The sequence below is a fragment of the Pecten maximus genome, chromosome 17, assembly GCF_902652985.1.
Source record: "Pecten maximus chromosome 17, xPecMax1.1, whole genome shotgun sequence".
Taxonomy (NCBI): Eukaryota; Metazoa; Mollusca; class Bivalvia; order Pectinida; family Pectinidae; genus Pecten; species Pecten maximus.
This window is the reverse complement of record NC_047031.1, coordinates 9,555,017-9,627,105: the sequence shown is the minus strand read 5'-3', so window position 1 is coordinate 9,627,105 and position 72,089 is coordinate 9,555,017. Positions and strand designations below refer to the sequence as shown.

General features: G+C 36.6%; 4 protein-coding genes across 6 annotated transcripts in view; 2 read left to right on the top strand and 2 right to left on the bottom strand.

Annotated features, from left to right (window-relative positions):
• Positions 1–14,217, bottom strand: part of LOC117315438 (E3 ubiquitin-protein ligase MIB2-like) — a 40,068-nt gene extending 25,851 nt beyond the window's left edge. For both annotated transcript variants that reach the window (XR_004529700.1, XM_033869625.1), the window contains exons 1-5: positions 14,125–14,217; positions 11,351–11,557; positions 9,628–9,796; positions 5,518–5,624; positions 1,981–2,178 (exon numbers count right to left, since the gene is read on the bottom strand). Coding sequence is in view for 1 of the 2 variants with exons in the window: in XM_033869625.1 (XP_033725516.1) it covers positions 1,981–2,178; positions 5,518–5,624; positions 9,628–9,796; positions 11,351–11,549 (673 nt within the window). In the remaining variant the exon portion in view is untranslated. The remainder of the gene's footprint in view (positions 1–1,980; positions 2,179–5,517; positions 5,625–9,627; positions 9,797–11,350; positions 11,558–14,124) is intronic.
• A 9,329-nt stretch (positions 14,218–23,546) lies between these two features.
• Positions 23,547–38,731, top strand: LOC117315728 (transmembrane emp24 domain-containing protein 7-like). 2 transcript variants are annotated; one of them, XM_033870079.1, is made up of 3 exons: positions 23,547–23,844; positions 27,231–27,485; positions 36,831–38,731. In XM_033870079.1, the coding sequence occupies exons 1-3, from the start codon at positions 23,695–23,697 to the stop codon at positions 37,065–37,067; spliced, it is 642 nt and encodes a 213-aa protein (XP_033725970.1). In that variant the 5' UTR covers positions 23,547–23,694; the 3' UTR covers positions 37,068–38,731. The 2 variants fall into 2 exon arrangements, with proteins under 2 accessions (XP_033725970.1, XP_033725971.1); XM_033870080.1 differs by lacking the exon at positions 36,831–38,731 and adding an exon at positions 29,889–33,016.
• Positions 38,732–39,164: 433 nt separating this feature from the next.
• Positions 39,165–54,622, bottom strand: LOC117315727 (fumarylacetoacetase-like). Its single transcript, XM_033870078.1, has 12 exons — positions 54,460–54,622; positions 53,187–53,297; positions 52,469–52,590; positions 50,874–50,923; positions 47,874–47,964; positions 47,600–47,697; positions 46,927–47,079; positions 45,959–46,165; positions 45,287–45,333; positions 43,413–43,514; positions 41,492–41,609; positions 39,165–39,983 (listed from the first exon to the last, which is right to left on the bottom strand). Exons 1-12 carry the CDS (start codon positions 54,544–54,546, stop codon positions 39,907–39,909), a joined length of 1,263 nt encoding a protein of 420 aa, XP_033725969.1. The 5' UTR covers positions 54,547–54,622; the 3' UTR covers positions 39,165–39,906.
• Positions 54,623–62,769: 8,147 nt separating this feature from the next.
• Positions 62,770–67,663, top strand: LOC117315726. Its single transcript, XM_033870077.1, has 4 exons — positions 62,770–62,838; positions 65,413–65,563; positions 66,341–66,449; positions 67,330–67,663. Exons 1-4 carry the CDS (start codon positions 62,819–62,821, stop codon positions 67,431–67,433), a joined length of 384 nt encoding a protein of 127 aa, XP_033725968.1. The 5' UTR covers positions 62,770–62,818; the 3' UTR covers positions 67,434–67,663.
• The last annotated feature ends 4,426 nt before the right edge of the window (positions 67,664–72,089 follow it).

Below are 72,089 nucleotides of genomic sequence, written 5' to 3'. Positions count from 1 at the left end.
ACTTACCGGCGACTGACAGGTGTTCCCTGTAGTATCAGAAGTACTTACCGGCGACTGACAGGTGTTCCCTGTAGAATCAGAAGTACTTACCGTCGACTGGCATGTGTTACTTGTAGTATTAGAAGTACTTAGCGTCGACTGGCAGGTGTTCCCTTTAGTATAAGAAGTACTTTCCGGCGACTGGCAGGTGTTCCCTTTAGTATTAGAAGTACTTACCGTCGACTGACAGGTGTTCCCTTTAGTATTAGAAGTACTTACCGGCGACTGACAGGTGTTCCCTTTAGTATTAGAAGTACTTTCCGGCGACTGACAGGTGTTCCCTTTAGTATTAGAAGTACTTACCGTCGACTGACAGGTGTTCCCTTTAGTATTAGAAGTACTTACCGGCGACTGACAGGTGTTCCCTTTAGTATTAGAAGTACTTACCGCCGACTGACAGGTGTTCCCTCTAGTATTAGAAGTACTTACCGGCGACTGACAGGTGTTCCCTTTAGTATTAGAAGTACTTACCGGCGACTGGCAGGTGTTCCCTTTAGTATTAGAAGTACTTACCGGCGACTGACAGGTGTTCCCTTTAGTATTAGAAGTACTTACCGGCGACTGACAGGTGTTCCCTGTAGTATTAGAAGTACTTACCGGTGACTGGCAGGTGTTCCCTTTAGTATTAGAAGTACTTACCGGCGACTGACAGGTGTTCCCTTTAGTATTAGAAGTACTTACCGTCGACTGACAGGTGTTCCCTTTAGTATTAGAAGTACTTACCGGCGACTGGCAGGTGTTCCCTTTAGTATTAGAAGTACTTACCGGTGACTGACAGGTGTTCCCTTTAGTATTAGAAGTACTTACCGTCGACTGACAGGTGTTCCCTTTAGTATTAGAAGTACTTACCGGCGACTGACAGGTGTTCCCTGTAGTATTAGAAGTACTTACCGTCGACTGACAGGTGTTCCCTTTAGTATTAGAAGTACTTACCGTCGACTGACAGGTGTTCCCTTTAGTATTAGAAGTACTTACCGGCGACTGACAGGTGTTCCCTTTAGTATTAGAAGTACTTACCGTCGACTGACAGGTGTTCCCTTTAGTATTAGAAGTACTTACCGGCGACTGACAGGTGTTCCCTGTAGTATTAGAAGTACTTACCGGCGACTGACAGGTGTTCCCTTTAGTATTAGAAGTACTTACCGGCGACTGACAGGTGTTCCCTTTAGTATTAGAAGTACTTACCGGCGACTGACATGTGTTCCCTGTAGTATTAGAAGTACTTACCGTCGACTGACAGGTGTTCCCTTTAGTATTAGAAGTACTTACCGGCGACTGACAGGTGTTCCCTTTAGTATTAGAAGTACTTACCGTCGACTGACAGGTGTTCCCTTTAGTATTAGAAGTACTTACCGGTGACTGACAGGTGTTCCCTTTAGTATTAGAAGTACTTACCGGCGACTGACAGGTGTTCCCTTTAGTATTAGAAGTACTTACCGGCGACTGACAGGTGTTCCCTTTAGTATTAGAAGTACTTACCGGCGACTGACAGGTGTTCCCTTTAGTATTAGAAGTACTTACCGGCGACTGACAGGTGTTCCCTGTAGTATTAGAAGTACTTACCGGCGACTGACAGGTGTTCCCTTTAGTATTAGAAGTACTTACCGGCGACTGACAGGTGTTCCCTTTAGTATTAGAAGTACTTACCGTCGACTGACAGGTGTTCCCTTTAGTATTAGAAGTACTTACCGGCGACTGGCAGGTGTTCCCTGTAGTATTAGAAGTACTTACCGGCGACTGACAGGTGTTCCCTTTAGTATTAGAAGTACTTACCGGCGACTGACAGGTGTTCCCTTTAGTATTAGAAGTACTTACCGGCGACTGACAGGTGTTCCCTTTAGTATTAGAAGTACTTACCGGCGACTGACAGGTGTTCCCTTTAGTATTAGAAGTACTTACCGGCGACTGACAGGTGTTCCCTTTAGTATTAGAAGTACTTACCGGCCACTGGCAGGTGTCCCCGATAGTAGTAGAAGCCCTGCGCGTCCTCCACACATTTTACATCCACTTTTCCCTGACTGCCCACTCGGTACACATTCGATTCGTTATTTGGCCATTTGACCTTCACCGCATTCCTCGTGCCCACCGCCGAACCGTATGGTCTGATATCAACTACTGTTCCTCTGGCTCCTATACCTCCTACACACAGACATATGTACGTACAGGTAATACACACCTCCTACATACAGACATATGTACGTAATACACACCTCCTACATACAGACATATGTACGTAATACACACCTCCTACATACAGACATATGTACGTACATGTAATACACACCTCCTACATACAGACATATGTACGTAATACACACCTCCTACATACAGACATATGTACGTATATGTAATACACACCTCCTACACACAGACATATGTACGTAATACACACCTCCTACATACAGACATATGTACGTAATACACACCTCCTACATACAGACATATGTACGTAATACACACCTCCTACATACAGACATATGTACGTAATACACACCTCCTACATACAGACATATGTACGTACATGTAATATACACCTCCTACATACAGACATATGTACGTAATACACACCTCCTACATACAGACATATGTACGTAATACACACCTCCTACATACAGACATATGTACGTAATACACACCTCCTACATACAGACATATGTATGTAATACACACCTCCTACATACAGACATATGTACGTAATACACACCTCCTACATACAGACATATGTACGTAATACACACCTCCTACATACAGACATATGTACGTAATACACACTTCCTACATACAGACATATGTACGTAATACACACCTCCTACACACCGACATATGTACGTAATACACACCTCCTACACACAGACATATGTACGTAATACACACCTCCTACATACAGACATATGTACGTAATATACACCTCCTACACACAGACATATGTACGTATATGTGATACACACCTCCTACATACAGACATATGTACGTTATACACACCTCCTACATACAGACATATGTACGTACAGGTAATATACACCTCCTACACACAGACATATGTACGTAATACACACCTCCTACATACAGACATATGTACGTAATACACACCTCCTACATACAGACATATGTACGTAATACACACCTCCTACATACAGACATATGTATGTAATACACACCTCCTACATACAGACATATGTACGTAATACACACCTCCTACATACAGACATATGTACGTAATACACACCTCCTACATACAGACATATGTACGTAATACACACTTCCTACATACAGACATATGTACGTAATACACACCTCCTACACACCGACATATGTACGTAATACACACCTCCTACACACAGACATATGTACGTAATACACACCTCCTACATACAGACATATGTACGTAATATACACCTCCTACACACAGACATATGTACGTACATGTGATACACACCTCCTACATACAGACATATGTACGTTATACACACCTCCTACATACAGACATATGTATGTACAGGTAATATACACCTCCTACACACAGACATATGTACGTAATACACACCTCCTTCATACAGACATATGTACGTAATACACACCTCCTACATACAGACATATGTACGTACATGTAATACACACCTCCTACATAGAGACATATGTACGTAATACACACCTCCTACATACAGACATATGTACGTAATACACACCTCCTACATACAGACATATGTACGTAATACACACCTCCTACATACAGACATATGTACGTACATGTAATACACACCTCCTACATACAGACATATGTACGTACAGGTAATACACACCTCCTACATACAGACATATGTACGTACATGTGATACACACCTCCTACATACAGACATATGTACGTACATGTAATACACACCTCCTACATACAGACATATGTACGTAATACACACCTCCTACATAAAGACATATGTACGTAATACACACCTCCTACATACAGACACATGTACGTACATGTTATACACACCTCCTACATACAGACATATGTACGTACATGTAATACACACCTCCTACATACAGACATATGTACGTAATACACACCTCCTACATACAGACATATGTACGTACATGTAATACACACCTCCTACATACAGACATATGTACGTACATGTGATACACACCTCCTACATACAGACATATGTACGTACATGTAATACACACCTCCTACATACAGACATATGTACGTACATGTAATACACACCTCCTACATAAAGACATATGTACGTAATACACACCTCCTACATACAGACATATGTACGTAATATACACCTCCTACATACAGACATATGTAAGTAATACACACCTCCTACATACAGACATATGTACGTAATACACAAAAAGCAGGTGAAGCGATGTATCGATCTACAAGGGATACATAATTGCGTTTATTAATTTCAGAATATTTACTCTAAATGACTCGGGCATCACCACTTATACTTGTCTTTTGTGATAGCTATTTTCTACCACAATACCCTGTGTTATTCAACTCTCAGACCATCAGTTAATCATTACAGCTGTTGATTAACAATCTGTTTATACCACACGTGGTATAAACTCTGTACGCATTTTGATTGGCTAACACGGTAAACTTTGACCCAAGCTGCAATTGTTATTGACGTCATCAATAATCTAATGACGTCACATCACCGGGTCCCGGACGTCACCGGTACACTTTATTTGCATACGCGAAATTATACTTGGCCACGTTTCCCTTTGATTCAAGCCGATATTATTGTGGTAGAAACAGGTCACACGACTCGAAATTGTTGGATATGGAATTTATTTCACACGAGTAAGTTATTTTTTAAAAGTTGCAAAAAACACTCGCTAAAGCTCGTGTCTTTTGTAACTTTTAAAAAATAACTTACTCGTGTGAAATAAATTCCATATCCAACAACCACTCGTTGTGTAACCTCTATTTCTACCACAATACGCTGTGTTATTCCACTCTCAAGCTATTGTATAAATGTGCCGACTGTTGGATAAATATATGCTATATACCACTAATGGTATATGACCTTCCGGTCTTTTGATTGGTCAAGAATTCGAACTTTGACCCAAGCTGCAATTGTTATTGACGTCATCGATAATCGAATGACGTCACATCACCGGGTCCCGGACGTCACCGGTACAATTTATTTGCATACGCGAAATTATACTTGGCCACGATTCCCTTTGATTCAAGCCGATATCATTGTGGTAGAAACAGGTCACACGACTCGTGATTGTTAAATATGGAATTTATTTCACACTTGTAAGTTGTTTTTTAAAAGTTGCAAAAGACACTCGCTAAAGCTCGTGTCTTTTGTAAATTTTAAAAAATAACTTCATGGGAAATAAATTCCATATCCAACAATCACTCTTGTTTAACCTCTATATATCGAATATTCCAACAGGGTGTTTGGTGAAAAAGAGGCGTGTTTGGTGAAAAAGAGGCTGAGTAAATGGAAAGCTTACCATCCTGGTCCCCGAACTCCCAGTGAGCACCCCTCTGGACCTTGGCTCCGGGGAAGATCCCCATGGCCCGGATCTTGGTTTCCGCAGACCTTTTCGTTACAGTCACCCTGCAGATGAATATATACTACCTGTATCTGTTGTGGAATGATTCATAACCTATTTAATCAAACTCTTAAGTAAAGAGAAGTACGAGTAGACAGGTTAATATGAAGGATATATCGTCACAGTCACAGGGTGTCGGAGAAGACAGGTAAGTGTAAGGTATATCGTGAGTCACATGGTGTCGGAATAGACAGGTTAGTGTAAGGTATGTCGTGAGACACAGGGCGTCGGAGTAGACAGGTTAGCATGAGGAATATGTCGCGAGCAGAACAGTCTGCGAAATAGAGATAAAAATCTCAAATCATCAAAATCCAAGATGGCTGCCTGTAAGGAGATGCACAGGGACCTGATAATAACAGGGATATGATAATAACAGGGATCTGATAATAACAGGGATATGATAATAACAGGGATCTGATAATAACAGGGATCTGATAATAACAGGGATATGATAATAACAGGGATATGATAATAACAGGGATCTGATAATAACAGGGATATGATAATAACAGGGATCTGATAATAACAGGGATATTATAATAACAGGGATCTGATAATAACAGGGATATGATAATAACAAGGATCTGATAATAACAGGGATCTAATAATAACAGGGATCTGATAATAACAGGGATATGATAATAACAGGATATGATAATAACAGGGATCTGATAATAACAGGGATCTGATAATAATAACAGGGATCTGATAATAACAGGATCTGATAATAACAGGGATCTGATAATAACAAGGATCTGATAATAACAGGGATCTGATAATAACAGGATCTGATAATAACAGGGTCTGATAATAACAAGGATCTGATAACAACAAGGATCTGATAATAACAAGGATCTGATAATAACAAGAATCTGATAACAACAAGGATCTGATAATAACAAGGATCTGATAACAACAAGGATCTGATAATAACAGGGACCTGATAATAACAGGGATCTGATAATAACAGGGATCTGATAATAACAGGGATCTGATAATAACAGGGATATGATAATAACAGGATATGATAATAACGGGAATCTAATAATAACAGGGATATGATAATAACAGGGATATGATAATAACAGGGATATGATAATAACAGGATATGATAATAACGGGAATCTAATAATAACAGGGATATGATAATAACAGGGATCTGATAATAACAGGGATCTGATAATAACAAGGACCTGATAATAACAGGGATCTAATAATAACAGGGATCTGATAATAACAGGGATCTGATAATAACAGGGATCTGATAATAACAGGATATGATAATAACAGGGATCTGATAATAACAGGGATCTGATAATAACAGGGATATGATAATAACAGGGATCTGATAATAACAGGGATCTGATAATAACAGGGATATGATAATAACAGGGATATGATAATAACAGGGATCTGATAATAACAGGGATCTGATAATAACAGGGATCTGATAATAACAGGGATCTGATAATAACAGGGATATGATAATAACAGGGATCTGATAATAACAGGGATCTGATAATAACAGGGATATGATAATAACAGGGATATGATAATAACAGGGATCTGATAATAACAGGGATCTGATAATAACAGGGATATGATAATAACAGGGATCTGATAATAACAGGGATCTGATAATAACAGGGATCTGATGATAACAGGGATCTGATAACAACAAAGATCTGATAATAACAGGGACCTGATAATAACAGGGATATTATAATAACAGGGATCTGATAATAACAGGGATATGATAATAACAAGGATCTGATAATAACAGGGATCTGATAATAACAGGGATATTATAATAACAGGGATCTGATAATAACAAGGATATGATAATAACAGGGATCTGATAATAACAGGGATCTGATAATAACAGGGATCTAATAATAACAGGGATCTGATAATAACAGGGATATGATAATAACAGGATATGATAATAACAGGGATCTGATAATAACAGGGATATGATAATAACAGGGATCTGATAATAACAGGATCTGATAATAACAGGGATCTGATAATAACAAGGATCTGATAATAACAGGGATCTGATAATAACAGGATCTGATAATAACAGGGTCTGATAATAACAAGGATCTGATAACAACAAGGATCTGATAATAACAAGGATCTGATAATAACAAGAATCTGATAACAACAAGGATCTGATAATAACAAGGATCTGATAACAACAAGGATCTGATAATAACAGGGACCTGATAATAACAGGGATATGATAATAACAGGGATCTGATAATAACAGGGATCTGATAATAACAGGGATATGATAATAACAGGATATGATAATAACGGGAATCTAATAATAACAGGGATATGATAATAACAGGGATATGATAATAACAGGGATATGATAATAACAGGGATATGATAATAACGGGAATCTAATAATAACAGGGATATGATAATAACAGGGATCTGATAATAACAGGGATCTGATAATAACAAGGACCTGATAATAACAGGGATCTAATAATAACAGGGATCTGATAATAACAGGGATCTGATAATAACAGGGATCTGATAATAACAGGATCTGATAATAACAGGGATCTGATAATAACAGGGATCTGATAATAACAGGGATATGATAATAACAGGGATCTGATAATAACAGGGATCTGATAATAACAGGGATATGATAATAACAGGGATCTGATAATAACAGGGATCTGATAATAACAGGGATCTGATAATAACAGGGATCTGATAATAACAGGGATCTGATGATAACAGGGATCTGATAACAACAAAGATCTGATAATAACAGGGACCTGATAATAACAGGGATCTGATAATAACAGGGATCTGATAATAACAGGGATCTGATAATAACAGGGATATGATAATAACAAGGATCTGATAATAACAAGGATCTGATAATAACAGGGATCTGATAATAATAACAGGGATCTGATGATAACAGGGATCTGATAATAACAGGATCTGATAATAACAGGGATATGATAATAACAAGGATCTGATAATAACAAGGATCTGATAATAACAAGGATCTGATAATAACAAGGATCTGATAATAATAACAGGGATCTGATAATAACAGGGATCTGATAATAACAAGGATCTGATAATAACAAGGATCTGATAATAACAAGGATCTGATAATAATAACAGGGATCTGATAATAACAGGGATCTGATAATAACAGGGATATGATAATAACAGGGATATGATAATAACAGGGATATGATAATAACAGGGATCTGATAATAACAGGGATCTGATAATAACAGGGATATGATAATAACAGGGATCTGATAATAACAGGGATCTGATAATAACAGGGATATGATAATAACAGGGATATGATAATAACAGGATCTGATAATAACAGGGATCTGATAATAACAGGGATCTGATAATAACAGGGATATGATAATAACAGGGATATGATAATAACAGGATCTGATAATAACAAGGATCTGATAATAACAGGGATATGATAATAACAGGGATCTAATAATAACAGGGATATGATAATAACAGGGATCTGATAATAACAGGGATCTGATAATAACAAGGATCTGATAATAACAGGGATCTGATAATAACAGGGATATGATAATAACAGGGATCTGATAATAACAGGGATATGATAATAACAGGGATCTGATAATAACAGGGATATGATAATAACAGGGACCTAGGAATCGTTTACAGTCTATGAGTACTTTGGCCTATCCTTGTGTGTGTAACATATACGAACTTTAAATTGAAATGAGATTCTCTTTTCGGCAAATGACACGCGGAAACCCAGTCTGTGTTATTACAGGGCAATGTCGAAATCATTAATTACACTGTAAAATATAGAAAAAAATAACACATTTTCTTTATATTTTTTCTTTTAACTTTTGAAATTAATCATAAGGAAAAAAATAAGGAAAACCGTTAAAATCCATTATTTATTTATAAACATTTGCGAAATTAATCATATTTTAACCACTGTTAATGGCTACATACCACGTGCCTCCGGACTTATCCATACGTTGGAAGACATGGTCCAAGTTGTGTTGGGAGGTAAAGTAGCACTGGCTACAGAGGTCAATATCCGGGCACTGTGTACACCGCCAGCGCATGCCTTGGATGACTTTTTTGCAATTCGAGCAATTCACACCAGTATGTTTTACCCCTGAAATTGAGCAGGTTATTTTAGAAACTCCTTTTCCGAATCACCCCGGCTAAATGTCATGGGTTACGCCCATTTAGCGCTGATTGAACATACGGCGAACTGCTCAGGAGACCCCGCCCACCCACCCTCTACTCTCTACCCATATCCGGGTATTTCTATACAGCGCAGTAAACTAACTCACGTGTTTGTGGGTTTTGTTTTCTTATGAATTTCACCGATACAATCAGTCTCTCTCAGGGAAAATACATGTTAATGTCTGTGAAATATTTTATATAAATGATTGTCGTCAATAATTGAAACCAAATTAATTAATAATTTCCCTTTAATGTATGATGACAACGCAATCCTATCCGCACACCAGAAAAGCTAGAATACTTCGTCGTAGCGAGGAAATGTACGGAGGTCAATACAAGGGGACAATCTGATACTTTTAAATAATTTGCAAGTCATGCTGACTTTAATATCAAAACACAATGTTCTGATCTGGACGGTAACGCCATAAAAACGAAAAAGAAGGAAAGAAAGAGAAATAAACAAAAGAGGACACGTGCGGTAGAAAATTTAAAGCTACATTCCGTAATGAGGATTACCATTATCTGTAGGTAGAAAAAAGTACATCGTAGGTAAGTTCAGGTAAAAGTACATCTCAGGTATGTACAGGTATGTACAGGTATGTACAGGTAAAATTACATCATATGTATTACAGTTAAAAGTAAATCATGTATATTTACAGGTAAAAGTCCATCATGTGTATGTACAGGTAAAAGTACATTATATGTATTACAGGTAAAAGTACATCATATGTATTACAGGTAAAATTACATCATAGGTATGTACAGGTAAAAGTACATTACATGTATTAGAGGTAAAAGTCCATCATGGATATTAATACTTCCTTGCATTGGTACAGAGAGCGGACATGGACGTAATTCCTGGAGTATCGAGAATGGCTATATACCGTGTTACGTCTACATATCAAAGATTGAAACTTTTACTTTCTACATAACTCGTCAGTTTTGCCATATTGTAGCGGCATCATGTATGACATAAATATCGTACAATAAATTGTCACAATTCGATATCTGATGCAGAAATATACCCCCTGCAGAGAAAAACAAGCGCCTGTGTTGTGTGTAAAATTTGTTTGAAAGTTTTTTGTCTAATAAGCATAAATATCAGTTGAATGATAAACAGAATCTTACACTCGTGATTATGTAATATGAATTTGTTGTACTACATGTAGTTTAATAATTTCCATATAACAAAGCCGTTCATGTAAGATCCTCTATTATGGTATTGTTTGGTTTATATTGTTTAACGTCCTATTAACAGCCAGGGTCATTTAAGGACGTGCCAGGATTTGGAGGTGGAGGAAAACCGGAGTATCCGGAGGAAAACCACCGGCCTACGGTCAGTACCTGGCAACTGCCCCACGTAGGTTACGAACTCGCAGCCCAGAGGTGGAGGGCTAGTGATAAAGTGTCGGGACACCTTAACCACTCGGGCACTGTGGCCTCCAATACAGTAGCCATCCTAATAACACACATTGCTTACCAATAGGGGCATTATCCAAAATCCTCAAGTCATATTTGCCGTCTTTGCCCGTCCGACAGTTACTTTTCCCGCCTTTGTCCCAAATCACGTCATAGTTATCTGTATCGTCCTTGATGACGGTTCCCATGTGACCTTCACCATGATCGGCATTTCCATGGCTCCAGTCTGGACCACGGACAACACGCAATCCCACAGACATGGTTTATACTGGAAATAAACATCATAATTCTACATTTCTGAGTGTGAAATTAGTCCGACGAGAATTGTACTGGAAATAAACATCATAATTCTACATTTCTGAATGTAAAATTAGTCCGACCAGAATTGTACTGGAAATAAACTACACAGTTCTACATTTCAGTATAAACCAGGTCGTGCAAGTAACTTTTACAATAATGGGCAAGATGTACGATATAAAAGTTAGCTGTATATTATATCTGTAACTGCATAACTGTATGGTTTAATCCCGTTTCTCCCAAAACTGAAAATCTAGGTAAAATTTTTGGGAGAAACAGGATTTGTTTACACAGGGGGCTAATTATTAAGTAAACACAGAAGGTTATTATCTCTCTCATTCATTTATTGAAAAATCCAGGTAAATACAGGTAGATAGGTGACAGAACTACAAAAATGTCAATTGAATGTTATAATTTGAGATGTGAAATTACATATTATTTCATTGACAAAATCATATACAATGTATATATATGTGAATTTATATTTCAAACATATTCTAAACTTTAAAAAGTTGAAATTAATGCATTTATATTACACACATATGTGTACTTTTTACTGGTGATATGATATACTTGTACAATGGATAACTAATAAGCACTATATTATCTTCAAAATACATTATAATAAGCACCACATACAAAAGATGAATTTATAGCAAGGATGATACATTGTTAACATAACTATACGTAACTACATATATGTTGTATGTTTTATTTCACTCCATATGTAATAAATATGTTGCTCGGTCGCCATAGTTGATGTAGTCGATGTCGCCGTTGCGTAGAAGGGTTTTCAGTTAGGTCAAACGGTTGTTTAGTTGTCGGTATCTGCGTCTCTTGGGCATTGGCAGTCCTCCGGCAGCAAGCTGAAGTCGGGTGGATATTGGTTCGAGTCCATTCATCTTCCAAAATGATGTCTGCCAAGGATGTCGGTAGCTTTGGTAGTAGTTTGCTTCTGAAGTGGTAAAGGGTTGTCTTACAGGTTGCGTAGGTGGGAATCTGCTCAAGCAGTGGTCTGTCAGCTGCCCAGTGCTGTGACTGTAGTTTGGATACTTCTTCGTCGTAGATGGCGGGTATGGGTTCGAGTTCCTTCATACACCTCTTCTTGATGCTGTTCATTATCGTCTGAACTTCCCCCTGGAAATGGTTGGGTGGGTGGTTGTGTTGATGACCGAATTGTACAGGAATATCGTTGGTAGTATTGATGGTTGCAGGGCAGTCTATCACAGCATCTCCAGTAGGTAGTGTCTCGAATGGTTGAGATTGTATAATTATATGATAAAAAGTATATATCAGTGTACTTCCTGTCTACAAATCAGTGGTCCTTATAAAGCTAATATGTAAAATCGTACATGTACATGTATATAATTAAGGTAGGGATTGGCACTATTTACCGTATCTATAGTACTAGTATATCATGCTTGTATTATCAATGAAACATATTTTATACTGTATTACTTTATTATGCATTTATGATAAATGATTATGAATATTATCTATACGTAATAAATATGTCAGCGTTCATATAGATTTTATCCTGGGGCTTACATCGAGGATTTGTATGAAGAATTTCTTTTAAAAATCCTGAAAATTTTGTGGTCAATGTAATGAATGTTAAAATATCAGTGCATAAACACTGTGATTATCATTTAAAATGAATGAAATCATTTAAGTAACTGTAATGCATTGTGCTATCATTTAATGATATACCATGTAATGTGTTCTTCTGTATAAAGATATATATATTGTTGATTGATATAATGACATGATTGTCCATCACTATATGTACCATTGTATTATTGTATATGTATGTGTCTAATCTCCAATGTGTCTTGTAACACAATGAAATAAAAGAATCTGAATCTGAATCTCTGTAGTTGTTCTTCACCATGTACCGGTATCCAGCCTGGAGTAGAGTCCTACCACCATGTTTGTTTGCAGTAAACTGGACATGTACTTGATATTGTATATCTACATCAAAGAACCCTTTTAAAATAATTATCTTGCTACGCCATATTCAGACGAGTTAGCTATGCCCGGTAATTCCACTTTGTTTATAGGGAAGTTGTATTGATAGGGTAGTTTTATTTATCGGCCAGTGTCAAATCCTCAATTATTCTGATGAGGGTGACATAGTCAATAATTGTCACACAAACGTCATTTAACATTTACTATTACACGAACCTGTAGTTGTGATGCAATGCAACAAAAATTGGGAAAAAACTGTTTCGAATCAAAGTTACTTTCGATTACTTTCGATTTACATATATAAAGCATTGACAAAATAATATACGTTGTAATTGGAAATATTTGATCTTGAGAGGACTACAAAATCATGCTACAGATTATCATGATGAAAATATAAAATGTGTCTTTGAGGTTTCATATCGTCATAAGGTAAAATCTGGTTTATTTGTATAATTTCGGTTTTCATTAAATGTCAAAATTCTAAGAACAAGAAACTATTTTTGTGGTGAGCAACCAGATAATATTTGTGTTGTAAACGTTATACGTGCTTTTAACCATGGCAATACTTACATTTCTACGGGGCTGTATCTTCTGTATGTGCTACACTAGATCCCTGGAAGCCAAATCGAAGACTTCCAATTCAGGAAGCTAAAAGCCACACTGGATTCCTGTTAAATGTGTATGGTGAGCCGTAAGAACCTGGCGTGAAGCTGTCAATATTGCCTGTCACATCTACCAGTGATATCTGGTGTTAAAGTATCATATTTGAGTGTTAACAAAGCCGAGACAGTAAACGATCTTGCTTTATAAAGCTTTAAAACATGTCCCCCAACTCAGCATAAACGGGATGTCTGATATCACTAATACACAACACAAACGGGATGTCTGATATCACTAATACACAACACAAACGGGATGTCTGATATCACTAATACACAACACAGACGGGATATCTGATATCACAAATACACAACATTAACGGGATGTCTAATATCACCAATACACAACACAGACGGGATATCTGATGTCACTAATACACAACATTAACGGGATGTCTGATATCACCTATACACAACATTAACGAGATGTCTGATATCACTAATACACAACACAGACGGGATGCCTGATATCACTAATACACAACATTAACGGGATATCTGATATCACTAATACACAACACAGACGGGATATCTGATATCACCAATACACAACACAAACGGGATATCTGATATCACTAATACACAACATTAACGGGATGTCTGATATCACTAATACACAACACAGACGGGATATCTGATATCACCAATACACAACATTAACGGGATGTCTGATATCACTAATACACAACATTAACGGGATATCTGATATCACCAATACACAACACAAACGGGATATCTGATATCACCAATACACAACATTAACAGGATGTCATATTTCACCAATACACAACATTAACGGGATGTCTGATATCACTAATACACAACACAAACGGGATGTCTGATATCACTAATACAAAACATAAACGGGATATCTGATATCACCAATACACAACATTAACGGGATGTCTGATATCACCAATACACAACATTAACAGGATGTCTGATATCACTAATACACAACACAGACGGGATATCTGATATCACTAATACACAACATTAACGGGATGTCTGATATCACCAATACACAACATTAACGGGATGTCTGATATCACCAATACACAACATTAACGGGATATCTGATATCACCTATACACAACATTAACGGGATATCTGATATCACCAATACACAACATTAACGGGATGTCTGATATCACCAATACACAACATTAACGGGATGTCTGATATCACCAATACACAACATTAACAGGATGTCTGATATCACTAATACACAACACAAACGGGATGTCTGATATCACTAATACACAACACAAACGGGATATCTGATATCACCAATACACAACATTAACGGGATACCTGATATCACAAATACACAACATTAACGGGATGTCTGACATCACTAATACACAACATTAACGGGATATCTGATATCACCAATACACAACACAGACGGGATATCTGATATCACTAATACACAACATTAACGGGATATCTGATATCACCAATACACAACACAGACGGGATATCTGATATCACCAATACACAACATTAACGGGATATCTGATATCACTAATACACAACATTAACGGGATGTCTGATATCACTTATACACAACATTAACGGGATATCTGATATCACCAATACACAACACAGACGGCATGTCTGATATCACCTATACACAACATTAACGGGATATCTGATATCACCAATACACAACACAGACGGGATGTCTGATGTCACTAATACACAACACAAACGGGATATCTGATATCACCTATACACAGCATTAACGGGATATCTGATATCACCAATACACAACATTAACGGGATGTCTGATATCACCAATACACAACATTAATGGGATGTCTGATATCACTAATACACAACACAGACGGGATATCTGATATCACCTATACACAACATTAACGGGATATCTGATATCACTAATACACAACACAGACGGGATATCTGATATCATCAATACACAACATTAACGGGATGTCTGATATCACCTATACACAACACAGACGGGATATCTGATATCACCAATACACAACATTAATGGGATGTCTGATATCACATATACACAACATTAACGGGATATCTGATATCACCAATACACAACATTAACGGGATGTCTGATATCACAAATACACAACATTAACGAGATGTCTGATATCACCTATACACAACACAGACGGGATGTCTGATATCACCAATACACAACATTAACGGGATGTCTGATATCACCAATACACAACACAGACGGGATATCTGATATCACCAATACACAACATTAACGGGATATCTGATGTCACCAATACACAACACAAACGGGATGTCTGATTTCACCAATACACAACATTAACGGGATATCTGATATCACTAATACACAACACAGACGGGATATCTGATGTCACTAATACACAACATTAACGGGATGTCTGATATCACTAATACACAACATTAACGGGATGTCTGATTTCACCAATACACAACTCGGGCTGCCGTACATAATATACCCATATTAGGCGAACGGATTTCAGATAGCACGTATTGAGGTTATTTGTTAACACCGGACGGTATTCTTAACCAATAATTGATCTAAATTCAAAAAATCAAGTTACGATGGGGTCTGACAACGTTGCACAAATGTACAACCTCTTTAGACCCTCTTTGTTTATAGTGTATGGGCTTCCTAGAATTGTCGGCTGTGTGCACATGTAGGTCATGTTTTATCGGTGACGAGATATATACACCGCGATTACGTGTCCAGCGGTGATACTATATATAGACTTATTCTCCAGTTGTTGTACATAAACAAGTTACTTCTAACAGTTTAATGTATCATACAATGGTGTTTACTATTTTGCATTAATACAAATGTGAAGTTAATTCTAACTGTGGTATGAATTTCAATTGTAACAGGTGTATCACTTTATAGAAATATCAATGTATAGTTAATATATAATCAATGTATAACTAATGTACATTCAAACTTCTCAATGAAGTAGCAATGTTCATATACATAGCTTAGTTTAAATGCTATAGCATATGGGCGTTACGTCATAATGATAAATACGATTTAATGACATCATATTGATATACAAACACGTCATAATGATATATACAAATACGTCATAATGAAATATACAAATACGTCATACATAATGATACATGTATATATAAATACGTCATAGTGATATAAATAGATACGTCATAATGATATAAATAAATACGTCATAATGATATATCCAAATACGTCATAATGATATATACAAATACGTCATAATGATATATATAAATACGTCATAGTGATATAAATAAATACGTCATAATGATATATACAAATACGTCATAATGATATAAATAAATACGTCATAATGATATATACAAATACGTCATAATGATATATACAAATACGTCATAATGATATATACAAATACGTCATAATGATATACAATTGTATACAAATACGTCATAATGATAAATACGTCATAATGATATATATAAATACGTCATAATGATATATACAAATACGTCATAATGATATATATAAACACGTCATAATGATATATATAAATACGTCATAATGATATATACAAATACGTCATAATGATATATACAAATACGTCATAATGATATATACAAATACGTCATACATAATAATATATATAAACACGTCATAATGATATATACAAATACGTCATAATGATATATACGATTTCAAGAATCATTTAACAATTAAACGCCGGTTAGATTTTATTCATTGTCAATATATTTACATTTTAAACCACAGTTTTTCATTGCCTCAGTGTTTATCTAGGCTGCATCTATGAGCGTATAGATGCAGTCAAAATCTCAAGACGTGGTTGTTATATGTCATTTTGATCAACATCCTGGAGAGTATAATAAAGGTAAATGTAAATATGGCAATTAAACGCTTGTTAATATAAATGCAATCTGGGTGACAGATAAATGTTCATATTCCCTAACGGGCGCCATTTTATTTATCTGTCACCCAGCTTGCATTTATTTAACAATTAAACGCTTGTTAGATTGTATTTATTGTCAATATAAATGCAATCTGGCCGATAAATATTCATGGCCGACGGAAAAGTAACATCATAACCTCCTTTTGTGATATTTTTTTTTTTGCAGACAACTTGAACCGTTTATCAACAAACGACAACACGTATCAACAACACCCAGTCCTAAAGAGCCTCATTCGGAACGGAAATTAGATGTGAATTCGGCTTGCACTTGAATATGTGGCAACAAAGCTAGGATAGCATGTGCATGGATTGTACAGGTCGACGTACATTCTAAAGGCAAATCCATAAAGACTTTTAGGACATACTCACTCCTTGATGATCAATGTAATAGATCTTTGGTAAAAACTAATTTGAAGGTGAAGTTCCTAAGGTAACTTATTCTTTGTAATTCTTTGAAGGAGATGTGGACACAACGGGTAGAATAGCTGGTGGATTTGTTGTAGAGAGTATTGATGGTACAGCATCACGTGATCTGCCTTCCTTTTTCAGAATGTACAGAAATTCTAGACATTAAGGATGACATTCCACCTGATTGGCAGGAAAAAACGATTGGAACTCTGAGGTTCGCCCTAAGCTCAGAGGCTCAGCTAACAAATCCAGTTGTAGCAAAACTTGCATTCACCTAGGTGGATAGACATCAGATTTCCCATCATGTTATAACAGGTTCCAGTTGAAAGATTGTTTGAATTCAGACCAGATTGCCTTAAGTAACATAGAAAATAATGTACAATACCGTATAGACTCATTTGATAGTTTTCGACAATTTTGTAGACGAAATTTTGATAAGAAGGGAGATAACTCAAACATCACAAATCATGTCAATTTACATAAAATTGAGTAATGTTATTAAATATCTGTTAATATGTTAAAATATGTCTTTTGTAAAGCGGTTACGCTGGAGTTAGATAATATTGGTATATTCGTAATGAACCTTAATGATTCCTTCCCATCGTTACACCTTTTAATACATATATATCTCATTGTTGCTATTTTATACTATCTTGTCAATTTAATAACAATCACATGGTTTGTGTTATAGTCATTATTATACCGCATGTGGAGCCTTAAGTGAAATAAAAAAAAATCAGTTTTTTGTTTGTTTGTTTTAAGGACTAATGTGTAGACATATCATCTAATAACCTTGACCACTGTGTAGACACATCATCTAATAACCTTGACCACTGTGTAGACATATCATCTAATAACCTTGACCACTGTGTAGACACATCATCTACGAACCTTGACCACTGTGTAGAAATATCATCTAATAGCCTTGACCACTGTGTAGACACATCATCTAATAGCCTTGACCACTGTGTAGACACATCATCTACGAACCTTGACCATTGTGTAGACACATTATCTAAGAACCTTGACAACTGTGTAGACACAACACTTAAGAACCTTGGCCACTGTGTAGATATATCAACTAAGAACCTTGACCACTGTGTAGACACAACATCTAAGAACCTTGACCACTGTGTAGACACAACATCTACGAACATTGACCAATGTGTAGACCCATCATCTAAGAACCTTGACCACTGTGTAGACACAACATCTACGAACCTTGACCAATGTGTAGACACAGCATTTACGAACATTGACCACTGTGTAGACCCATCATCTAAGAACCTTGACCACTGTGTAGACAATACATCTAAGAACCTTGACCACTGTGTAGACCCATCATCTAAGAACCTTGACCACCGTGTAGTCATATCATCTACGAACGTTGACCACTGTGTAGTCATATCATCTAAGAACCTTGACCACTTTGTAGACACATCATCTACGAACCTTGACCACTGTGTAGTCATATCATCTACGAACGTTGACCACTTTGTAGACACAGCATCTACGAACCTTGACCACTATGTAGAAACATCATCTACGAACCTTGACACAACATTTAAGAACCTTGACCACGGTGTAGACACAGCACGTAAGAATATTCGCCACTGTGTAAACACAACATCAAAAACCTTGACCACTGTGTAGACACAACATCAAAAACCTTGACCACTGTGTAGATATATCAACTAAGAACCTTGACCACTGTGTAGACACAACATCTAAAAACCTTGACCACTGTGTAGATATATCAACTAAGAACCTTGACCACTGTGTAGACACAACATCTAAAAACCTTGACCACTGTGTAGACACAACATCAAAAACCTTGACCACTGTGTAGACACAGCATCTAAAAACCTTGACCACTGTGTAGACACAACATCAAAAACCTTGACCACTGTGTAGACATAGCATCTAAAAACCTTGACCACTGTGTAGACACAACATCAAAAACATTGACCACTGTGTAGACACAGAGAGAGAGGCAAAATTTATATATTGAACACTGTCTCCAAATCTAGTATTGAAAAACAGATGAAGAAGTCAGTAGTCCAACCTGACTCACGTGACATTCACAGATATAAATACTAATCTACTGTTACCGTAATTAAACTTTCTATGTAAATAAAATAGAAGTATCAATACTACATTGGTTGCCGAGGGTTTTCCGTCACCCTGGGACGTAGGAGTGTCACGTGGCGATAATTGCTGGGAATAGTATATCGAGGCTTGTATTGAGTATAGGTAACTGAACTGGGGAGGGGTGAACTGTAGATAGTCTACCTGAGGAGACAAATCAAGAGTTACCACTTACATACTTACCTGGGAATTAATTTCACATCAGTACTTTACTTTAAACTTTTGAAGCAAAATTGATACGTAAATGTTGAGAATACTCCAAAAGGTGTTTGATAATCACATTTGTTGAAAATGAAACGTTTAATGCAATATATAGAATTAATATGTGTAAAAATATGTACACCTGGGAAAATCGATTTTCTTTGGTATAAAGTGGTAGTTTTTTTTCGAGTATAAATGCGCTGCTAATTTCAAACACAGGTACGAATTTGTACCACCGTGTAATCAAGGGTCCTCAAAACCCCAATTGGCCTTCCTGTATATTTGTTGTGGTGTGAACGGAAGTTGATACAGTGAGTTAACACTGTACAATCATCTACATTCGCAGGCTCCTTTGAATGTTTGTATTCCATCATCGGAGCTTCTTAATAGTTGGTACGATAGCACGTGGTGCTTACGGGAGATGACGTCAGAGATGGAGAGTTTGACAGTGAAGATTGAAAGATATCCTGTATGGGGCGCCGTTTTATTATTTATTCCCATTTGGTGATATCACCTATTCAGTCAGTGATATCACCTATTCGAATAGGTGATATCACCAATTCATTTTTCAAATAAGTGATATCACCTATTCGAATGAGTGATATCACCTATACGAATAGGTGATATCATTTATGAAATTTTATAAGTGATATCACCTATTCGAATTGGTGATATCACCTATTCGAATGAGTGATATCACCTATTCGAATGGGTGATATCACTTAATGAAACGAATAGATGATATCACTTATTTGAATATGTCACTTATTGTGATATCACCAAATGGGAATAAATAATAAAACGGCGCCCCATAATCCTGCAGTACATTTCAAGAAATTTATAGCGATAACAAAGTTCAATTGTCAAAGTCCGTGATGGCCGTCTGTCGGCCATATTGTTTTTCAGATCAAAAACATCACAATTTGATTAGCACAACTATAGTGACCAAACGGTCTCCTATCACTTTATATATAGGGAGATACCCGCCCTACCTTTTTATCTACATGTTATTTACTGTTATTTATGAACTGTACATAGAACAATTTGTATATATATAAACAACCAAGAGGTGTAGAATTAGCGTTGCTTAATAATTATTGGAAAACAAATTAACCAATGTGCAACCGGTATGTAACCTGGAGATGTCACCATTACTCCGTAATAAAATGACGATAAGGTGTCATCAATAAGCTGAACCAAGCTTTCAACTGATTCGGATACTGTAGTAGAAAATAACCAATACACTCTTAGATATGACAATGATTTTAGACTTCCTCCTTTTGGGTTTTCTCTTACAACTCTCTCCTTCATATCCTCCACTACTCAGTTGGCACTCATTAGATTATCAGTACCGCCATTGCCCTCTATCAATCTCTTAACGTTTCAACCATTATTATCTGTTTACTTCAGTATTGGAAAGCGAAAGTCGAACATTTAATTTTTGTCCAAGACATAAATGTAGTTCCCTCATATATGATTTTTATCGTGTGAGTCTAGTTGGATTCCCAGTTTGATTAGGCTGTGGACATCCACGTGAGAATATCTTTCACTTTTTCTTTGAGTGTCATTTATTTCGACAATGAAAGGCACATTATATTCCATAATCTGAGGTGTTAGGAATTGAGTTAAACTCAGAATAACGTTTGTTTGTTAATTCAGACCTTTCTGTATATCTTATTACCATTGCGTTAAGATGTAGTTTCATCAAATCCAGCAATATATTTTTAGAGTGGTATATTTTATGCTGTGTACTGGTATTGTATCTACTGTCTAACTCATTGTAGCTGTAAATGATGGGAGAAGCCCGCATTAAGTAAGTAATAACTTGTGTCCAATCCCTTGTTTAAACTAGTTTTGGAAATTAGAATATGCTTTTTTGTTGGTTTTCTGAATTTGAAACATGAACTATTTTAAACAAGATATTTTCAATGCATAAAATTTGTCCTCAGGCTAATAAAACATAAATTGACAGGTAATTCACATTTGTTATATCTCGACACTTTGCGAGTCTCGACTGTGCTATTGCAGATGTAGTTAGTCGTGTACAATATGTTCCTCCAGTGTTGGGTTCAAATAAAATGGAAGCTATCTTTTTACTATACATTCCATGCATTTGAGTTTTGATGACTTTGCTAGCTCTTTCGACCGATATTTCTTACCGATAACTTTTCCTGTGCTAAAAATGGCACGAGCCCTGAATTACATGAGTGACGTTGTTTTGTTGTTCTTTAAATCAGAGAAATGTAACTCTTGAAATCGGCTTCGAACAATTATACAAATATTATCAGAGGAACGGACAAACTCTAGAACGTGTAGACCTACAGGACTTACATTTTTTCAGAGACTTGTCTCTGATTTTTTGTAGTTTGTGAATTTTCAAGAAAATCCATTAAAAACATTTTTAAAAGATTTGAAAATTATCAAAATAAATCAAATACATGGTACAAATATTATGCGTTTCAATACATTTTGCAGGATTCTTGTCTCTGTTCACACCTGCAAGTCCGTAAAGATTTCTGTTACAATTTACCAAACTGGCGAGTCTCTCGAACAGTAGTTGAACATATAAAGGTAGTGCCTGGTTACTTCCCTTTGTCGAACTCTTTTATGTTTGTACATTGCCACGTAATTTCAACCACCACCATTTTCCGCTGTCGGCTTGACACATGTTGCAACGAGAAATCGCCAAGTATCCATTAAGTTCTACATATATTTTGGCGATTCAGTATATAACGTGTTCACAGAAAGAATTTTGTAAGAACCATTGAAGAATGGATATGAAACTGAGCGTAGTTACACTTGTATTGGGTTTGATTTCGTACGTTTTCGGTGGCGAGTTGACATTCGAACTACCAGACAACGCCAAACAATGCTTTTACGAACATATTGACAAAGGTGTCGAGTCAACTCTGGAGTTCCAGGTAAATATATGTTTAAGACGTTTTTCATTTAAAGGTTCCCATGCTAATTATCATTTCAGATCACAGACGCTTGTATCTGGTAGTAAACAAACTCAAAATTTGTAACCCGATCACGAATTAAAATCAATACCCATATTTATAATTCCTCGGGTACAAGATTCTTTGATCAGGCGGAGTTGCGTTGAAGGCGTACAGCGAGTCCCAAAGACTTTTGAAGCATAGAAGCATATAAGTAATAATTGAAAAGATTCCCTTTTAGTTAAAGGAGTTAACCCCCCCCCCCCCCCCCCCCCCCCCCCCGCACACTGTGCATAATGCTAATAATATGTAACAGAGTGCATGATTAATTAAATTTAAATCACTGCCTCGATCCGCTAGGGATCAAACCTGGGACCTCTGGCTTACTAGTCTTACACTCAACCGATCGAGCTAAAGAGAAGATTTCTCTATATATAGCTAGCCAAGCGGTATATTGCGGCTAGTATTTACAGAGACATATATACAGAGAGATTGGCAGCTCTCTATTTGCCCTTGTGTTTACATAGTGGCCCCTGACCTTCCCACAATCCTTTGCGGTCGCTCGGTTCAGTCTTAACTAGACGCCATATTGGAGAAAACTTGAAAACCAGACACATAATTATCGATAATTTCTATTTGAAATCATCACCAAGATCCAATTATTTGCTTTAATTTTATTAATATCAAAGTGCAGAAGTGTCATCAATATGAAATATATCACAATTTGCTGTCCAAGTGTTTGTATTTTGAGTATGAAAGTCAAGCACAACGCAGGAAAGATCGGCGGGAATCTCCAATTTTCGAAAAGTCCCTATGGGGTTTTCGAGAATACGGATAAATGACAACAATGTGCATGATAATCAAGACCACATTCCATAAGTATAATAGTTTTTGGTTAATGTGGTAACTTTTGTAGTGGCCTAGATAAAACAATGTGCTTTTTGTGTGCGTTTAAAATTGACGATGTTTTGGTCGGACGTAATGGCTGCTTAATTACAAAACTTGGACATGTCGAATAGGACCCAATGGATTTTAGAAAATACGGATAAATGGCAACAATGTGCATGATCAATAAGACTATATCCCATAAGTATGATAGTTTTTGGTTAATGTGGTAACTTTTGTAGTGGCCTAAATAAAACGATGTGCTTTTTGTGTGCGTTTAAAATTGACGATGTTTTGGTCTGACGTAATGGCGGATTAACCAGAACATGTCGAATAAGTTCAAATACTACGATACACACATGCGCATAGCCCGATTTACCTGCGCTCGCGTGTGTTTGATAGGAGACAGGACGCTCTCGATAAGGGATATGCTTGAGTGGTCACGAATAAAGGGAGCCACTATGTGTACGGGGAAATAGCGATGTTACTAATCTCTCTGTATATATGTCTCTGGTATTTACCAGGTTTACAAATATGTATAGGAACTAGCGACTTCTCGTTCTCAATTCAAACATCTTACTCCTAGGCGAAAGGGGAAAATTCCCACAAATCTGAGCTAGTAATATAAAGTAACCTGTACTCCAATTTTACATGTACATACACATGTTCAATATTCCGGAGGGCTGTGAGATCGCAAGAAACCCTGATATTTAAAAAAAAGTATTGAATTCTGCATCCCATAGTTCTACCCAGCCACAAAAGAAAGCTCTTATTAGAACGCTGTACAGTCTCCCTGCAAACGCCGGCGATGACCACACACATTTGAAAGACATGCCCCCATAGCTCCTATTGTCTTGTAGATCGTGGCTATGGTGACATTACAGCGACCCACTGCACTCTTATTAGAAAGTCAAGCAAAGGCATTTGTTTTGAACATGTTCAAAGTGGGCTTGGGGTTCTATGTGATCCCACAGCGTCTACTGGCGATGCTTGTCATCGTTCTGCGCGCACCTCAGCATTCTGCATTTTTCTTTGATGCTGTGGGGTCGCCGTAAGAACGCTGCTCTTGTGTGATGGGTTTAAGTGTTACTGTGGCAAATTTCAATTAAGTTATAAAGAGTAACTGAAGTGTGAGAATTGGATGGGGGAATGATGAAATCAGGGCTGTATGTCCGAGGGATAAATTTACTGAAGTATTTTCGTAATCCATTAATTTTGATGTAAAATTGGCAACTGAAATACTACCCTAGAATTTGTATATTTTTCTAGAATTGTTTAACTTATGTAAATTTAATTTCACCATCTAGTGTAAAATTGACAGTAAAGTTGGCATATATATATATACTGATGGAAAGCGCGTCATTAATGACGGTAACAGGTGTACAGATAGCTGTACATATGTATGTATAAAATAATGTACATGTTCAGATACCCAATTGCAATAGGATTTATAGCTAATAATGCAGCATGATCTGTTCTCAGAAACATAATGCTGCTGTAGCATTATGGAAATCAGATTTATTGATTTTTTATATCTAAATTTACCTTTTGATGAATTCTGTATAAAATTTCTGCTTGAAAGATTTCACCCCTTATATTATAAATCTGTCTTGGTCAGAGTCTCTATCAATCGGAACTCCTCCGAGCTTGCCAGAAAGGCTCGAGGTTGTCCGATTGAGTCTCTATGTGTTCATGTTTAAAATTGGATTACCACAAATCTTAAATTGGCCATTTTGATATCTTTATTTGCAGATAACAGAATAAGTTTATTACAGTCAAAGATGAAACTGTTTTTTTTTACAGAAAGAAGTTAAATATCCACAAATCTTTTATTTCTTGCTACATTTTTTATACTTTGTAAAAAGCCGGTGATTAAATTGATTTAAAAAGTATTTGACTATTTTTTAGCTATAGTAAAGAAATGGGTTATTGTGTGACCAATTTCTATTATGCTTAAATATATATACGGTACTAGATGGCTTATTAGGTTTAATAGCTATATATAGACTTGTATGAATGATAGTATTATTGACTATATATTATGTATACAGGATGATGAAGATAATTATTCACTTTGATGAATATTAGCTTCAATTGTAAAAATTAATCTTTAAATTCTTAGATTCTATATAAATAGGGCAACATTGTAAATCAGTGCCAGAGTAGTGATTTCATTCTGGTAATGGGGCCGCGGTGGCCGAGTGGTTAAGGTGTCCCAACACTTTATCACTAGCCCTCCACCTCTGGGTTGCGAGTTCGAAACCTACGTGGGGCAGTCCAGGTGGTTTTTCTCCGGGTACTCCGGCTTTTCTCCACCTCCAAAACCTGACACGTCCTTAAATGACCCTGGCTGTTAAAAGGATGTTAAATAAAACAAGCCAAACCAAATCAGTGCCATCGATTTATAAAGACCTTGGCTTTTGGTGTCTTCTGGCACCTGTCATTAAATGAATTCTATCTAATATGTAAACAATCTTTTGTAGGTGATTACTGGAGGCCAGTATGATGTGGACATGGAACTGACGGCACCTAACAAACAGGTTCTGTACAAGGACGTAAAGAAACAATATGACAGTTTTACCTGGACACCTGACCAGAAAGGCATTTACCAGTTCTGCTTTAGTAATGAATTCTCAACATTCTCCCATAAAGTTGTATATTTCGACCTCCAGATTGGAGATGAGAAGCCTCTCTTTGATGCAGACTCTGGAAGCAAACATCACACTGCCATGACACTGGTAAGTTTTACTTTTCTGAAATAAGGACCAGTTTTTAGATAAATTTACACTGGTAAGTTGTAGTTTTCTGAAATAAGGATCAAGGTTTCAGATCAATTCACACATTTTACAAGTATACATACGTATATATGAAACATGTAGCCATTCCTTCAGCAATGGATTGTGATGAATTCCTCAAATATACGGAAATAGGCAGATGTGAATGTAATGGATGCAGCTTTGTAATGCTAGAATGCCATTGTATACAAAAACAGTAAGATTTCTGGACTTTTAAAGTCTAAGGAAAGGAAATAGTACTGTAGAGAAGGTGGAAATGATTAAGAATCCATTATCTCATAGACCAGGCGGTCTCAGGAGTTCATTAACCAAGGGAGATAACTCAAAACCAAGGGAGATAACTCATATAACAAATGGTCTCAGAAATCCAATCATTTTATTCTAATCTGACAATTCTTGTAATCAGAGTAAGTTATGCTTATCAAAGATATGCCTGTTGGTCTCGGTACAAAGCTTGGTGAGGTGGCTGTATAGTGAAACAGTTTTGATGGGAATGGCACCTGAGCACTATCTTGGTAACAATGCATGCTAATTTTTCTCTAGATGAATGTTTAGGGATGATGTTGAGGTTATGCATGTAGTATTTATATCCTTTCTGTATTAATTTGGGTCCACATATATTTCTAATTGTGTATGCTGTTTAATTTAAATTTCCTGTTAATTTCACCAGCAAAATTCTAAATTTAATTATGTAATGACATTAATCAATCCATCTACCAGGTATCTGAGGAAGTTTTCATGTAGATTTTATCAAATTGAACCTGTTTTACCTAATTTATGCCTGGAGGTGTAAATAATCATTATTTTATGCATATATGCCTTTAAGGAAAGTTTACTTATATTAATTATATAAGCTTCTGAAGAATCTAACAGTTGTTATAAAAATGAGTTATAACATGACAATGTTGAACATTTGAATATAATTGAAATGTAAATTATTATCAAAATTAAAACTTTGAAAAATTGACAGTCAGCATTATAGTGTTATTATAAATAGCCATTAAGTAATGGGTTATATTGGGTTTCTCAGTATTGAATTTGTTTCTCAAAAATTGGCACCATTTAATCCCTTGCATGTTTATACTTTAAAAGTATCCTTTATTATAATTTCACATAAAATTTTGAGGTTGTGGTTGTAATTTTGATTCCCATCTTAGTCTCTTGTCACATTCCCACATTTATCCTTTGACGTTGAAACTACTCTAAACCAGCTTTAGTAGCTCTACTAATTTTCACAATTTCCACATCAGAACAAGTTTTGTGGCAATTGATCATGACTTTTGTGAAACAGACTTTACTGGTACTTTCACTTTACACCAGTTTTATGTAGGCGTATAGCTATGCATGTAATACATTTGAACACCAGGCATAGTATGTACATGTTAAAACAATAGGACCAGAGTGTATGTGTTGTCATTAGATAAATAGGTCAGGTCTACAATGGCTACATGAAGAAAAGCAAAATAACAAATATTGATCATGAAAACACAATATCATAGAAAATATGGTTAAAATAGATCTATATGAAATTATTTTACGTATGTAATTGAACAGTCAATGCATTAGTATATATATCTGATAAAATGAGTCATCCCTATCTTTATTTGTAACTTTCAAGAACTTGTTCTGGGCGAAAGAAAATTGTACACGAAAGTAAGTTGGTTTACAGTGAGTATACTGTTATGATCGTTTCAGGGTGTGGGGCATTAGTATATAGGTATAATATGATGGGGTCTAGATCTACGAATTTTCTTTTGTACCCTCCATGATAATTAGTTTGTTTGATAAGATCAGAAAGTATTTATGTTTTAGGAATTACGTTGACCCACTCTTAGACACGCTTTTGCGAAGACACTTGTCAATCCAAGTAACTTTTGTGGAACTCTTACATTGTTAGAAAAATATTTTTGGTTGTAAATTAACAATAATTAAAAAATTAAATTTAAAGGAATTTTATTGTAACTGAAAAAAAAGACTCCGTTTATGAAATACTTTGTAAATCCCTGATACATTAATTACATTGAAATTAGTCTTAAGCCGCATTATCAACTGTCATCATATATAACAAAATTGGCTGTATTTTAACAGGGGAGATAATCCAATATTGAGTGGGTAAACCAATAGTTAGGGGAGATAATCCAATAGTTAGGGGAGATAACCCAATTATTCCCTGTATTTCCTAAGTAGCTATTGCATGCCTGTGGTAGAATTGGTGTTGTCAGATGGAGCATTATTTTGCTTAACAAGAAAAAGCAAGCATATTTTTGCCAAGCATAACATGAATTTGATTGATTAAACCTTAAAGAAAACAATATGGGACATGGATTTCTTATCATTTGATTTTAGATGGAAACATCCTCTGTAAGCGTCCATGAAAACCTGAAAGTGGTCCTGGATTTCCAAACACATCACCGCCTGCGGGAGGCTCAGGGTCGTGTCTACGCCGAGGACTTAAATGAGAGAGTTTTCTTTTGGTCGATAGGCGAGTCACTCATTGTGCTGATCATTGGAATTGGACAGGTTCTGGTGTTGAGGAGTTTCTTCACCGATACTCGAAATAACTCTAAGCCCTGATAGATATGTGAACATTACAATATTAAACAGTATTTTCTTTATGCTGAATGTCATCGCAGCTTTAATAGAAACAGCCATTGAACCTCTGTGTGGTACGGATTATAATAGCCAGCTTGGGAATCAAATGATATAATAAGTATGTAGAAGGGATCATCACAGCTACAGAACTTGTGTGCTTTAAATTTGTAATTGAACTGGAGGTAAAAATGATGTGTAGCACGAAAATAACGATGACCTTCTCTTTTGATAGTATGACTAGATTGTTATTGACTGTTTACTTTATAATATACCGCAATGACAATAATACCACACACAAGTTATGTAATGAAAACAAAAACAGAAGGACCTTTTCTTCTTCTTTTTGTGTGAAAAAGTCTAATTAGAACTGTATGCTTATATGAATATTTCTTCAAAGTGTTTGCAGTATATATAGTGTGTAAGGGAAAAAATGTTAATTAAGCATACTGTAAATTAACATGCATTTTCTGGAATAGGTCAGTGAGCAATTTGCTGTTTATAATAGAGATTTACAAAAGTGAGTTAAGGAAAGTGAGATGTACATGTATGTGTGTGAATTTAGACATCTACTGTAGAAGAACATGTACAGAGCATAGTTACTTGCAAATACTCATACCAGCTGTAAAATCATTTCAAAATCTAAAGCTTGAAAATTCAAATGTGAAATAAAAATTGAAATTTTATAACAAAAACATGATCAAGTGCATTGAACTGTTCTGATTCATCATTCAGACCATTTTATTTCGTTACGTAGAATGTTTCTGCATCTTTTTGACTTAACTGTTATGAAACAGCATATATTGATAAGAATTGTCTATTTATAACTATGTGACCTTGAGATAAAGTCAAGCTCTATTAAATAATGTATTATACACTGCCATCCTAAAAGTCATCAATCTTTTGATGTGTTATTAAGATATTATAAATCAATAATTAAAAAATTACAAATTCTTGGAGTTTACTTTGAAAATTGAAACCCAGGATCAAGGTTGGGACCTACTTTTCAAGAAAGTCAGTATACATACATCATGTACATTAAAATTATACTCCAGGAATTAGACATTAAAAAGAATTTTATTTTGTGAAAAAACAAGAAAAACGCTTTCACAATTATCAAAATTGCTAAATTCTAAGGATTTCATTGTCAATATCCATATCGGCTTATGACAGACTATAACAATATCATTTTGAGAAGTTAGAAAAAAACTGCAATACAAGTATTTACCTATTAAGTCAGATTTACTGAATTATATTCCTTTAAAGGAACATCGAGTGTATGTGTAAGTATATGTTGTATGTGTTTAGGTAGTGGAAGAACAAAGGATGGCGTCGTAATAACATGGATTTTGTACGAAATCCTACTGTTAAACCTCTCAACTTATAGTCTCGTCTAGTCCATAACTTTTGATCTGATCAAACCTTAAAAGTCCTTTAATTTCATCACCCATAATTCAGTGTACATGTACATAGAGACTCTGGCTATGATATTGACGAAAAATTCTGACGAGTTCTAAGTGGCTATGCAATTAGTATCGTGTTTCTATCCTTGAAACCAAAATTGCAGGATATTATGGGAAGAGTTCACGTTTCAATTTCATATTGATATCAAGCTTGTTTTTTTATTTACTCTGTGGGTAGGTAACAGAATTAACAGTGGGTTCCTGACTGTAGTTGTTGACAACTTGTGTGTGTGTGCTATTGTTTATTTATTAGTTTTGGTGTGTGTGTGTTTTGAAAGAGAATGCATCCATCATCTGTAGGGTGACATGGTTAGGATCATATTAAACAGAGAAAAAAGGAAAAAGTCAAGTTTTTTTTTTTGAGAAATGAATTATATGATCATTCAGATGGTACAAATATATTTGTGACCGATATATTTTAAGTTCCTTCTCTGCGATACACCTAGGCCGACACAAGGGATATCGATTATAGAGACAAATTGTAAGAATTGAACTAGATAATACTTGGTTTAATTGGTGTTTGTATCAATTTGATGTGCTCACTGAATAAGAGCAGTACCCTAAATACTTTTCACAAGAAGTTATTATAATTCACTCTTCAATTGTGTCCACCCACTATCAATGTTGTATAATTACAGACTTACAAAATATTTTATAATGATATTTTTTTCCACCATTAAATTACCTTTTTCAATCCTTTTTATGCAATTTGAAAACAAAAAAGAAATCTTTTGTAATAGTTAAATCGTTTAATTTACTGTACATGTAGAGATTTTGATCAAACTGATATCAAATACATGTTCTCCCTACCAGCTCTCGAGGATATATGATACTTATTAAACGTATGTTGGTATGTCAGTTGTCGGCGATGTTTGTACTATTTGTATAATTTTTTTAACATTGGATGATCGATTGAAAAGTCACTGTAAACAAATATCATTTATTGAAAAAGAAGTTGTTTGTGTAATGTGTGCTGGTCTACCACTTAATGAGTAATGAATTATAAAACAAGTAAAATGAAATTTGACACCATTCTATACGAGAATTTTTCAAAATCTTTCTATTGACTACATACACACACTTACAATTTCAAAAAAATAGAATAATGAGATTTATTCTATTCTTATATCTGTATCGGGAAAAATAATTATTGAAATTAACATTAAAAAAAAATTTCTCTTCACTTCATGTCTCAATACCAGAACTAATTTTGTTCTTCTGAAAATGCCTATCAATTTTTTCTGATTTTAGGCAAGGTTCCTTTTCTGAAAAGCTATATATAAAGTGCTGTATTTTGTTTTTGATTCACTAATTAGAGTGATTTAGTGTAACAGACATGCCATGTATAACAGTAATGTATGAGTGACACCACAGATTTTATGTAAGGATTTTATGTTAGTAATAAATTTTTTACCAACTTGACCAGCTTTTGTGGTTATCTGAATGCTACCTACTCATTTTCTCACCTGATTTGAGAGACACTCGAAGGAAAACTGAGCTTATTAACATGATGTTGTAACTGTTGTTTCCATCGTTTCTCTGTGATCAACTGCCAGACCAGCTGGACGGGAATGCTGAGGAACAGACATAAGCAAATTTTTCAAACTCGGGGTCGTTCTCTTGCTAAAGTATATATTTTGCTTCTCCAGAAAAGACAAGGGGATTAATATCTGCCCATTTACTTAGATGTATGGTAATTACACAATATTTCTGTTGTTTTAAATACAAAATATATTAGTGTGTAATCATTGTTTAGATACAGTATATAAGTAATCCCACAAGATCTATACACATCAACCAAAAGTTCTATTGGTGCCTTCTGCTATAGAGGAGTTTTCAGCTTTGATATTTCTTTGGTTACCATGGAAACAGTCAAATTCTAGCATTTTCTGGAACCTGTCTTCAAAAACTGTTTAAAATAGTTTCATTAAACTGTATACACACTCCAATGTATTGAGTTAGCTCTACACTCTAGACTTTATGACGGCAGTGTGTCGAGTTAGCTCTACACTCCAGACTTTATGACGGCAGTGTGTCGAGTAAGCTCTACACTCCAGACTTTATGACGGCAGTGTGTCGAGTTAGCTCTACACTCTAGACTTTATGACGGCAGTGTGTCGAGTTAGCTCTACACTCTAGACTTTATGACGGCAGTGTGTCGAGTTAGCTCTACACTAGACTTTATGACGAGTGTGTCGAGTTAGCTCTACACTCTAGACTTTATGACGGCAGTGTGTCGAGTTAGCTCTACACTCTAGACTTTATGACGGCAGTGTGTCGAGTTAGCTCTACACTCTAGACTTTATGACGAGTGTGTCGAGTTAGCTCACACTCCAGACTTTATGACGGCAGTGTGTCGAGTTAGCTCTACACTCTAGACTTTATGACGGCAGTGTGTCGAGTTAGCTCTACACTCTAGACTTTATGACGGCAGTGTGTCGAGTTAGCTCTACACTCCAGACTTTATGACGGCAGTGTGTCGAGTTATCTCTACACTCTAGACTTTATGACGGCAGTGTGTCGAGTTAGCTCTACACTCTAGACTTTATGACGAGTGTGTCGAGTTAGCTCTACACTCTAGACTTGATGACGGCAGTGTGTCGAGTTAGCTCTACACTTTAGACTTTATGACGGCAGTGTGTCGAGTTAGTTCTACACTCCAGACTTTATGATGGCAGTGTGTCGAGTTAGCTCTACACTCTAGACTTTATGACGGCAGTGTGTCGAGTTAGCTCTACAATCTAGACTTTATGACGGCAGTGTGTCGAATTAGCTCTACACTCTACACTTTATGACGGCAGTGTGTCGAGTTAGCTCTACGCTCTAGACTTTATGACGGCAGTGTGTCGAGTTAGCTCTACACTCTAGACTTTATGACGGCAGTGTGTCGAGTTAGCTCTACACTCTAGACTTTATGACGGCAGTGTGTCGAGTTAGCTCTACACTCTAGACTTTATGACGGCAGTGTGTCGGGTTAGCTCTACACTCTAGACTTTATGACGGCAGTGTGACGAGTTAGCTCTACACTCTAGACTTTATGACGGCAGTGTGACGAGTTAGCTCTACACTCTAGACTTTATGACGGCAGTGTGTCGAGTTAGCTCTACACTCCAGACTTTATGACGGCAGTGTGTCGAGTTAGCTCTACACTCTAGACTTTATGACGGCAGTGTGTCGAGTTAGCTCTACACTCTAGACTTTATGACGGCAGTGTGTCGAGTTAGCTCTACACTCCAGACTTTATGACGGCAGTGTGTCGAGTTAGCTCTACACTCTAGACTTTATGACGGCAGTGTGTCGAGTTAGCTCTACAATCTAGACTTTATGACGGCAGTGTGTCGAATTAGCTCTACACTCTACACTTTATGACGGCAGTGTGTCGAGTTAGCTCTACGCTCTAGACTTTATGACGGCAGTGTGTCGAGTTAGCTCTACACTCTAGACTTTATGACGGCAGTGTGTCGAGTTAGCTCTACACTCTAGACTTTATGACGGCAGTGTGTCGAGTTAGCTCTACACACCAGACTTTATGACGGCAGTGTGTCGAGTTAGCTCTACACTCTAGACTTTATGACGGCAGTGTGTCGAGTTAGCTCTACACTCTAGACTTTATGACGGCAGTGTGTCGAGTTAGCTCTACACTCTAGACTTTATGACGGCAGTGTGTCGAGTTAGCTCTACGCTCTAGACTTTATGACGGCAGTGTGTCGAGTTAGCTCTACGCTCTAGACTTTATGACGGCAGTGTGTCGAGTTAGCTCTACGCTCTAGACTTTATGACGGCAGTGTGTCGAGTTAGCTCTACACTCTAGACTTTATGACGGCAGTGTGTCGAGTTAGCTCTACACTCCAGACTTTATGACGGCAGTGTGTCGAGTTAGCTCTACACTCTACACTTTATGACGGCAGTGTGTCGAGTTAGCTCTACGCTCTAGACTTTATGACGGCAGTGTGTCGAGTTAGCTCTACGCTCTAGACTTTATGACGGCAGTGTGTCGAGTTAGCTCTACACTCTAGACTTTATGACGGCAGTGTGTCGAGTTAGCTCTACACTCTAGACTTTATGACGGCAGTGTGTCGAGTTAGCTCTACACTCTAGACTTTATGACGGCAGTGTGTCGAGTTAGCTCTACACTAGACTTTATGACGGCAGTGTGTCGAGTTAGCTCTACACTCTAGACTTTATGACGGCAGTGTGTCGAGTTAGCTCTACACTCTAGACTTTATGACGGCAGTGTGTCGAGTTAGCTCTACACTCTACACTTTATGACGGCAGTGTGTCGAGTTAGCTCTACGCTCTAGACTTTATGACGGCAGTGTGTCGAGTTATCTCTACACACCAGACTTTATGACGGCAGTGTGTCGAGTTAGCTCTACACTCCAGACTTTATGACGGCAGTGTGTCGAGTTAGCTCTACACTCTAGACTTTATGACGACAGTGTGTCGAGTTAGCTCTAGACTTTATGACGGCAGTGTGTCGAGTTAGCTCTACACTCTAGACTTTATGACGGCAGTGTGTCGAGTTAGCTCTACACTAGACTTTATGACGGCAGTGTGTCGAGTTAGCTCTACACTCTAGACTTTATGACGGCAGTGTGTCGAGTTAGCTCTACACTCTAGACTTTATGACGGCAGTGTGTCAATAAGACTTTAGTCACTACTTCAGTTCTTAATATTGACTTCTGAACATCATATTAAATAACTCGGCAAGAAATACCACAGTTTGGTTTCCTTATGAGGGAGCTAAATGACTGTCCTTCTTACTATTTAGCATTTAGATATGTCTTCCATTGTGATATTTTGTGTTTTATTTCTGGTCTATCTAGTCAAGCCCTGTTAATCTGTCTCCGTAAATCCATTTCCTCTGATATTCAGCCTCTAACTTACGGAAACAGATTAACCAAATGATATATTGTACTGTCAATCCGTTTGCTCGTGATTCTGTCTCCAGCTCGCTGATTCAGATTTCATTTTCCCTCACTAAAATGATAAATTATATCAGCCAGATAGCTTTTTCAGCATTTATTAGTGACATGATGATGAATCTACATACATCTCCAGATCTCGTAAGAAACCATAGCAACATGTGTACTGAGCTAAAGGTACATTAGTGTTAAAAGCACGACTCTAAATGTAAATTATTGTACGTTAATTGTACCTTTTATTCTTCCTTTCCCTCTCAGATGGAATATTACTGTACATTAATTGTATCTTCTATTCTTCCTTTCCCTATCAGATGGAGTCTGCGTCAGAAGATATCCACGATGCGCTCAATGATGTAGTGGAGGTTCAAACACATTTCCGCCTTCGCGAGGCCCAGGGTCGTATGTACGCTGAAAACCTGAACGACCGTGTGTTTTACTGGTCTCTGGGAGAGTTCCTCATCATTATGTCCATCGGCATCGGTCAAGTGTTCATACTTAGGGGCTTTTTCACAGATAAAAAATCAAGCAGTGGGATTATGACCTCTTGATGAAAATGTCTATAGTTTTAAGGAAGTACTTTATAGGAAGGAAACAAAGGGAAATCTGAAAATGTCTATAATTCTGAGGAAGTACTTTACAGGAAGGAACAAAGGGAAATCTGAAAATGTCTATAGTTTTGAGGAAGTACTTTACAGGAAGGAACAAAGGGAAATCTGAAAATGTCTATAGTTCTGAGGAAGTTCTTTATAGGAAGGAACAAAGGGAAATCTGAAAATGTCTTAAAGTATATTAAATTAATAGTTAAGGATGCAATTAAAGGGGAAAAAGATTTTCAAGGATGCTGTATGAACACGTTTACCCGGGTATAATTATGACACCCTGTATGACTACGTATACCCGGGTATAATGATGATGGGAATAGGGTAAAGCTTACTCCAACGGGTTATTCTGGTGGGAACAGGGTAAAGGTTATACTTAAATGGGTTATTCTGGTGGGAACAGGGTAAAGATTACTCCAACGGGTTATTCTGGTGGGAACAGGGTAAAGGTTATTGCAATGGGTTATTCTGGTGGGAACAGGGTAAATCTTACTCCAATGGGTTATTCTTGTGAGAATAGGGTAAAGGTCACTCTTACAGGTTATTCTGGTGGGAATAGGGTAAAGATTATACTCAAACGGGTTATTCTGGTGGGAATAGGGTAAAAGTAACTCTAACAGTTTTCTGTTGAAACTTTACTGAGCCTGCCACACATTCCGATGAATAAGAACCTGCTCTGTGGTACATCTTAATACTTTGTATCATTGTAACAGGCAGAAATATACATATAGCTAGTTGTCATTACAAGCTACATTGATATATTCTAAGACTTGACACTTTCTGCCTATTATGAAGCATTTAAGTCCCTTGTTTGGCGTAACATATACTTGTTTTAAAACTGTAAACCAGCGTAATGAATTTTGGATGAAACAAAATATTTCCTTTCGTTCTGTGGAATTGACGTTATAAATGAGTTTACTGTATGATTTAAGCTTTTGTTTGAAACAGAGTGCATTGTGTATGAAAGGGCCATTAAAATCCATATTTCAGTATGATAATAGATATGGCATATTAGAGTTAATGGAAACACAAGGGAAGAAATAACCAGAAATTATTTTTTTTTAAATCCAGTTTGACTAAATAAGAATTTAAAGCCAATTAAGTGGTGTAAAACTTAATTAAATTCCTCTTGATTAGACCTAAAGGTGAACTCTACGAAAGTGGAACCGTTTCAAAATATGTGCATTTTAAAATTTATGTTAGCCATTTGATACATTGTACCATGAAATGATACACATAGTCCTCTTGTGTATAATGCTTTGGGGACTGATCGGTATCACTGTCAAATCTTATTGAATTCTTCCAAAAAATATCTGTTAACTGCAAAGACATGCTCGGTTGGTTGTGGATGAATAACAACCTCACCAGGGCTAAGAAGTCCTTACATGTGGAATTGTAGGTTTATTTATATTGATATCATATTAGAGATCCATAGTAGTTTACTGAAATATTTTGTTTGAAAATTTTTATCATAATAAACATCTTTCCATTCTCATGCAAGCTTCCTGTAGTCGTGGTTCAGGAGTTATCTCCCTTCCAGAGAATATGAGTGGGTGTATTTTATAAATGTGACATTATATGCATCAATGAATAAAATTTGGTTTGTCTCCTAAGTTGTGTCTCCTTGATTCTGTACCGATTTATTACTACTAATACAGTAAACCTTTACACTTGTGACACCCACCTCTGACCTTTACACTTGTGACACCCACCTCTGACCTTTACACTTGTGACACCCACCCCTGACCTTTACACTTGTGACACCCACCACTGACCTTTACACTTGTGATACCCACCTCTGACCTTTACACTTGTGACACCCACCTCTGACCTTTTAACTTGTGACACCCACCCCTGACCTTTACACTTGTGACACCTACACCCGACCTTTACACTCACACCCGAGCATTTCACTCATGAGCGACACACTTGACCTGTACCCCTGTGATATACCAAAGATACTGGACACTTTGTGTTTTTATTGAAGCTGCATTGTCATCATGAAAATTTCCACCTCAAAAAGCTGATAAATAAGTCAACAAGAGATAAAGATTGCTTGATTTATTCCCCATGGTAGTATAACATGATACATCAACGTGATCATCACAAACATACACTCCCGTACCAATAAACACTCACACCCCGGTCTCTATACTCAGGAAGGAGTGTCGACTCAGACCTTCGTGATGTGATCTGTGTCAATGATTTTGTTCTACATGTAAGAGTTTTATTTTACCTAGGCGTCCATCCCAGATCGACAACAGCCCATTATATAGGCAATGTCATTAACACACATTCTATGGAGAAGCTGTTTTCAAATTAACTATATATATTGCATGAAAGCAAAACAGTTACTATAAATTTAACAGTGAAGAATCTGATCTGCTTACAGTTAACAATATAAATCAACTTCTAAGATGACAGGAATGTTAAATTCAGAAATACAGATTGGCAGAGATAGCATATGATCTGTAGAAATATATGTAATAATAGGAAGAAAGAAAAGGGTTCTTCCCACTAGCAAGATTGTAATAAAAATATCCAAATTTGATATGTATTATGTAATCTGTGGCAGGACAGATTTTCATGTTCCAAGGTAGAAAGACTCGAGCGCCACATTACGAAGAACTGCCATAGTACACAGGATCTCCACAGTTTAGAGGACTGCCACAATACATGTACACAGGACCGCCGCCTTACAAACACCAGGACCGCCGCCTTACAAACACGATGACTAACACTCCTAGGTTTTAACAAGATCATATCCTCCAATTGATTATACTAATAATCACATGTCCAGTGCCGGTAGGACTTTCCCAGTACATGTGCCAAAGCCAACTCGTACTCCGTCATTCTCACACCATCCTATAAAACAACAAAAAAATTTAAAAAATGAATTAATATCAATCAGATGAGCTTTGGGAGCAGCATTCCAAAATTAAAATCAGTTTTAAGGCCCGGTATCTTTATATAGACTGATGAGAAAAGGAAAAAAATAGTGTCTTTGAGCCTCCCAACTCAGGTCGGAGGTTGAGAGTAGTCTGAATAACTGTCCTGTAATAACTTGGTATTTACTACTCCTATAACATAAGAGGCCGCTGGTCGGCTCTTTTTCTATCGGATATTATTTTGCCGACTGGTCATGATCATTACAACGATGTCTACGTATCATGTATGCAATATATATCCCATATGTATGTCACAGACACAAATATATAGTATAATACGGTGTATAACACACAAAATACATGCCCATGTCGTTGTAGCACTTTTCTAGTCGTTTTTAAAAATGGCTGCCTAAAGGTTGATACAAAATAGTTTTCGTTATTTCAAACGGAACGAAATGATACGGACTTTGTTGTATTCCGCTTGTAGGACATAGGTTGTAATCCATTTTTGTATTAACCGGCAAATCACGTGGTATTTTTACTATCACTATACGGCAGTATTGTCTGCTTGCGCTCTGCTCCGCTTCGGAAGAAGAAAACTTCATAATATGTGTTTGTTACGAAATTATTCTCATTTAATCATTGGATTATGGAAAGAAATATATATTGGACACCGTTGATCATTTAAATGTAAGTTGACCCGCTATATTTTTGCAATAAACGAACTTTGAAAATTTCATCGTCAGCATCGGGAAAATCAGCTATGGGCAGTTAGAGGTTACACGGCGCTAGTCAAAAGTATCCTGCCGTGTAAAACCTCTAACATTGTTGGAGTAGGTATTTACCTGACATAATGACTTCATCACTGTCTTGTAAGAACTTGGTATTTACCTGACATGATGACGTCATCACTGTCCAGTAACAATTGGTATTTACCTGACATGATGACTTCATCACTGTCCTGTAACAATTGGTATTTACCTGACATGATGACGTCATCACTGTCCAGTAACAACTTGGTATTTACCTGACATAATGACTTCATCACTGTCCTGTAACAATTGGTATTTACCTGACATAATGACTTCATCACTGTCCTGTAACAACTTGGTATTTACCTGACATGATGACGTCATCACTGTCCAGTAACAACTTGGTATTTACCTGACATGATGACGTCATCACTGTCCTGTAACAACTTGGTATTTACCTGACATGATGACTTCATCACTGTCCTGTAAGAACTTGGTATTTACCTGACATGATGACTTCATCACTGTCCTGTAAGAACTTGGTATTTACCTGACATGATGACGTCATCACTGTCCTGTAAGAACTTGGTATTTACCTGACATGATGACTTCATCACTGTCCTGTAAGAACTTGGTATTTACCTGACATGATGACGTCATCACTGTCCAGTAACAATTGGTATTTACCTGACATGATGACGTCATCACTGTCCTGTAAGAACTTGGTATTTACCTGACATGATGACTTCATCACTGTCCTGTAAGAACTTGCGAGTGAGTCCACCACCTAAATCTATTGGTTTGGTGCCCTTCCAACACAGCTCCAACATACTGCCAAATGAGTCTGGTGTCTGTAACACAAAACATTTCCATATGTTAATATATGTCAACAAAAACAGGATCTTGTTGTAATAGGGGTGTAACATAATTCCCCAGACTACCGAAGTAGTCACTTATGAAGCTGACAGAAGCCAGAACATTATTTCTTAATTTAAAATCACCTTAACACCAAATTTTCGAGATTGGACCTCTATTTCCACCAATCAGAAGCCAGCAAATGGCGCCATTTTTTGAAAATCTAGAAATGGACATCACTTTTATTGTCACTCTGATATACCAAAGGGATTGAGCCATATAGCAAATACATATAAGGCCCTGAAAATTAAAGGGATAGGGCCACGCATGAAACAGCAAATATATATAAGGCCCTGAAAATTAAAGGCATAGCCCCACGAAACAGTGAATACACATAAGGCCCTAAAAATAAAGGAAATGAATAAATAATTAGTCTGAGCCACTAAACAATACGTATAGTGGCCTGAAAAATTACAAAAAATAAAAGCAGGGTGGGAAAACCTGTTTATGTCTGATAAGTATAACAGGAATCGTAATTCAGCAACATGCATTTTAGCATACATATGTACACATGTTATTTTGTGATAGGGTCAATTTTGACCTTTCATATGCATGGTTCTAGCTACCCTTTCATTATGATTGGATATGATATCTAAATTTCAACCAATCAGAAACTATCGTAGTTATGGTAGCCAATTTGTTGACAAGTTTTCTTTATTTGATGTTAGAGTGTGTTCTATACTGATACTTTCCATGAAGTTTTATTTCAATAAGTAAGACAGAATAAAGGCATTTTAATTTTAATATGGCACTAAAATTTTTTTATCAAATGCCACAAAATGGCAGCTATTTTCTTAATGAGAAGTTTGCGAAACATCCTAAGAAAGAGCGATAGAAATCTCAACTGTCAAAATATAACCTGGCTGTCTATCAGCCATTTTGTTTTCTCGATCAGAATCAAAATTGAATGGGCACAACTAGTACATGTGAAGTGTAAGAAATATCCCTCCAGTACCTCTCAAGAAATAGCAGTAATAAGGAATGTTTACAGATGGCTGACGGAACGGTCATACAAAGATGTCGTATTGATCTAACTTGGGACATTCTGAAGGTGGTCGTATTGATCTAACTTGGACGTTCCGAAGGTCGTCGTATTGATCTAACTTGGACGTTCCGAAGGTCGTCGTATTGATCTAACTTGGACGTTCCGAAGGTCGTCGTATTGATCTAACTTGGACATTCCGGAGGTCGTCGTATTGATCTAACTTGGACCGTCAGGAGGTCGTCGTATTGATCTAACTTGGACCGTCAGGAGGTCGTCGTATTGATCTAACTTGGACCGTCAGGAGGTCGTCGTATTGATCTAACTTGGACCGTCAGGAGGTCGTCGTATTGATCTAGCTTGGACCGTCAGGAGGTCGTCGTATTGATCTAACTTGGACGTCAGGAGGTCGTCGTATTGATCTAACTTGGACATTCCGGAGGTCGTCGTATTGATCTAACTTGGACCGTCAGGAGGTCGTCGTATTGATCTAACTTGGACCGTCAGGAGGTCGTCGTATTGATCTAACTTGGACGTCAGGAGGTCGTCGTAATGATCTAACTTGGACTTCAGGAGGTCGTTGTATTGATCTAACTTGGACGTCAGGAGGTCGTCGTATTGATCTAACTTGGACGTTCCGAAGGTCTTTGTATTGATCTAACTTGGACCGTCAGGAGGTCGTTGTATTGATCTAACTGGGAAGTTCCGGAGGTTGTTGTACACTATCGTTATATAACTCAGGCTGTTGTATACTGACCTTTCCACTGATGGTTCCCGAAGCCAACAGGTCACCAGGATTCGTGTTACAGCCGGTCACTGTGTGATGGACTAACTGCTGTTTCATTGTCCAATACATGTTCTGCAACAACATCAAAATTTCAGTTTTTACTCAAGTTTGATATAAACAAAATTTTGTCTTGTTTCATTTATCAATAACCTTTAAATATAACCAGTACTTCTGACCAAGATAAATAAAAGAACAAGAGGCCCATGGGCCTTAGCGGTCATCTGACAAACATTTACAGCAGGGACACACCCCTCAATCCAGCATCATTACCATAAATTATCTATACGCAGCTAGTTATGCTTCAGATCAAATTCGGTTTTTATCTATTTTGGAAAAAGGAGGAGCAGCATCTTAAAAGCAAAATTTCAGCCAAGTTCACATTTTTGGGCCATGTCCCTCTGTCCCCATGGGTCGGACCAGCCTCATTTAGGATTGCCCTTCCCCGATGATGTTTCAAACAAAATATGGTTGTAATCAATTAAGGCATTAAGAAGGAGAAGCATTTTTAAGGAAAAATTTGGCTAAGTTCCCCTTTTGGGGCCTCAACCCTCTGTCCCCAGGGGCCCCACAAGCCTCATTTATATAAATTATGATTGCTGTCCCCTTATGATGTTTCACATCAAATTTGGATGTAATCCACTTAAGGGTAAAGGAGGAGTAGGATTTAAAGCAAAATTTCAGCAAAGTTCCCCTTTTTGGGCCCCGCTCCTCTGGCTCTAGGGGTAAGACCAGCCTCATTTATATGAAATATGATTGCCCTCCCCTAATGAGGTTTCACACTAAAGGATAAAATCCACAAAAGGGTAAGGATTTTAAAGCAAATTTCAGCAAAGTTCCCCTTTTTGGGCCCGCCCCTCTGGCCCCAGGGGTCAGACCAGCCTCATTTATGATTGCCCTCCCCCAATGATGTTTCGGATCAAATTTGGAAGTAATCCACCCAAGGGTTAAGGAGGAGTAGCATTTTGAAATAAAAAGTCTTACACACGGCGCACAACGACGGACAGAACACGATGGCTATAGCTAGGTCATCCTGACCCTTCAAGTCAGATGACCTAAAAACATATAATAAAATAGATCTGCATACGATTATCTTGTAACCTTCAGTTGTAAAAAATCTCCCATTGAACTAAGAGAGCTCCTAAATCAAATTAGAAATTCACTGGAAAGATTTTGTTATTTTGCCAGATCTCCATGCATTGATACTAGATTGTTCTCCAGCATATCCTCATATTTCTCTACACTCAACAGAAACATGTTTTTTTCATCATGAAATGTAGGCGGTGTCAATGTAGGCGGTGTCAATTTTGTCACAGAGAGCTGTCCTCCCTTTTTCGTAAATATATGAACACCGGGGGGGTGTCATTTTCACCGAATTTTTCTCAAGTCCATGTGGTGTAGATCATCATTGTCCAGCAATAAGTCATGTGTTATCCTCGGACATTGTGTAGATTGTCGTCCAGCAATAATTCAAATCTTCTAGACCATTGGCAAAAATGGCAGAAAATGTCTAGAATCCAATCCTAAATGCCAGAAGGTACAAAGAAATGAAGAGGTAAAAATGTGCAGTTACTGACTTGTCTCACAAGGGTGGTAGTCTGAGACTCACAGGGGTATTGATATGAGACTCAAAAGGGTGTTGATGCCTGACTCACTTGAGTGTTGATGCTTGATTCACAAGAGTGTTGATGTTCGACTCAAAATGGTGTAAATGGTAGACTTTAAAGGTTTTGATGTTAGACTCATAAGGGTTTTGATATGAGACTCACGAGGGTGGTGATGTGATCGAGATTCACAAGGTTGGTGATGTGAGACTCACAAGGGTGGTGATGTGAGAAATTACTTACCTTGAAGTTACTCCTACAAAGTACATGTGGCTGACTCAGACCTTCACCTGTAACAAAGTCAACCATTCAAATATATACAAAGTATGTATATACACAGCTTCTCATATAAATAGTATATAGATATTTCTACCACAATACGCTGTGTTATTCCACTCTCAAGCCATTGTATAAATGTGCCGACTGTTGGATAAATATATGTTCCTTTGATTGGTCGGGACTCGAACTTTGACCCAAGCTGCAATTGTTATTGATGTCATCAATAAGCGAATGACGTCACATCACCGGGTCCGGACATCACCGGTACTCTTTATTTGCATACGCATAATTATACTTGGCCTCGATTCCTTTTTATTCAAGCCGATATTATTGTGGTAGAAACAGGTCACATGACTTGTGATTGTTGGATATGGAATTTATTTCACATGAGTAAGTTATTTTTTAAAAGTTACTAAAGACATAAGCTTTCTCGTGTCTTTTGTAACTTTTAAAAAATAACTTACTTGTGTGAAATAAATTCCATATCCAATAATCACTCATTGTGTAACCTCTATATATCTAATTATACCGAAAGATGAAAAAAACATAAGGACACACTAAAATGAGCCCTTAAAAGAATGCAGATTTCAAACAAAAATTAGATTTCTACAAGACGGGCACTTTACTGATACTCACACTTAAGCTTGACCTCCAGGTTGATATCATAGCTGTAAGGCTCTTCATGTTGAAGGTACGGTAGAGGGTCAGGAGACTGGGCCATATTTGGAACAGTAAAGGGTTTGAGGGCGTCCATTGACACCACCCAAGGGGAAATTGTTGTACCAAAGTTCTTCCCAAGGAAGGGACCAAGAGGCACATACTCCCACTTTTGTATGTCTCGTGCTGTAACCAGAAAAATATTCAACATTCAAACTGGACATGGTAAGAATAAATTCAGAGTTTACATGGGAATTGAAAAAACTAGAACTATCGTCAGAATAGCAAATTTAACCTCCTGTCAATCTAGATACAATCTATTTACAATAATCATATTTCATAGACTAGCCGATGTTGATGTTGTAGTATAGAGACCACCTTTCATTATACATCCTGTATTTATGAATGCAGAAAATATCATACAGTTTGGGCTGAAAAAATAGCAAGGTTGGGTACAAACCTTAACATCAGGACACTTTTACATGGTGACCCAAACTTGCCAGATGATAGAAATAAAGATATCTTTTACCATGTTCAAAACTTCATAATCAGAACAGGCAGATTTTAAAATTATAATGGGTTTCATATCAAATCTCTCATCTCCCTCTCTCTCTCTCAATCTATCTATCTTTCTCTCTCTCCTTCTCACTCTCTCTCAACTATCATGTATCTATATGAATATTTTTCATCTTTTTTAAAGAGCCTATATTACCATAATGATCATAGTTGATCTTGTTATTTGATCTTAACATTTATTGTTATTGCTATGAGATCAGTAAACTTATTTGTATAGCACATTTGTAAATCACATATGTAGGGAGATGGCTTCAAATAAGAACGTACTCTTGATGCCAGATCCCTGAACTTAAATTGTTGTATATATTGACCCATATGTTGTAAATATTTTGGTAATAAAATACTGTTGAAACCAATCTAGATATACTTACCACTCCAGTCGTTCATCAGCACCATCCCAAAGATGTGGTCCTCTGCATTGTCCATGGTGATTGGTTCACCAAGCTTATTAGCAGGCCCAGTGAAGAAAGCCATCTCCAACTCGAAGTCTAGAAGTCTACATTTGGTGAACACAGGAGGCTTAGCTGCAAAATGTACACAACACTTCAGGTCTACATAGGAGGAATAAGGCAGTTACGTGTTTGTTCTTACATATTTAGCTAACTGTTCTTTATTCTATATTTAGTAAAATCTTTCTATGAAAAGTTCGGTTTAGTTTATTTTGTTTAACGTCCTATATTAACAGCCATGATCATTTTAAGACCTGCCAGGTTTTGGAGATGGAGGAAAGCCGAGTACCAGGAGAAAAGGCCCTGGCCTACGGTCAGTACCTGGCAACTGCCCCACGTAAGTTTCGAACTCGCAATCCAGAGGTGGAGGGCTAGTGATAAACGGTCAGGGACACCTTGACCACTCGGCCACCGTGGCCCTTCTATGAAAGAATTATGTAACGGCCACACAAGATATTAGCCAATACCAATAGAGATCTGGTGATGGAGGGCTAACGACTGAGGATAATATAAACTTTATAAATTGACTGATCTGAATAATACAATTTGTATACTATATAAACTGATTGTAGGTAATACAGACTTAGTTACTTACTGTCATCAGGACGTGTCTGTCCATTAGGGCGTCTGATGTCAGTACCCGATACAACCACTGACGAGGCGCGACCATGGTAACCAACCGGTAAGTGTGTCCTGGACAAAGGAACAGTGGATTTATTAACTGTTTTACCACATTAGGTAATTACTACAAGAGCACTCAATAAAGAGTTGTAATACCAAGATAAATCAAAAACAGGGAAAAAATCTTATAGTGATAATTCTGTTTTAGCTCTACTTGATGAATCACATACAATAATGGGAAAACATACCAGTTTGGCATTAGAGCATTGTCCTCTCCTCGGAACATACAGCCGACATTGAATGCATGGTTTTTGGAAGAGTAGAAGTCTGTGTAATCACCTGTAGAAAACAACATATCAATGATTTAAATATATGTACAATGTTTAAATCACAGGTACAATGTAAACCTATACAGGTACAATGTATACATATACAGGTACAATGTACACCTATACAGGTACAATGCACACCGGTACAGGTACAATGTACACTGGTACAGGTACAATGTACAATGGTACAGGTACAATGTACACCGGTACAGGTACAATGTACACCTGTACAGGTACAATGTACACCTAAACAGGTACAATGTACACCTGTACAGGTACAATGTACACCTATACAGGTACAATGTACACCTTTACATCTATACAGGTACAATGTACATCTATACAGGTACAATGTACACCTATACAGGTACAATGTACACCTGTACATCTATACAGGTACAATGTACACCTGTACATCTATACAGGTACAATGTACACCTGTACAGGTACAATGTACACCTATACAGGTACAATGTACACCTGTACAGGTACAATGTACACCTATACTGTTACAATGTACACCTGTACAGGAACATTGTACAATGCTTCATGGCATTAAAAGTTCAGGGGATCATGAATATCAGGCAGTGGGTGTCCTCACATGTACACATTTATTGAGTAGATAATCAAGCAAGTGTCCAAGTGTCCGAGTAGCCAGCGTTTTATGGGGTATTACCGCTCAAATCATGGGTAAATTCAACCCCTATACAGGAGATGTACCAAAATCAGGGTTTAGAGACGACTTTAATGATTTTCAGTCACTACCCCACGTAATCTGGGGTGATTGACATATACACGTTATTATATATGTTAAAAAGTTTCACTGAAAATAATAAGCCCTAATGTTCAGAAGGAATTGACAAAGAACAGATACTGACTCATAGTGATAACAAGAGGCCCATGGGCCTTAACGGTCACCTGAGATTTGAAGTATTTCAGTTAATCTAATTGACCCTTTTGAGCCCACCCATCAGCCCCTAGGGGTCAGTCAGGGCCAACAGGTGTATACCATTAAGCTGTCATCCAATGCTGATAATGTTAACAAAGTTAGAATGAATTCCAATAGAAATCAAACAAATAATAGTCAAAAATGTGATTTCCCTATATAAACTATAGTAAAATTTACCCCCTCCCCAGGGGCAAACTTGTGACCCCAGGGTCATGAAATTCATAACATTAGTAAAGCACCATAAGATCCTTCCACCTATGAAGAGTATTTAATTCTATCTTAATTGGGTCTTGAAAAGAAGATTTTTAAATTTCAGTCAATTTGACCCTTTTTAGCCCCGCCCATCAGCCCCTTGGGGTCAGTCAGGGCCAACATGTGCATACCATCAAACTGCCATCCACAAACCCAAGCTGAAAATGCTAACCAAATTAGAATGAATTCCAATAGAAATCAAACAAATAATAGTCAAAAATGAGATTTCCCTGTATAAACTATAGTAAAGTTTACCCCCTCCCCAGGGCAAACGTGAGACCCCAGGGTCAGGAAATTCACAATTTTGGCAAAGCACCTTAAGACTCTTCCATCTATGAAGAGTGTTTGATTCCACAATATCTGAGAGTAGAGAAGAAGATTTTTGAAGTTTTAGTCAATTTGACCCTTTTTAGCTCCACCCATCAGCCCCTGGGGGTCAGTCAGTGCCAACATGTGTATACCATCAAACTGCAATCACAAGCTGATAATGTTAACCAAGTTAGAATGAATTCCAATAGAAATCCAACAAACAATAGTCAAATATGTGATTTCCCTATATAAACTATAGTAAAGTTTACCCCCTCCCCAGGGGCAAACATGACACCCCTGGCAGGCCCTGGGTCATGAAATTCACAATTTTGGTAAAGCACCTTAAGGCCCTTCAGTTTATGAAGAGTGTTTGATTCCACCATATCTGAGAGTAGAGAAGAAGATTTTTGAAGCTTAGTCAATTTGACCCTTTTCAGCCTCGCCCATCAGCCCCTGGGGGTCAGTCAGGGTCAACATGCGTATACCACCAATCTGTTTTCCCATGCTGATAATGTTAACCAAGTTTGAAAGAATTCCAATAGAAATCCAACAAATTATAGTCAAAAATGTGATTTCCCTATATAAACTTTAGTAAAGTTTACCCCCTCCCCAGGGGCAAATGTGAAACCCCTGGGTCATGAAATTCACAATTTTGGTAAAGCATCTTAAGACCCTTCCACCTATGAAGAACGCTTGATTCCACCATATCTGAGAGTAGAGAAGAAGATCTTTGAAGTTTTAGTCAATTTGACCCTTTTTAGCCCCGCCCATCAGCCCCTGGGGGTCAGTCAAGGCCAACATGTGTATACCATCAATCTGTTTTCCTATGCTGATAATGTTAACCAAGTTAATTCCAATAGAAATCCAACAAATTATAGTCAAAAATGTGATTTCCCTATATAAACTATAGTAAAGTTTACCCCCTCCCCAGGGGCAAACGTGTGACCCCTGGGTCATGAAATTCACAATTTTAGTAAAGTATCTTAAGACCCTTCCATCTATGAAGAGTGTTTGATTCCACAATATCTGAGAGTAGAGAAGAAGATTTTTGAAGTTTTAGTCAATTTGACCCTTTTTAGCCCCGCCCCTCAGGCCCCTTGGGGGTGGGGACCATATAATTCACAATTTTAGTTGACCTTTAGCCATAAAAGCTTCCTGCCAAATTTCATTGAATTTGGTTTAGGGGTTTTGGAGAAGAAGTCGAAAATGTAAATTGTTTACGGACGCACGACGCACGACGACGGACAAAAGGCAATTAGAATAGGTCACTTGACACTTAAATGACTGAATAAACAAAAGGCCTAATGGAGCTCACTCAGAGAGAGAGAGTAAAATTTATCATTATCGTAACTTTAAAATTTCTTCTTATTAAGAAGAAATTTTTTTTTCAATAAAATGAGGAAAATTACCTATTTTAGCGGGTAGATGCATCTGAGCTGAGTTCTGGGGAACAAATGCTCTGAAAGTAAAACAGACAATTATTTATCCCTTGAATGCCATGATTTGTAAATATGCAACAATGACTCCAGTCCTAGATTTGTTCAGTACATTTATATCTACAGACTTCTGTCCTAAATTTGTCTCTAATAAGGTACGTGACATCGCATTGTGTCACGTAATCTCATATGAGGTCTGTTCGTGTTTTTCCACATTTGCTACACTTTTATGTTCATTATTCTGTACAGAGTAAGTCGATATCATATAACTTTGACACAAATCTTGGGCCTGACTATAACTCACCTGGTATTTCTTTATGAATCTCAACCTCCAAGTTAATCAGAAGTACTTGATTCCAGGCCTTTTAGTTAATTATCTAGTTTAAAATATTCTTTGAGTATTTTAACAAATTTGCCCCTGTGACCGTGAATATGTGTCAATATAATTTCTTTTCACAAAGTTTGTTGGGCCTCATCCCAGGATAGATCCAAATTGTACATGTACCTGCCCAGGAGTGTTTTTTTTTCAAATTTGACCAGTGTGACCTTGAATAGTAGTCAAGGTCATTACATTTTACAGATTTGTCTGGCATCATCCCCGGAGCCTATAAGCCATATATCTTGGTTCCAGGCCTTTTAGTTAATCAGAAGAGGTTGTTTAAATATTTCAACAAATTTAACCTCTATGACCTTGAATATGAGTTGAGGTAATTCATTTTTGCAAACTCTCTTCCATCCCAGGAATCTATAAGACAAATTTGATGATTTTAGGCCTTTTGGATGTTTTAACAAATTTGACCCCTGTGACCTTGAATATTGAATAGGGTAATTTCTTTTCGGGAACTTTGTCTAATCCCAGGAACCAACTAGTCATATGTCTAAATTGTTGGCCTTTTACTTAATCAGAAAAAGATGCTTGAATATTTTGACAAATTTGACCCCTGTGATGGCGAATAAAGGTCAAGGTCATTTATTTTTGCAAACTTTGTTAGGCTCTAACCTAGGAACATGGAAATATCTTGATTCTAGGCCTTTCGGATGATCAGAAGTAGTTTGAATGATTGAACAAATTTTACCCGTGTAATCTAGAATAGAGGTCAAGAACATTTCTTTTTACAAAAATTATGGGGTTCGATTCCTACCAGTCAAATATCACGATTTCAGACTTTTTAGTATTTGAAAAGAAATTGCTTTTGGGAAAAAAATTGTTGCTAGATGGACAATGGATGGAAAGACGACAGACAAGACAACGGATGCCGCACCCTGGCATAAGCTGATGTGGCCTTTCGGGCCAGGTGAAGTATAAATGAGACTCCAGAAGCAAATATTATAAGTCTAGCATTCTCTGGTATAGAAGTATTTGTTACATTAATCAATGAGGTAAAATAAAAAAAAAGAATATAAAAACTGGTTGACACAGTCAGGAAACTGCTCTGTGGTGTGAAGAGATCCCCTCCACCTAAAAAGGAAAAGTGATTCTCATCCACTTTGAGCAACTCCTCCATGGTACTGCCTACCCCAAGTGACACCATGTGATCCCCCAACATGCTAAAATATAGTGTCAATACCTGTCCCTAAGACTACTGTTGTCCCGAAGGATAGGTTCATCTGCAGACAACAGTTTCTGTAACGTGGCTCTAGCTTCCTTCCATGCTGAACGACCAAGGCTCATAAAAGCATTTAATGTTGTCTGAAAGAAAAGTGAGACAAAAACATCAATTATTGTTAAAAGTTTGTAATTCAGTTAGAAAAAAGAGTAGTCAGAAGACAACATAGCTTGCTGAGCGGGTCGACACTAGTTTTAAAATTAGGTCAAAGGTCACAGTCAAGGTCAGCAGGTCTGTAAATGTAGTATCAATTGAAAGGTTCTTTCAAAAGGAAAATACATCAAATTTATGTGAGCCCTATCTTGTACCGTTAACATACATTGGCCAAGGTTAAAGTTTCTTAGAAATAGGTCAAAGGTCACAATCAAGGTCACCAGGTCTACAAATGTGATTCCAATGGAAGTAAGCTGCATCCTCATTAGTATTGACATAACACTGTTTAACCTACTATTTGTAGCTGTCTACAGACACTGACGCTAGGGGTAATAGCATTATTAGCTCCACTGGATTTCGTCCCAGTGAACTAAAAATTAAAATTTGTTTTATTCTACAATAGATCTACACAAACATGCTGTGTCTTGCTTTCAAAATGGCAAAAAATTGAAATAGGTACACTGGTACAGTACTTGTTTAAAATTCTTCAGTTTTAAACACTGACATTAGGTAGTCCATTAATTACCTCATCAAACACAGACTGCTGATTCCGAAGTGCAGGGCCATCAAACAGGTTCTTCACAACACTGAGGTCCAAAATCTGATCACCTATAGCCACACCAATCCTGTGTGTCAACTGGAAAAAATGTGTGACAGTTACAAGACTCTACTAGAGTAGATTCTCTGCTAAATATTTTATATATAATAATACTGTACAAAAATAATGTTTATCATCAGTTAAAGTCAAGGTAGGGGAAAACCGCCAGCTTGTGATAGCCTAATATGCAAACTAGTGTATTATCCTCCAGTTGGAGTATGGATTTGCTACATAAAATAGCCAAAATCACTTAAACATAAATTTTTAATTATTTACGATGCATTAAATGGGGCAATGCATTCCTTCATTCGGACATCAGAAATGTGCAAAGTTTCTATTGATAAAATATAGGCCTGAATGAGAATTATATGAGTTTTTGTGCCAACCAGTAATTAAAGTAATGACGAAATGTACAGAAAAATGACGTTTCGTACACAAATACCTTCAGCCTTTGCGGTTAATTAGAACTTCGAGTCAAATTGAGAATTTTTATGATTTTTGAACTTGAAGCACTTAATTTGGTTTCCCTTGAGAGTAAAACTGCCATATTAATTTAAAGATTAAATATAGCTTTTACAACTTGGGAAAAATTCACATTTCCCATTAAGTCTCATACTGGAGACATACACTTTATTCAAATGAATTAAAGGAATGTCCGTTTGATTTACGACAAGGCAAATAATATCTTTATAAAAAATGTTTACTGAAAGTTATTCTACCTTAAAACATTGCATCAATTTTTGGTAATTTCCAACGTTTAACAATTCTTTTTTTTTAATTAATTAATTATTTTTTTTTTTTTTTTTGCATTTGTATGAGTGATTTTGCCTATATTTACTTACAAAGCTTTACATCAAACAGTTGTAAATAGTTATCTCCCCTTTTTACTGTAACGTGTACTGGCATTTGTTTTAGGCCTAAGCCTTAATTAGTCAGTAAGGCCTAGTCCCTAATGCACATTGTCCCTTTTTGTGGCCATGTGACTTATTAAGATTGTCCATTTAGAGGATTAAGTGTACAGTGACCTTAACAGCAAGTATCCACGCTTTTATGTTAACATTGTAAGAGTTTGCGAACATGTGAATCAATGACAATCTAACGGTAAATGGCGTTCGCCGATGGGTCAATTCAGCAGTGGTGGAGGACACACCTCCAAGTCACCTAAGATGGTGAATTTCCACTCCTCACAAGTTTTACTTACATTAGATGGTGTAGAAAATATTCCATAAGGAAGATTCTGTATGGGGAAGTCACTGTCAGGACTAACAGACACGAAAGACATCGTCATTTGGTAAATTACAGAGACAGCACCGGTGACCTGGTTGGAAATGCTTACAGTAATAAAGGGCAAGTTTGATTTACACACCCCGACTGTGACAGCCGTTTTCACCTGCTCGGGATTCGTTTTGCCAGAACCACAGAGAAAATCAAACTTCTCTCATGTTGGATGTGTTCCCAACAATTCATCTAAGATCAATCCATTTAATTTGTATGAACCGCCGCGATTACGACCATTTTCCGTTTCAAAACAATGCGTTTTTTTGGCTAATTTCTTAGGTTGGTTCGGGTGATTTAATCTAGCTATCGGTTCATGCAAATCAAACTCGCCCAGAGACCAAGTCAAGAAATGGCTAAGAGCCAGGCTGTGATTGGATAGAAATTTGTGGTAAGATAGTTGATAGGATCGGACAGAAAATTTACAGGATCGGGCAGGATCACATATTGTTTAGGCTATAGCGGTATACAAAACTCCTAATTATTATTCATCTATTTTTAGAATAGACCGGTCTATTCCACGTTGCGTCACTTCCATCGTTCCCAAATTAATGATCCAGTTCAAATGAGAGCAGTTTTTTCTTCATTTTTCATGTTCCATCTTTTTAGATACAAGATACAAGAATTTTTATTTAACGTCGCATATTTAAACCAGTGAACATTAGCGCTGTAGCGCTATTCTTGCGACAAATATGAGATACAATAACAAGTATAAACATAATACTTAGAAATGAATGGAATATCTTCTAGTTAAGATATACATGTAGCATACAGGAAGCACAGAAGTAACAAACAGCTAAAATAAAAATATAGCAATACACAAAAATCACAGAGGGCATATCAAAGTAATGTAACAAACGAGTTACAGGCAAGCATACAAGATACAACAAACAAAGCAGCATATTATGTAGTTAATTATCACAGAATAAGTATAATGTTTAAAAGATTTTATATAAATCCCATAAGTTTCATAATATAGAAATAATTTTGAAACCTGCATATCACACAGGTATTACTAACGAAACCAGGTTAAACTATACTTTATTCAATAATACATGGCAATATAATATATACAATATAATTTCAAAAAGGATTCAGTGATAAGTACTTATGTAAATCTGTCTCCTTGTAGACATAAAGTAGTTATGGAACAGTACTGGCAATACTATTTGGATATATATCATAGAGCATTTAATTATATTTTAACATGTGCATGGAATATAAAGAGAAAGGGTGCAGGGGATTGAAAGGGGCTGAGGATAATGCTTACGGTGAAGGTAGGACAAGCGCAGATTTATTCATCGAATTCCGTATTGGGTCTGTGCATATTGTATGAAGTAACTAATTATTAGTACATTAACTAATTATTTAAGCATTGAACGGCTTTCAGTTGGCATTCATAGTCAATATGAATGCCAACTGGACAGAGGCAAATTCCATGAAGCGCACTAGCGCTTCTTGTTGAATTTGCCTCTGTCCAGTTGGCATTCATATTGACTATGAATGCCAACTGAATGCCATTCAATGCTTATATTTACCATCTGCGATTTTTTATTTGTCGTGCGATTTGTTTTTGAAATTTTCGAATTCAAATTTCAGTTGGCAGTTCATAAGCTGGTGAACTCGCAACTGAATTGGTAGGGTTATATAGTGGCAGTGCCATACAATGGTAAATATAAGTAAATACAAAAATAATGATGTAATTTTGAATTTTTAGAAGCGTCTAGACTGACAGATGAACTTTTGTACACAATCAAAAATAATTTCGTTCATGTGATCGTGTATTTCTTGACTGCCATACAGTAAGATGTTAACATTATAGTTGAGGAGTAGATGACTAAAGCATTGGATTCTAAGCTGTTGATAGTTAGGACAATGGAGGAGAAAATGTTCAGTAGTTTCAGAAGACAATTTACATGAACAAAGAGGACTATCAACTAAATTTCGTCTAAACAGGTGATCGTTTAAAGAGCTGCAGTTCATTCGAAGCCTTGCATGATGAATTAGACCATGTCTGCTATTGCAGTAGTAATAGTATTTAGGGACAGAGTGAGTGTCGGTATTTAAGAATGCTTTAAGGTGGGTAATTGAGTGACTATATTTTATGTCGTCGGGGAGTGAATTCCATAAGTCGATAGATGAGGATAGGAAAGATTAGTTCGGCACTTAACTTGACAGAAATCATTAGCTCTTCTTGTGTTGTATGCATGTATATTTAAACGGCGAGCAGGCAGAGTGTTAGTAAGATATGAAGGACAAAGACCATGAACAATCTTATGAAATTGAATAATTTTGTGTTTTCTTCTTCGGACGACAAGGGGGTCCCAACCAGTTTCTATATATAATTTATTGTGACTTATGAGCTTGATTGCCCCAGTGACGATTCTGGCTGCTTCAAGCTGTATATTTTCTAACATCTGACTTTGGCCTAAAGTTATGTTATCCCATATGATGTCTCCGTATTCAAGTAATGGTCTTATAAAAGTATAGTAAATAGTTTGGAGAGACTTCCTATCAGTGATGAATTTAAGATTCCTAGTAAAACTAAGTTTTTTAGAGGATTTACCAATAATGTATTGTATATGGTCAGCCCAACTTCCGTTAGATGAAAAAGACACACCGAGGTGTTTGTGGCACGTGACTTATGTTAAGGATGTGTTATTCATAAGTAGGGGAGGATGGAATGGTTTATGGATTTTTTCGCTATCGGTCATTGTTACAGTTTTGTTAGGATTAAAATTAACAAGCCATTTATTAGACCATTCGTGAATTTTCGAAAGATTATTATTTAACAGGTCTGCGGTCAAGCCCAGGTGAATCCACTTCGACATATAGATATGTATCGTCGGCAAATAGCTTAATGGTGCAATTAGTGTCATGAACAATATCATTTATGAATATCAAGATTAAAAGTGGTCCTAGAATTGATCCCTGTAGAACTCCTGCTGAGATATATACTAAATTAGATTGTTTTCCATTTATAACGACACGCTGACAGCGATTATGTAAGTAATCAGAAAACCAGCTAAGCAGATTTCCTGTGATGCCGGAAAGATTTTAGTTTTAATTTGGGAAGATTTTCTCAGTGTTTTCTATATCAAAACTATTTGTGAGACAAATTGTACTGTGCATTTACTGTTTTGTGTATTATCAACATCATTAATAATCACTGTTCTGTTGATATTCTGATAAATTAGGGTTGCATTTTTAGGTCACCTGAGATGAAGTATCAAGTGACCTATTCTAACTGCCTTTTGTCCGTTGTCTTGCGTTGTCTGTCCGTAAACAATTTGTCAGTAAACTTTCATGGTCAAAGGTCAACCAAAACTGTGGAGTATATGATCCCAACCCCCAGGGACCTGAGCGGTAGGGTCAAAAAGGGTCAAATTGACTAAAATTTTAAAAAAAAATCTCAGCTTCCAGATATGGTAGAATCAAATACCCGTAACAGATAGCAAGGTCTTTAACAAAAAAAATGTGAATTTCATGCCCCTGGGGAGGGGGTAAAGTTTATATAGGGAAATCACAATTTTGATCAGCATTTGTTTGATTTCTATTGAAATTCATTCTAACTTCATTAACATTATCAGCATGGGATGACAGCTTGATGGCATGCACATGTTGGCCCTGGCTGACCGTCTGGGCTAATGGGCGAGGCTAAAAAGGGTAAATTAAATTGAATATTTCAAAACTCAGGTGACCATTAAGGCCCATGGGCCTCTTGTTTTACATAAGCCAGTATCATTGAAAACTGATGCATATGAAATATGGTAAATAAATGATGATGATGATGATGATGAGTAGTGATGATAGTTGTTAAAAGATTATGACAGTAGTGTTCAGGATGATATATTAAAATTATTGACTGTTAATGATGATATATATGTTTGGAAAATAAAAAAATATATAAACAAAAAATATGGTAAATAAAACAAAAAAATTTCCATGAATTGAATAACGTAATGTAATTTATTTTGGTTTCATATCAAACTTTTTCACTGCACAGGTGTCAAAACAACTTCATTGAAATAAGATAATTTAGCTTATGTGTATGGGCAAACAGACAAGGTGATTACCAATAAAATGCTTAAATTTCCACGATTTCTATATTTTCTTTACTCCTGTCACCTTGACCTCTACCCATATATAATTAGACTGCATGCTCTGCTGACTTGCCAATCAAGATGATATTGAGGTTGACAGAAATACAAGAACATGTAACATATAAATAAACATGATTGTACATGTAGGTGAACATGAGAATCGTCCAATTCCTCAATCCATGACTGCCATTGAGACTGTCAGCTAATCATTGAATCATTAAAACAGTATGGACATCAGTATTGTGAATTAAATATCTCATTTATATCGATGATAAATTGATATAAATGAGATAATATATTATTGATATAAATGAGATAATCAACAATACTCATATCCATCCTCTTTTACCATGTATCATTGTTACCAATTGTTAATATGACGTACATAGAATTCATCAGGTAACGTACAAGGCTTTCAACAATATTTTGACTTCAATCATTAAAGAGAAGCAAAAGTTAAGTGCAAAAACTACTAACTCAATGAAGGTTCCGATTTTTAATTAGGATGTCAATCTGAAAGGCCGAGGGAATTCAAACAGTCGAATAAATTACAATTTCTGAGTAAATCTGAATTATTTTTCTAGACCTACAGTTTGTGTATTGCTCTCAGTGCAATCAATTTACGATGTCGATCTCCTTTAATCAGATTTAAATCTAATTCACATTTGGGTAGGCCCAACACGTTAGTGATCGGCTTTTTTTTTTTTTAATGTCCCTGGTCGTCACAGCAATTAGGGTCATACAAAATAGCAATTCTAATTTGAGTATACACTTCGGTTTCTTATATTGGGACGATATTAAGTTAAATGAACACTTCAAAGATGAATAATAATAATATTCTCCCAGTTCACAAAAAACGAAACTAATTCCCCGTTGGAATCCCCCATCGCCGAATGTCAAAATTTCACGTGATACTTCTGAGGGTTATTACGTACTTTATCTGTTTGAGCTCTCAATCAACAATAATGAATAACGATTGGTATTCCTAGAGACCGTATAAACCATCCGATTGCAAAATAATCACATGTTCTACATCCACGTGACAAATGTTTACACTTACCTCGATTCCATTTTCGTCGCGTGAAAGCGAGGATACTGAAATCATGTGACGCACTCGGCTCTCTCCGATATAAACAGCAAATGGCGACAGATACAACTTCCAGTGTTGTTCAGCGAAAATTTGAAGTTGATAAACATTGCCAATATTTCACAAAAAGTGCCATAATTTTGTAAACAAACTATTTTCAAGTATCACAACGCTTTCCGGAAATCAAATGAATGACGAAACTATTGAAATCTAACCATTATGTCCCTTTAACATACAATATTCTTTTTAAAAAATCAATATGTACTTTCTCTACAGATTCCGCAGCATTAAAACCCCATGTTTCGCAACCATAATTAAGAACAGAGGATACATAAACATAAAAAAACATTCAGTTTAGATTCTCCATTGAGGGACAAACTATTACAAATACGTAATGCATTATACATACATTTTCTACCTTGATCAGCGACCGTTGATTGCGGTTTTGTAAATTTCCCATTAAAGTTAAACAGTACACCAAGATAGGTAAATTTATCAACAATTTCTATTTCATTGTCATTATAATAAAAAGTCTCATTATCACGTAATTTTCCGCCATTACGGAATACAAATTTGTTTGTTTTCTCAGTATTAACGGTAAGCTGCCATTGGTCACTGTATTGTTTTAGAGAGTCTAACATTTTCTGCAAACTAGAAGCAGATTCTGAAAAGAGGACAGTGTCATCTGCATACATCAGAAGGAACAAAGAGATATCTCTTAAGAATAAAGCGTCACAGGAGGTGTTAATAAACTCATTTTCTAAATCATTCACATACATGGAGTAAAGAAAGGGAGATAACTCCTCCCCTTGCATCAAGTCTTGTGAGGTTGAAAAAAATGCAGACAGTTCAGATTTGTACCTAACACATGACTTTAACCCGTCATATAAAGATCTCAAAGTATTTAGTAGTTTTCCTCGAATACCTTTATGAAAAATATTCAAAAATAATTTATTTCTATTTACACTATCGAAGGCCTTACGATAATCAACAAAACAACAGTAAAGCGTAGGCTTGTTAGACAACATTTTATGAGTAATACCATGTAAGGCAAAAATAGCATAATTAGTTCCAAAACCAGGCTTAAACCCGAATTGGGCATCTGAGACAATATTGTACTCTTTAGCCCATTCTAAAAGTCTTATTTAAAACACAAGTAAATAATTTAGAAAGGCAACTTACCAATGTGATTCCTCTATAGTTATTTGTATCATTTGCGTCACCTTTTTTGAACAAAGCAAAAATAATACCCTTAGACCAGACTGAAGGGAAGACGCCCGAATAAAAAATAACATTAAAAGTTTTGAAAGAATAGGAGTAAATGATTCCTTATGTTTGATAAAAAATTTATTAAGAATGTTATCAATTCCAGGCGATTGACCTAGTTTAGCGCTTTTTAAAACATTCATTACTTCTGTATCCGTAATAGGGGAATCCAGTACAATGAACTGATTCCTGCAATTATCGCCGGCGGACACACCTACGACCAGGTAAACTGTGGTCATATCCTCAACAGATGATATATCCTAAACAGTAATGCAAGACAATAATTACCGAAAATTTCAAGATGAAATTGAAGGTCAAATGAGGAAAGCTTCTAAGCTGGATCCAAAACTTTATGGAATATCTTAATCAACATCGACGAAAAAGGTCATAAAACTGACCTGACGATAGATGAGCTACATGGATATTAAAAAAAAAATTAATTTTTTTTTTTTTTAAAAGAATAAGATGAGGAATTCATAATTCTAATTATGAATGAAAGTCCACATAAACAAATCCTAATTGGTAGAATTCTGAAGAAGATATTATTGCTGTTAACCAAATTAAGTAATCACAAGACATGCGGTATCGATAATTAATGAGTATATCAAAAGCTCCATAAACAGTATGCTAACTATATGTATGTAAATTTGTTTAGTATTGTCTTAGATACCGGTATAATACCAGAGAGTTGGAGTACCAGTATTATTAATCCTATACAATGTATTTAAATAAGGTTTGTTGTAGGGATTCAGATAATTGTAGAGCAATAACGCTTGTCTCGTGTTTAGGGAAAATTTTCACGTCGTGCAATAATAAATTCTGGGTTGTACAATCTTTCTGACGAGATCTGCCTTATAAGTGACGTTCAAGCAGGACTTCACCTCCAATATCGGGCTAAAACAAGGAGATTTTTTTCATTTGCACTGCATTTTAACGATTTGGAAGATTTTCTGATGGAGAAAAATGTTGATTGTTTGATAAAAAAAATATCATAAGCTACGTTGAGATATTATTTGTTGTCCTGTATGCCGATGATCGGACTAAATGCCAGAAACACCAGAGGGGTTACAAACTATGCTCAATAATTAAATTCCAAGAATACCGTCAAAATTGGAAACTAGGCGTAAACACACAGAAAACAATTTCTAAAAGATAGAATAAATCCAGCAACCAATTTAGTCTAGATGATAAGGAACTTGGTATTAAAGTCTTGTTTTCATATTTCGGTGTTCTTTTTAAGGTGCTTCAGTACACTTGTGCCGGGAATGATTTGAGAAATAACCAAACTTTGTAATCAATGACGAGCCCCACCACTTATGATATTAAGGGATAGTAACAGAAATATTAAAAACAAATATTTGAGTATAAAATTATTTGAATTAGATGAAGTGACCAAGTTTATAATTGGTATTCATGTGTATTAGTTTTTATCAACGTCATGATAACTTTTTTTTTCAAATTATCAAAATAGTGTTGTATTGATAATTTTCATGATAAAACGGCTCGGTGTGGACTTATTCCAGGTGTGTCTTGACACAGACGACCCAATCACCTGTACATGTGCAGGTAAGTGTCATAATCCACCTTGGTTTACAATAGTAGTTTTACCACGACAAAAAAAAATCGACTATCTGAGCCAGCCCGAAAGTCACTTTTTGTGGTATATCGAAAAATAGAAGAAAATATAGATTTAACCCATGATTTGAAATTTAAACCATTTGACTGGTTGCATGGTCTCTCCTATATTTTATCACCTCCTCTCGTAGGGTAAAATATGTTCACCAGAGTTGTTTCCCTTTAACGGAAGTTGACCTGTTTGACTTTTCGGGATGGCGATGCTTGTGAAATAGTAAGTAAACACTGTTTTAGGTAGTTTTTACGTTCAACAGAGGTTGATAGAGTCTAACGTGTGTAAATTTGTTAATAGAAAGCACATTTTTTGTTCAGGAACTGACATAAACCGCCAATTTATCCCACTTTGGTCAGAAGGAATGACGCAGTTCTGTCCACATTGCATCATATTGCCAATGGTGACAATGTAATGGCTATATTGAACAGTTGATATTGGTTTGCACCATTTCTTAATCTTACATCTTAACTTATTTGTGTTAAAAGTCATGCCGTTTTATTAAATTTCCAGCAAGCTCATTTTGTGATTTGGAAGTAAAACTGATCATGTAAAAGGCGGCTGTCCCAAATCCAAATAAGATATTTTGACAGATACTTTTATCAAATTGATTTTTTTTTTAAGTGTATTTCATACCTAGAACTACACTTTTAATGGCTATACATTTTGACAAATTTTCAATATGATAAATAAATAATTATGATTAAAATTCTTTTACTCGAGGACCCCATTGCTTTGGAAATAAGCTGTACATCGGCTTTCTATAACAATAATGTGCAATATATAACATGATTGCATCAAATGTCTGGGGCCACAGGTTACCTACCCAAGTTTCCTCTGGCCCTGACACCATGGACATCAAAATCAGACATGGTGTCAGGCCAGAGGAATCTCTGGCTAAAGCTTCCAGAGATTTATGGTATGTGGAGAGAAAGATTGATCAAAGTATTTGAGATTGAACATATTTGTGGTTGCAAGAGAAAATGAGTAAGTTGTCTTTATCTATTGCTTCTGTAACAGATCGTAAGATTGATAATTAGATTTAAGTCACTATGATGATGAGGATGATTATGATGTTTATGATGATGATGGTGATGATGATGATTAGTATGATGATGAAATAATGATTATGACGATTAGTATGATGATGATATTATGATGATGATGATTATTATGATGATGATTTTAATGTTTAAGTAGGATGATGAGATTATGATGATGAAAAATATAGGTTATGATGACGGTGAAGATGGTATTATGATTATGATGATAGCAAACCATACCTATTGGAATTGATGTGTGTTTGTGTGTGTGACTTTTATGTATTTATGTATTAAAAATGTCTTTAAAAATATAAAAAAAAAATATTAAAAAAAAAATTAGTCACTGCCTCAGCCTCAGCCTCACCTAGGACCTCTAGCTCTAGCTAATAGTCTTGCACTAAATCGATCGAGATTAAAAGAAGATTTCTCTAGACGAGCCATATATTGCTGCTTGTATTCACCAACATTAAGTATAAGTTACTGATGATTTTGTATAGATGGTTAGGGAGGTTAGATACCTGCGGGTCTGATTATGAATGGATGGCTATTTTAGGTTGTTTAGCATGGATACATAACCCTGTAGATGTAGTTGTTGTGTACTTGAGATTGAACATATTTCTTTTGGATTGGTTCAATTTTGTTTTGTGTAGTTTTTTGTCAAGATGAACAACAATTCTAATAATCAATTTTGTTACCTGACTCTCTGTGTAAATGTAAATTAAGTATTTTCAACTGTTTCCCAGAAAAATTGCAAGACAATCGTAACAAACCAGCTGCCAGTGCTCGAAAAATATTGACAGATCAGTATTTTTGACTGTTGACTGGCAAGAAACATCCGCTCATGACCAAAAATTCAAGCATCTTTCTGATTGTGATTTGTAAACAATATCCATGGAGAAGCTTTAGTGATGGCTGCTAATTAGAATTCAGAAAGGTTCGAAGGATTCTCTGACCAAGGTTTGTCGTATCTAATTGAAAACATGCAATTCAGCTAACACAAAGCATGTTTTAAATTAAAGGGTCTGTAAGAATTCTTACAGCACACTGTGAAGCCAAAGAAGAGTCCAGTTAAGTCTTTCAACAGTTTGAAAATGCACCAAAGCTGAAATAAAACTGCAGTCTACTTAGGAATTTTTTACATGGAGCTCAGCCTTATAAAATAGCCTTTATCTGAATCTTGGGGATTACTCGGGTAACAAAACAGTTTCATGCCTTAGCAGTCAACAGCCAAAACTCTTCCCCGGGAGTGTTGGGACCAACTCTATGAACTGTTTCCTGTGGCCCAGGCATGAAGGCATGAAACAACTGTATACTATTCACTACACGTAAACTGGGACAAACACCAAAACTAAGGACAACATCTGAACTTGGGCAAACATCTTAATTTAGACAAACACCTAAAGTCGGGCAAACACCTAAATTCGGACAAACACCAAAACTCAGGCAAACCAGACAAGCAGATAAACTCGGACAAACACCTAGATTCGGATAAATATCTAAACTCGGACAAAAACTAAACTCAGGCAAACCAACAAGCTCCTAAACTCGGACTAACTCCTGAACTGGGACAAACACTTTAGTTTGGACAAAATACCTAAACTTTGGCAAACACCTAAGTTTGGGCAAACACCTGGTAGATTTTGAGTTGCTGTAGGTTGTTCAGTTGTACAGTAGGGAAACCCTTGAAGGAGGGTTGCATTGTATTGAGGATCATGAAATAATATTGTCTCAAATAAGATTTTGTTATTTTCAGTGGGGTCTCTTTAGGGAAACTAGGGCTTCTCGGGGGAGCTGTTGGGGTGACAACCCACTATGGTGTGTGGGGAAACACAGAACAAGGAGTGAACGCCTACGAACAGCTTCAGGATCTGGTGGAGCCCTACACTCCAGAGGAACTCTCACAGGTGAGAAATTAGGCCTGGGAATATATACAGAGGAGCCCACTTATTTGCATATCGCTTATTTGAATAACCTGGTTATTTGCATAAAATTCTCAGGTCCCGATTTTTTTCTTCTTTATCTTTGTATTTTAATCCCGTGTACTTGCATCAATTAAAACACCGATCCCGCTTATATGCATATAAAAATTCCAAAAAATCGAAAAAATTTAATTGATTTTAGGGTATTTTTGTGATTTTCCCGTAATAAAAGTTTTATGAAATGTGTTTTAACTTACATTATTGATTTGACACGATGTACAACATTATCTCATCATTGGTTCACAATTCGTCATTACAGGTTACGTTCTATGCATCGATATCGACATTTAGTTATTATCCAGACCATATCAGTAGCATTGTGCAGAAGAATTACTGAATAAAATATTTATATGCCTGGTTCGTGTAAGAGTCGTCTGAGACTGGTTTGGTTTTTATTTTGTTTAATGTCCTATTAAAAGCCAGGGTCATTTAAGGACGTGCCAGGTTTTGGAGGTGGAGGAAAGACGAAGTACAAGGTGAAAAACCACAGGCCTATGGTCAGTACCTGGCAACTTCCCCATTTGGGTTTCAAACTCATGACCCGGAGATGGAAGGCTAATGATGAAATGTCCGGACACCTTAACCACTTGGCCACCGCAGCCCATTTTCAGAGACTGCCAGCTTGATGATACGACACAAATATTGTGTTTGGTTGACCAGTTCTACAGTCTGTGATCTGATTGTAAATGTTATTGTTTGTAGGTCAAGTCTATGACAACCTCGGCATTTAACAGTCGCCTGGAGAGTAGTCCTCGCTCATCAGGCGCCAGTAAAAACTCGCCATCAACCTTTACGGAAGTATACAACAAAGGTCAGTAGTGTTGTAACCTCACCTCACCTTGACCTGGTGTCATCGACATTCCTTAACTTAAGGAAATTCCAGGGGGAAACATTATTGAATTTAGGATAAGTTAGGAACATTCCTCAAACTCTGTAATGAATTCCTATGGAAAATTTTAAGTTAAGAAATTTCCTTTGTTAAGAAATATATTGTGAAACTAAGGCCCGGTCCTGAGAGTTTTTGAAATCTGTTTTAAAAGGTCCAGTACTTAAGAATTTTCTGTGAGACCCTCCCGAGTTTTAGCTGAACCTTCTGTAAATGTTTCACTTTGAAAGTGTTTTAAGCTAAAATAGATTGAACCAGAATTTAAATTTTTCATGGTCACAACAGAATGATTTTGTCAGGTAGTGGTAGGCTAAAAATTAATCAGAAATTTTTGAAAGTGTTCTTAAATCTTCAGCTTCTCATAGATTTATACCGAACCATGAAGCAGTTGATCTTGATTAACGCCACAGGATGGTGAAGTTCTACGTATACACCTCCGTAGATAATACAGTCACCATTCCTGGTTAGGTGTGTGGTGGTAGCACTTGACCATCTCATTCTGTGTCGGAGGTATCTTGTCAGTATGTCTGTCGCACTCGTTGTTTACTGATTTTGATCAAGATTTAGGACAAGATAGACTTTACTGTTAGTCAGTTGATACATTTATATGGATAATTTGAGTTTATAAGTTCTCCAGAAAATGTTTTTACTTGTTTTCTCTGTTTCAGCTGTCTAGAAAACTTTTGAGTTAATTATGAGTTCTCCGTGATGTTTTTACTGGTTTTCTCTGTTTCCGGTGTCAAGAAAACTTTTGAGTTTATGATAAGTTCTCCAGAAAATGTTTTACTTTTTTTCTCTGTTTCAGGTGTCCAGAAAACGTTTGAGTTTATGGTAAATTCTCCAGGTATGGTCAGTGGAAGCATGAATAACTTGACCAACACTGTTAAAGAGCAGTTCAAGGAGAAGTAGGATGTGGAATTCCTGGTATAGTGTGACATGTTGGTGTTGTACCACAGGAAAGCAAGTCTTGACACAAACAGGCCGTAATTATTACCTACTGGGTGGAGATTTAAACTAGAATCGGTAAATGTACGTCGACCGCTCCGGAGACCTGATGCGTGTGTTATTGTCATTATTTACTGTGTATCCCGTTATGTTTTGTTGACATTTGTAAATAAATCTATTATAGAAAATACTAATTTTTGAGTTGGATTGGTGTTTAAGATTTAAACAAGTACAAGGAACTGGAAATTTTACCAGAAATGTTTTCTGTAGAATTACATCTGACAGTTTATCACTGGAATTACCTCTGACAGTTTATCTTTATAATTACATCTGACAGTTTATCTCTAGAATTACATCTGACAGTTTATCTCTAGAATTACATCTGACAGTTTATCTTTATAATTACATCTGACAGTTTATCACTAGAATTACATCTGACAGTTTATCACTAGAATTACATCTGACAGTTTATCACTAGAATTACATCGGTCAGTTTATCTCTAGAATTACATCTGACAGTTTATCTCTAGAATTACATCGGACAGTTTATCTCTAGAATTACATCTGACAGTTTATCTCTAGAATTACATCTGACAGTTTATCTTTATAATTACATCTGACAGTTTATCTCTAGAATTACATCTGACAGTTTATCTCTAGAATTACATCTGACAGTTTATCTCTAGAATTACATCTGACAGTTTATCTATAGAATTACATCTGACAGTTTATCTCTAGAATTACATCTGACAGTTTATCACTGGAATTACATCTGACAGTTTATCACTGGAATTACATCTGACAGTTTATCACAGGAATTACATCTGACAGTTTATCTCTAGAATTACATCTGACAGTTTATCTCTAGAATTACATCTGACAGTTTATCACTGGAATTACATCTGACAGTTTATCTCTAGAATTACATCTGACAGTTTATCACTAGAATTATTTCAGTAGTGCGTGATGCAAAATATAGCTAGGAATATTGCAACAACTTTTAGTCTAGTCCCAAAATACATCCCAGACATCACACATTATGTTTCCGTATATGGAATATATTGATTCAGATAAGATATTCTTTATCTTTGACAAAAGTCAGAATTCTATAAGATGTGACCTACAAATGTACTTCAATAACATGGCACAATGTCCCGGGAATCACTTGTCTTATCAAGAATAGATTATAGGTCGCAGTGACCTACTTGTAATACTGTACCTGTACGTAACCACACTGACGATTAAATGTCAATACACATATATAGGTCGCTGTGGCCTACTTGTAATACTGTACATGTACGTAACCACACTGACGATTAGCGGTCAATAAATATATATATAGGTCGCAGTGACCTACTTGTAATACTGTACCTGTACGTCACCACACAGACGATTAAATGTTAATAAATATATATAGGTCGCAGTGACCTACTTGTAATACTGTACCTGTACGTAACCACACTGACGATTAAAGGTCATTAAATATATATAGGTCGCTGTTATCTACGTATACGGCTATTGTAACAGTTTTATTTCCCGAAGCCATTTCCAATTAGTAATTTGATTATGTGGCATCTAAAATATTTTCATGATAAATTATAACATTAGCATTTTATATGGTTATCATTATTGCCAGTGGCGTATAGCTACCGTGTATGCTTGCATTCACAATTTTTTCCGGGGAAAAATGAGTAAAGAAAAAAAACCAAGATGGAGAAAGAGTGGTCTATTATGCATACATATAATTTTCGCCTAGCTACACAACTGATTCCAGAACATTTTTATGTCCAATATGTATTTTAAGACACTTGCCATACCAGAGATATATATAGACATGTCTCTGGCCATACATAACAGTGGGATCGATAGGAAAACCAAGGTTGCCAAAATATCCAGGAGTTAGTTCCCTTCCGTCGCTTCTCCGCTAGAACTAACCCGAGTAATCACAGGAGCCGTGTGGGCCTTTACGTTTTCTGGCCTTCGATTAAGACAACTTTTACCGGACTAGTAGTTCCTATGCCTTGGTCACACGTGCGTTAAGTATATTATATTAGGATACATTAGTGACGTAAGGTTATAAACGTGTAGCTTCTATATCCTAATCAACATAATACAAAAATGTTTAAACAGATCGGACCAAGTTCATTCCTAAAATTCTGCAATGCATTCCTTTTGGAGATTTCAAATTAAGGAATTTCCTTAAGTTAAAGGGACATTCCTTTCGTTCGGACATCAGAAACGTGCAAAATTTCTTTTGATAAAATGTAGGCCCGAATGAGGATTATATGTTTTTGTGCCTACTGGTAAAAATGACGTTGGGTGATAAAATATAGGCTCGAATGAGGATTATATATGAGTTTTTGTGTCTACCAGTAATGCAAGTAACGCCGAAATGACCAGAAAAATGACGTTTCGTACACAAATACCGTCTGCCGGTAATTAGTGATAATTCGGGTCGAATTGAGAATTTTTATGATTTGATGCTTGAAGCACTTTGCTTTCCCTTGAGAGTAAAATTGCCGTATCAATTTAAAGATTATATACACATTTCCTATTAAGTTTCATTTTGGTAACATTCACTTTATTTAAAACAAAGAAATGTCCCTTTAAGGAGCATTGATGGAACTGGGGTTAGTTCGGTGTAATGGCAATGTTCATAAATCATAATAGAAGAAAATGTTTTTTCCGGAATCCATTTATTACTATTTAAAATCTTAATCAGTTTCTGCATTTATAACATGTTGTGGCAATTTGTTCTAAAGATCGAGTACTCTGAAGTTGAAGAAATTCTTACTTCCATCCAAACGAGTTTTCCCCCCATAGCGTGGCTTCTGGTTTTATTAAATTTGTCCATCCGGAATTTTTTTTTCGTAAATCTCCTGTCATGTATGTTATTCAGTATTTTAAAAACGTTTTCCATGTCTCCTATTGTCCTTCGCCAGTGTTAGAAGATTCATCCACTCCAAACGTTCGGAATTGTAAGGTTTTTAAACCCAGAAAGTACTTATGTTACTCTTTTCTGCGCATTTTCAAATATTTCAATATCTGTTACTTTATATGGATTCCATACTCTCAGCCTATTCCAAATCGGGTCGAACTAGCGCTTTTAACAACACTTTGAACATGATCTCGTCTAAATAAACAATGATCTGCTGACGAGTCCGACTGCACTGGTGTTCAGATCCACGTCTGTTGTCACACCGATATCAATTTAATTCGTAATGTTTCCTCCATGTATCCTTTCTTCTCCTGATTCCAATCATGTAATACTTTGCCCCCCCCCCCCCCCCCCCCCCCGCTTTCCTGTCACAGTGAGGACTATTTTTGCAGGCGCTAAAAGGGGGGGGGGGGGGGGGGGGAGGGGATAGGGATAGGAGGGCGGGGTGGCGGCGGCGTACGCCCCCGGACTTAATATATTAGCTGTCTCTTTCCCTTGACTATTCTTTTTTATTTTAATTTCAACGCCATATCAACTCAAATTTCGAATGACAACAAAAGTTGATGTTTACACCAAACAATTACAATAAGTTGTGTAAAATAGAAAAAGCCGTCTCCGTCGTTTTGAATGACGGAGTTTGGTGTGTATCTTTGTCCTGTTGCCAAATGCCCTCATAAAATCTAAATAAATCATATCCAGTTGGTCACCATTGTCTATATCGATCGTATTTTAACCGAGCTTAACTTTACAATCAACCACTCAATCTGCCGTATTTTAACAGAGTTAAACTTTACAATCGACCCCTTAATCTGCCGTATTTTAACCGAGTTATACTGTACAGACCAAGTTTAACTTTACAAGTCAACCCCTCGGTTGCCGGAAATTTCCCGGAGATGTTGCGATTGATAAACAACATCACAGCTTCCCGTTCGAGATCCTCGGGTAGCCGTTCGATCACCGTCTTAAAAATCACAAAATGATCACTCTAACATTCTCAATTAATATTTAGGTGAGTGTGCTTACACCAAGATTTTTAACCGATACAACAAACGATTCCAGAAAAACTGCAGCCAGACGAATTATTGAGATAAATCGGTTTCTTATTTTCATTTTCATCTTGTTGTGTGTCAGAATTATAAGGGTTGTACGTATAAATAAAAAAAATATCTTTTTGACAACAATTGCGCTTATTGGCCCGGATGGAAGTGCGCGAGGTGTCCTTGTATAGGCCATGTGGTTGAGCAGGTGACCCCAACCTTTTCACGTCTGGTCGGAGATTCGAACCCCGGCCATCTTGGTAAAATGCAAGAATTTTTTTTACCACTGTGCTATACCCGACCACCAACCAGAATGATTTAGGCACCGTGTAACAATGTGAAAGTGCTGATAACGAAGGTTACATTGACTACAAATGTTTGACGTCTTTAAAATTATAAGAAAAAATAAATCTGTAACTCGATCACTCGTTACCTGATAAATGACAAATCACAGACCGCGGGACTCGAAAGTTTAAAATAAGAAAAAATGGCCACAATATATCGTCGATACTGAATAACTCGGCATTTCGTCATCGTTGTTCCCAAAATGTTCTGTTGTCATTGTAGGAACTGCAGCTGATTGCGCTAGTTTGACGACGGCATACACCGGAAGTGAAATCCTTGACCATGTTTTACTGGTTTGAC

Bases quoted from the DNA above. Each gene is read 5' to 3' on its own strand.
- LOC117315726 (XM_033870077.1), top strand. From the start codon at position 62,819: ATGGCGATGCTTGTGAAATA. The intron at 62,839-65,412 runs GTAAGTAAACAC...TGTTATTTTCAG, and splicing joins ATGGCGATGCTTGTGAAATA to TGGGGTCTCTTTAGGGAAAC. The intron at 65,564-66,340 runs GTGAGAAATTAG...TATTGTTTGTAG, and splicing joins CTCCAGAGGAACTCTCACAG to GTCAAGTCTATGACAACCTC.
- LOC117315728 (XM_033870079.1), top strand. From the start codon at position 23,695: ATGGATATGAAACTGAGCGTAGTTACACTTGTATTGGGTTTGATTTCG. The intron at 23,845-27,230 runs GTAAATATATGT...AATCTTTTGTAG, and splicing joins AGTCAACTCTGGAGTTCCAG to GTGATTACTGGAGGCCAGTA. The intron at 27,486-36,830 runs GTAAGTTTTACT...TTTCCCTATCAG, and splicing joins ATCACACTGCCATGACACTG to ATGGAGTCTGCGTCAGAAGA.
- LOC117315727 (XM_033870078.1), bottom strand. From the start codon at position 54,546: ATGACGATGTCTTTCGTGTCTGTTAGTCCTGACAGTGACTTCCCCATA. The intron at 45,334-45,958 runs GTGAGTATCAGT...ACTTTGTTACAG, and splicing joins CCTGGAGGTCAAGCTTAAGT to GTGAAGGTCTGAGTCAGCCA. The intron at 39,984-41,491 runs GTAAATACCAAG...GTTGTTTTATAG, and splicing joins TGATGAAGTCATCATGTCAG to GATGGTGTGAGAATGACGGA.